Source organism: Lemur catta, chromosome 5 (assembly GCF_020740605.2).
Source record: "Lemur catta isolate mLemCat1 chromosome 5, mLemCat1.pri, whole genome shotgun sequence".
Taxonomy (NCBI): domain Eukaryota; kingdom Metazoa; phylum Chordata; class Mammalia; order Primates; family Lemuridae; genus Lemur; species Lemur catta.
This window is the reverse complement of record NC_059132.1, coordinates 53,611,480-53,683,568: the sequence shown is the minus strand read 5'-3', so window position 1 is coordinate 53,683,568 and position 72,089 is coordinate 53,611,480. Positions and strand designations below refer to the sequence as shown.

General features: G+C 43.5%; 1 long non-coding RNA gene across 2 annotated transcripts; it reads left to right on the top strand.

The window, feature by feature from the left end:
* The first annotated feature begins 12,077 nt into the window (after nucleotides 1-12,077).
* Nucleotides 12,078-71,613, top strand: LOC123638289. 2 transcript variants are annotated; one of them, XR_006735292.1, is made up of 7 exons: nucleotides 12,078-12,114; nucleotides 57,667-57,702; nucleotides 58,726-58,807; nucleotides 59,491-61,605; nucleotides 63,483-63,650; nucleotides 69,716-70,906; nucleotides 71,032-71,613. It is a non-coding gene; the product is annotated as an uncharacterized LOC123638289 (long non-coding RNA). The 2 variants fall into 2 exon arrangements; XR_006735291.1 differs by having other exon boundaries at nucleotides 69,716-71,613.
* Nucleotides 71,614-72,089: the final 476 nt, after the last annotated feature.

Here is a 72,089-nt window from a genome sequence, read left to right as displayed (position 1 = left end):
AAAACAACTTAGCCCCCGGGCAGGCTAAACTAATGAGCACCACCCCAAGGACCACTTCAGATCGAAGGCAACTCAAGCTGCCACAGAGATAACTTCAAGTGATTGCAAACACATGTCAGGAGGAACTGTTTAGAGACTCTGTTGTCAGAAGGGTTCTAATGAAAGGAACTGGTCACATTACCGGAACCTAACTTCCTGTCGCTCGGGAATTATGTCTGATGTAGGCTCCAGGAACTATCGACAGAACATAACACTTGGATTAAAATTAGGATATGAACATCAAAAAGAAGTGTTCTGTGACCCTGGGGACAGGCTGGTAACCAATGGAGGAAGGGATGGATTGTTTCTGTAATTCAAACCATATCCCATGAGAAAGTAATTTATAGGCAGCAGCACAAATAAAGATACATTTGAGAGCATCTGGAGCAATTTCTGTTATGTCAATAGAAGGCTTAAAGGTTCTTCCTTCTGTCTGCCTTGGGGGAAGGAGCATTGTGTTGAAAGCACTGCTAGTACAATGGAGCTCAGTTGTGAGGAACATTCTCAGAGATACCATCAGAGAATTTCAGGAGGAGAAGGGGCCTTAAAGGTCATCTGATGCTAAGCTTTAGACTTTGGGATCTTTTCTAGCAGAAAGAAAAAAATGAGATCTGAATGCTCCAATCAGTGGAGGGTCAGCACAGACCGAGTGTTCGATGTGGCTCACAGGCATTACCTCTTAAGAGCTTTGCAACGTCTCGAGGTGTCAGGCAGCGAGTCCCGGTGATCCCTGTGGGTCTGTGTCGTGACCTCAAAAGCCATCAGGGCAGATCCTTGACTAACTGAAACACCGGTTAGTCGCTGGAATCTCTCTCCCTATTCTCCATTGAAAACAAAGAGGCGAGTTAACAAAAAATAAAGGAAACAAAATACATTTCTATGCATCCAGCTTTATCTCTTAAATCTTCTACACTGGTGTTCTCAACTTGAAAATGTTCCTATCTTTTGGCCCGATGATTCTCTTTTTGGGAGTTTATCTTAGTGATACAATGAGAAGCGTGGACAAAGATCTGCAAAGGAATGGCGTGAAGATGCTTGTGATGTAGATCAGAGAAGCATGATACAAAAGTGTACCTGTGGTAAAATCTCTGTCCGATTTTTTGAAAAACGTTCTCTCTCTGCCTAGATACCTATCTCTATAAATAGAAAAATACCAGAAGGAAAACCATCAAAATGTTAATTATGGTTATCTCTGGGTGGTGCGATTTTATTTTCCCCTTTGCATTTAATTCATTTTCCAAACGTTATAAGTATAAAGCATAAAATAACTTTATAAGCAATATTGAAAATTCCTCAATGGCTCCACCCTCATTTCCTGGATAAAATCCAGACTCTTTAACTCGGTAAGTGGGGTTCATTTGATCTGGCTGGCCCGTCTCCCCCACTCGGCCCCTCTTGCCCTGCCTTCCAGCCATGCTGCATCACTGGCAGTTCTCCAAATGCCCAACATTTTTGTCTCCCTGTCAGTGTTTGCACACTCCAGAACACAGCTCACATCCTTTCTCATTGGGAAGCCCCTCGTAGTGCTGCCATGTGTGCCGCCCCATCGCCTATTCAGGCCCGAGGCGTTCATGCCCCCAGCACTGGGGTGTCGCCTGCTGCTGGCTCATATGTGCATCCCTCTCCCAGAATTGCCCTTGGCCCCAGGGAGCAGCCATGCCCGAGGTTATGACCCTCCCGCTGTGGGACTGCCCACATCTAAGGAGTGGTCAAGGCAGAGTACCAAGGCCTGGCCCACTTCCTCAGTTAGTATCAGCTCTGACGGGTCACCAGAGTGTCAGCCGAGGCCCCTTTGGCAAGTGCACCCCTCACTCTGCCCAGTCCCGCATCCCTCACTCCCTTGCAAGTGAGCACTCTCCAGGAACCTCTTGCACACGGATCTGTCTCTGAGTCTGGGTCATGTGGAACCCAACTAGAAACCCATCTTGGGACCCCTTCCCTCACCCCTAAGTTACGGCCCCATCCTCTGGGCTGCTCAGTGCTATGTGTTTTTCTCACCTTTAGCACATCCTGCTGTAACAGACGCAGTCCCGGTGTCTCCCCCACCTGCACAGGCTCTCCCCAGGGCAGGAGGCGGTGTGTCCTTTCTCTCTGTGTCCTCGGCACCCATCACCACTCGCAGCACTGGTTCCTGTATGTGATCAAGGAGCAGGTGCGAAAGGGGAGCAGGTAGCAGAGAGAACAACAGGGGGAGAGAAGGAAACACGGAATTGAATGAGAGCATTATTGGCAAAAACAAAATGGCGCAGCCCCTTTCACATTCTTCCAATTGAAGTTATGTTTTTATTGAGGCTTTCTGTGCAGGCACCAGTAAACAAAGCTCTCACTCTGAGGCCCCACGCAGGTCATCTCAGTTGAAGCACCTTGGGAAATTCCACTGAATTGAAAAGATTCTGAACTCTATTTTTCCTTTTGTCCTGTATTTGCAAGGCTGGCCCTCCTTCCTTCTTTCTCCTCTCCTTCCCTTTTTTCTCACCATTTTTTCCAGCTGGGTCTGGGACCAATTGGATGCCTAGGGAGTTACAAAGAAGTGATGACCAAGGACGAACTCTTCAAGAAGTGCAGAGGAAAAAGTCGGGTGCCTGTTCCATTCATCCCACTCTCTAACGAACAGCCCTAGGAGTGAGGTGCTTAGCTCTGGGTTCCCAAGGAATGATTCAGCTTCCCTGAGGGCAGAGGGAATCTGTCCCAGGTTTCAGAGTTACCAGTGTAATTAATCACAACGTGTTTTTAGGCCCCTGGCTATGTGCTTTTCAAATTGAGTCAGTAACCCCCAGCCCTTAAGCTTAAAGTTTAGGGGATTGCCCACCCCTCCCTGCTGCTTCACTTTCAAGGGGTCCACTCTTGGATGAACTCTGTGGTGCTGAGAAGTTCTGAGTGGTGACAGAACGCTGCTCCACACTTACTCCATTTTTCGAGAAAAACATTACCATTTTCTCTTCATATGGAACCACTGCGGTGCCTTTGTGAGGTGGAGCCGAGCTATCTAGAGGCCCTTTCCCATTTCATCCACCATTTAACACATGTGGCAGGACAGGTGCTCTGGTCTCCAGTGCGTAACTGGGAACAGAGTACCCGGAGGGCAGGTGGCCTTGAATAATTTTAGAGCTGCTTAACACCAGCACTAGGATAGGAATTCAGGAGTCCTGACTCCCGGGTCTGCGCCTCTAGCACTAGTCCATACTGAGGGCAATTCGTCCCTCTGAAGATTAGCTTCATGAATGTGTTCATTCCCCCTGGGATTAAAAGTTGTCATGAATTCCAGAACTACCAGGCATGAGCACAGCACTGGTAGCTATGCGTGTGTGTGTCTGTGTGTGTGTGTGCGCATGCTTGGGACCTCAACCCTGCAGAGACTTAGCCTTCCCTGCCTGTTGCAGGTCGCAGATGGGAACACATTCCCCACTCTTCTTGTGCTGCAGGTGACATGTGTCCCTTGAGTAAATCCCTGGGCTCTGCATCCTCTCCCTCACTTCGCTGGGAGAAGCAACTGAACATGAGTGCCTCACTTGTTCCTCCCTCTGTTTGGACTAGCCTGGGGAAGCCAACATTCTCTGCCCCTCTAAGCTTTAAGTTTTAAGGGTCAGATCCCCACGTGGCGGTTTTCTGTCTGCCAGTGCTCCCTGGCACGGGCTGGTGACTTCAGTTCAGTGGTAGAGTATTGACAAGCCCAAGGCCTTGAAGTCACACCCTCCAGAATGATGATATTTCCCCCTCAATCTGTCTGATTACTGTGCTTCTCAGTGGGTTCAGAACTCAGGCAGGGAAGAGGGGTTCTATTTATTATGTACCCTAAAACCCCAGCATCAGAGAGGGCTCCCCTGGTTTCCTCTGGGAAACCTCAACTTCAACAGTTTCCTGTTGTGGATAAAGATCTACTTTTAGCAGGTAACCAAGGATTTGGTGGTGGTGGTGGGGGTTTGGGGAACGAGGGTGAGCTTACCTAAGAGCTATCTGGGCAGGGGAGTCCTGTCTCCAGTTTGATGACCAAGGGAAGATCCTGACTCACCTGGGACTTACTGGGGCCTTTCCAAAAAATCACCTGCTCGTCAGGGGACAGCCAAAGTAGTCACGGAACAAACACATTTCCTGCCAAGGCTCCTTCCTGTTCCCACAAACTTTCAGGTTTGAGTAACCGTGTGAGCAAGGGGGATCCAAAAGTTACTAGAATAATATCCTTCTGTGTACTGAAGTTCAGTTCATTATATGACCTCTCCAGCCAAAAGTAACCCCTCTTCTCCAAACTGCTATACCCAGTGCCTAGAACTTGGGTCTGAGACATATAATTCCTGACTGGTTTCATTGCTTGCTTAGTTGCTGTGGTGGTTGCTCTTGCTCTTTGTGTATTTTATCTCAAATCCAAAAGATTTTAAGTTTATTATGTATAAGGACCATGTCTTATACCTTCTTGTATTTTCCCCTACCCTCCAAGAGTCCTGCATGGAATTCACTTGTATTTGGTAGTGTGGAAATAAACGAAGACCAGCCAGATAAGAAGAAGCAAAGGCTGTTTATTCAGAGCTTGTTCTAGCAAAGGCGTTAGCCACTATCACTTGTGTTTTGGCAGAGACTTAAAGGCAGACAGAAGAGTGGGAAAGCTTTGTAGTGGGGAAAAAAAGGACAGGCTCCAGCTGTGAGCTGATGGGAGGCTGTTGGTGTGGGGAGCTGGAGGCAGCTAACTAGGAGTGGGGCATTCTAGGGGCTGGTTAGGGGGCATGCCGGGCTTTCCCTGGTTGGTCTTAAGTTGGAAGCAGGGACAAAAATTAGGGAAGCTGTTAGCTGTTAATCAAGTTCTGGCCATTTGAGGCTGATTGGTACAGGGGTTATTGTCTGGCTTCCTGGATTGTTGGTAGAGATAGTGGTTTGACTTCCTACAGGTCTGGCTTATGATAGCAGACTGGCCTCCTGGACTGTGTGCTGTCAACAGTGGGTTGATTTCCCGGGCTTGTTGCTGCAGATTGTAGGTCAGAGCTTTATTTTTATATTTGGCTTGGCCATGGTCTGTTTGTATATCCAGTTTCTCAACAGGCATCAATAAATACTGGCTAATTAACTAATGGATTGCTTTGGTTGTGGGTCGAAGCATGTCCTTTCAATAGTGGTCTTGTCTCAGATTATAGCCACTCAGAAAGAGGTGTCTTTGAATTGTTTGTTGAGAGGGTAGGAGTTTTATTACAATGTCTATCACAGCTTTTAGTAAAAAATGAATAGCAACTGATTTTTCCCCCCTGTAGAGGTCTTTGTAAAATACCCTCTTTCCTCATTGCCATGTTCTTGCATAAATCTCAGGGTGAGTCAATGTCTTCTAGAACCTCCTCAAATCACATGACTTTCCACATCTTATATTGAAAATATTTCAATTTTTGCAAACTGTTTATTTGACAAATATTAATATTTTCCATTTGACTTTTATAACACAATCTTAGGAAGCACAAGGGAGAAGGAAACTTCCCTCCCACATTTTTGCTTTTCTTCTTCATCACAGCCTTGGAGTCTAAAATGCCAGTGAAGAGAAGAGGCGTCATGGCCACCAGTGTTTCAGGCTAACATGGCTTTCGTTCAAGACCCTCATTTTCTAGACAAGGAGATGGAGGCCCAGAGACTTGCCCAAGATCACGCTGCTAAGTGATGAGCTGAGACGACAGAGGAAGTTGCCATGGAAAACAGGTAGAGAGGGTTGCTCTCCCGCTCTGATCTGCAGAATCTTTGCCCAACATGTTGCGGTGAGAGGGTGGAAGACGAATAGAGGTTTCGTATGGTTTTTAAAAATCGGAAAAAGGTCAAGTTCCTGTAAGTGGAGGCTTTGAAAAGTATTATTTTAGAAGCCGTGGAGAAGGAGAACGGGTGGCGGGAAGCTCACCGGGTTTACTGCAATGTGTGACGTGCTGTGTTCGTTTGCTAGGGCTGCCTTTGCAAAGCAATGCAAACTGGGCGGCTCAAAACAGCAGGTATTTACTTTCTCACGCTTCTGGAGTCTCGAGGTCTGAAATCAAGGTGTCAGCAGGGCCATGCTCCCTCTGAAACCTGTAGGAGAGAGTGTTTTCTTGCCTGTTCTAGCTTCTGGTGTTGGCTGGCAGTCCTCGGATTGCAGATGCGCTATTCCAATCTCTGCCTCTGCTGTCCCATGGCCTTCTTCCTGTGGGTCTCTGTCATGGTGTCGGAATTTTCCTCTTATACGGACTCTAGTCATATTGGATTGAGGGTTCATCCTACTCTAGTATGACCTTATCTTAACTGATTACATCTGTGATGACCCTATTTCCAAATGAGGTCACATTCTAAGGTATTGGCAGTTAGGACATCAACTTATCTTCTTGGGAGACACAGTTCAGTCCGCACCATGTGTCATCATGCAGAGCTACATCCCCTTCATGGGACCCTGCAATCATGAGCTGCACCTCCCCGATGCTGCCAGCACATGGCTCATGACTAAACAAACGGTGTTTTTCCAAGACAGAACCCTGGTGACTCGAGATGCTGCAAACAGGCAGCACAGAAGGGTGATTAATAAGGAATTGTCATTTAAAATAAAGCCGCCCAGTTCCTTTGTAAATATGTGTCATGGGGTATTTGGAAGCATCATACCCAACCCACTGCTACACATTGGTGGAGCTGTGAAGTAAATCACACAGTCATGTCTCTTTGGGGGAGCCTTTTATTCACAATTCCACCCCCCCCCAGCCTGGCTGCCCGGGGGAGTGTGCTCACCCGCCTCCACATTGGCATTTGACCTTGCCTGTTTCTGCAGTTCGTGCCGTGCCATCCTGACATTCTTTGCATCAGCTCTGTCACCCCTGTGAGTCATCTCCCACCACTTTTCTCTTTTTACTCTTTCAGGAAGTGATGTTTTTGCTCAGGTAAAAGAGTCGTAGGAAGAGTGTTCTGCTTGTTTGATGATTCATTCCTTTGCTTTTTGCCATTTCTAAATGTTAGGGGGAGAAAATGCTCTCGTTCAGGGCTTTAGTGAATGGGCAGAGTCACTGCAGTGAGGGAATGCAGTCATAAACCTCTGGCAGCTTCGCGCGGGAGGAGCCTGGTGGCTCAGTCTTTCCGACCTTTCGGAGAGTGGTGTCACGATTCTCACGGCCACTGGGACTCATGAGGCTGACTGCTTTCTAATGACGTGACCATCGTCCCACTGCCTTCGTGCTTGGTTGCGAGTGAATCACGTAAGATGCGTGCCGCGTGGGCATCCCACCCCCTGATCCGCGGATCCAGGCCACGGGCTCCGAGTGTGTTTGAGTTGAGACAGATCTGAGCCTACTCAGCTGAATGAGCCCCGCACAGGGCATGGAGGGCTGAACTGTGTCCCTTCCCCCAAACTCACATGTTGAAGTCCTAACCCCCAGGACCTCAGAACTTGACTGCTAGGGCCTCTAAAGAGGGAATTAAGTTAAAATGAAGCCATGACGGTGGGCCCCAGTCCAGTCTGACCGGTGTTCTCATAAGAAGAAATCTGGACATGGACACACACAGAAGGAAGACCATGTGAAGACACAGAGAAAATGACCCTCTACAAGCCAAGGAGGGGCCTCAGAAGAAACCAACCCTGCTGACAACTTGATCTTGGATTTCTGTCCTCCAGAAGGGTGAGGGAATAAATTCCTGCCATTTAAACCATTCCGTTTGTGGTAGTTGTTATGGCAGCGCTAGTACAGAGGGAGTCAAGTTCAAACACGTGCCGTGAGCCTTTAAAAGGCACCACATCCACCAGCAGAGCCCCAGGGCCAGGCCCCTCCCCCTCCCCCACCAGGTCCTGACTCCTGCTCCAGTCCTTACTCTACCTCGTGATGTGACACTGCGTTTGCTAGGGAAAAGATCACACTAACCTACTTCGTTTAGGAACGCAACTGAATTGGCATCTCAGTGGTGGTGTGGATTCTTGTGCCATTTTCTGCAACACGGAAGGAGAATTTTCTAAGCTGAGTTTTTTTTTAGCTGCAAAGATGACAAATGTTATCAATGATATCCAACCAGAGTATATTTTCATCCCTTTTCATCCTGTCACGATAAGCCAGAAGCATTTGTTGCCAGAAATGGAAAACAGCTTGCTCATCAGCCAGATGATCGCAGTATTCAGAAGTTCCACTCATTTGCCATGTGTGAAAAGTTAAGGATTGAAAACAGACAGGCTTGCGCTGCTTCCACCGTGAGCTCTGTGGAGCAAGAGAAAGAGAGATTTGGCTAGTAGAAGGGTATAGCAAGATGCTTTTGATGGCAAACTGAACAGGGTCTTTTCACATCGCTCTGAGGTGGGAACCCCAGGTTGGTTTGGCAGTGGATATGACTATTCACCAGTTGAGTGGAAGGTTGACCCTGAAGTTATCAACCCCTGGAGGACAGCTTTGTGTTCTAGAACAAATCCCAGGGTCCTACACAAACATGGCTCTTGGGACTTTCCCTGTTATCTGACGCCAGATTGCCTAGGCATTTTTATTACACTTCATCTTCCTGATTATGTTGAGTTGGCTTTCCCTGTGAGTTCTTAGTAGAAGGCAGAGGTGTACAGTGGTCCTGGGCCTTCGTTAGAAACTGTGAGATTTCAGATAACAGCTTGAATTATTCTGCTGTTTTCTACTCATGTGAGGAAATAAGGGATATCTGTTGAATTTTTGTGAGATTAAGTTACCTAGTTATCATCCCATTATTATGTTACAAATTTTGGTGTTTGCAAAGTGATTTCTGATCATTTTTATTAGTTTTTCTTTGTACCTACTTACAGGACTTTTTGACAAAAGAGAGAGCCATATTAAGAAATAGAAATGCAGGCTTACAGAGGTCAAGTGATTAATTCAAGATTGCCCAACAAAACAAAATGGAAAAAAAAAATACCTGAAGAAAAAATCGAGATTCACACTCTGGGCTGTAATGACCATTCTGAGGGTCTCTGGAAGCTCATGTACTCACATGACGTTTTATTCACATTGTTAGGGATCGTTTGCAGTTCAGTATTTAGATTCCCTTCTATATCCGATCTGCAAGGTCCTGGAAGTTAACATCAACTCAGGGCTTTGTCTACCTAAGAGAGGCAAAACAAAACAAAACAAAACAAATACAACAAAAAAACCCACCGGCCCTAATTCTTCTTTGTTAAGGCTAGCTCAAAATAAGGCGAGATAAGCAAGTCACAGGAAGACAATGCTTCATTGAGTTCCACTTCCTCTCTGTAAATTCAGGCCTGCCAATCTGTCTTAAGGGTGGATGATTTTAGCAGCAGGGAGTTCTAGCTGGATGGAGGCGAGCCAACGCAAGGGAGGTGGGAGGAGAAGACAGACAAACTTTCAGGTGCCCAGAAAACATGCTGCACTCGGTCCACTTCCTCTGTCCTCGCTCAGGTCAGCCCGGTCTGCTCACCCGCCCTGGCCTTTCTCTGGGGCTCAGGTTCTGAGTTGACCGCACGCTCAGCGGTAGGCCACAGCTCTTCTTCAGATGAAAGGACAACTCAGAAGGTACCTATTACATGTCTGTGAGCAGAGAAACAAAGGCCCGGCTGCTGACACCCTCCCACTAACTTGGGTTTTAATGGTAGGTTTAATTTCCTCACGCTAGCTGAAAGAAAGGGAAAAAACTAAGCGGAAAGAGCCAGGGTGTGGGTAGTGGGGAAACGACAGCTGTTGTATTCATGGTTAATCAGGTGTGTCTGTCTTTGTGTCGCATCTGTCTGCTACTGTTGCGGGGCCACATGTGAAAGGGAACGGAGGGGAAGAGGCCATTCATGTTCAAAGCCAGGAGCACTAACCTCTGCTTCGTTCTCCTCGGGGGTAGGAGAGCTTGTCTATTTAACTTTCCCTATTATAGGAAGCTGTAATTCTACTCTATTAGCCCACCCTAACCATTTTGGCTTGACAATCGCAAGCTGCATCCAGAAGGCCATAAATCTGCCTGGAGAAGGAGGCCTCCTCCCTCCTTTCCCTTTGGGATTCTGTTTGATTTGTCAAATGAGAGAAAACCAGGAAGAGACAGAAAAATAAGAACTCAGGGTATCTCGGTTCACCTTCCTTCTTAAATGGGCCTACACACTGAGCTTGGGGGCTGTGAGGCCTCCCTGCACCACGCCCAGAGCACCCGTGCGCCTCCAGACCTGTCTGTCTCCCGAGTCCCACATGCACGGTGTTTGCGTCAGAACTTAGTCATCTCCCTGGCACCAAATCCTCCTCCGGCATCCCTGCACCCCCGCCTCCCTCTCTGCCCACGTGCAGAGGGACCACGGTAGAGGAGGGGGAAGCTTCCGGCTTCTCCTGGAGCCAGGCCTGTGTTCTAGATATTGCTGGCCCAGGCCTGCCAGACACGACTCCTCTCTGGCACATGTAGAAACAGCCGAAATGGAAACAACCCCCGCTCCCCACCTCCCCGTGCACCAGATTGCACTAAAGCTTCGTGTCTAGGAGTTCAAAGGGCTTCTCCACTGGAGGCTCATGCTGACCCCCTCCTACCAGGGGCTTCAGGGGCTCCAGCACTCCTTTTAGGATGCTTTGCTCCAAGCCTCCTGCTTTGGGGCCAGCCCTCGTGTTTCTTGGAATCAAGGTATTCATCAGCATTTGCAAGACCACGGAGCTTGGGCCGCAACATTGACTTTCCTGCAGAATCGGCCACCATAGACTTACTATAGGTTGAAAAGAGCTTGCCATCTGCAAGTCTATTTTGGTTTGAGCCACCTCTCCAAAACAGGCATGCACTTTCACCGCATCGTGTTAATTCTTCTCAGGCTGAGGCTGAAGTCGGGCTTTTGAGATGTGTGTGCACTTTTGCATGTATATACCTTTTAAAAATCAAAACAGTTACTTTCTCAGGGTGTGGATTGTCACCGGCACAGCTGAGTTTCCTCTGTCTCTGAGCCTGTGCTGACTGCCTTGGCTGCATTTTTGACCCGCAGCTTTGGGGTCAGGAAGCTTTTGTTTCCCCGATGCATGCGGAAGGATGTTGGAATACTATCCCACTTCCCTGTCACTGCTTTCCTCTCTCTGCTACCCCTTGGATCTCCAAATTTCCATGATGTCAGTAGGCATAGATTATGCTCCTCATGGAAGCCTAGCACCCTGCCAGGCTCCAGGAGGCCTTTGATAATTTGTCATTTTGTGAGAGGCCCTGAGGATTGTATGAATAATGCAAGAAATAACAAAGCAGGACTGAAAATGAAGTCTAAATTGCATACAGAAAAGTATACACATCCTAAGTGTACAGCTCTATGAATAATTACCAACTGAATGCACTCAGGTAACCATCTCCCAGATGAAGAAATGGAACATTATTGCAGCAGGAAGCTTCTTTAAGTTCTACCTATGTGGGTACCCTGTTACATATAAAACTAATCTCCTACAACATGATTGGGATTTGGCTTTAGTTCTTAATTATGTGGCTGTGGAAGTTTGGAGATGGAAAATTTCCCATTGGCTGAAAGGGATTTGCCCATGGCAGGATTTGAGTGTGACCTGGGTTGGCCTCCTGCAGTTGAACTTTAGAGGACCTAGGTGGGCTGTACGTGTGATGTTCTTGGCTCCAGGGAGGAACATACAACAAGATTCTGGCATACTTTTTATTGTGGAAAAATACACATAACACGAAATTGATCACCCTCACCATTAAGTGTACAGCTCAATAGTGTTAAGTGCATTCACATTCTTGTCCAACCATCACCACCATCCATCTCTGGAACTCTTTTCGTCTTACAAATTTGAAACTCTATACCTATTAAAAAATCCCCTATTTCCATCCCCAGCCCCTGGTACCCACCGTTCTACTTTCTGTCTCTGTGAATTTGACTATACTAGGCACTGCCTATAAGTAGAATCATGCAATATTTTGTGACTGGCTTATTTCACTTAGCATAATGTCCTTGAGGTTCATCCATGTTGTAGTATGTGTCAGAATTTCCTTCCTTTTTAAGGTTGAATAATATTCCATTGTATGCACAGATTACATTTGGTTTATTCATTCATGCATCAATGGACACTTGAGTTGCTTCCACCTTTTGGTTGTTGGGAATAATGCTGTTATAAACATGGCTATACAAATGTCTGAGACTCTGCTTTCAATTCTTTCAGGAATATACCAGAAGTGGAATCGTTGGATCATATGGTAATTCAATGTTTAACTTTTGAGGATTTGCCTTATTCACCATAGCAGCTCACCATTCTGGAATCCTTTCACCTGGACCACTTCCTCCTGACTAGCCTCCGGGGTGACATTAGAAGGACCTGACACATGGATGGAGGTGGTGGTGATTGTTAGGATAGTGGTGTGGATGCTCTATGTGCCTGTCCTTGGGAATTGAGAGCAAATGAAGCAGGATGGAGCAGCAACAGGGAAATCCACGGTGGAAACTTGGAGAGTCCGGTGAATAAGGGGGGAGTAATTTATTTTGCACAAAGATAAATGATTTCCTCCCTAAATTGTGGGAGAATGAGGACAAGGGGATTCTTGATAATTAGGTATTCAGAGGCCTAAACCTTGTTCAGTGTATCACCTCCAGATTTTTGGGGGGGCTTTTGGTGTAAGGATTGGAATATTTACACAATAAATGGTGAAACTTTTAAATAGATTACCTAAAGAGGAAAATGAAAGAGGAGGAGGAAGAGGAGGAGGAGGAGGGAATGACAGCCAATAAAACAACTGTGGAAGACACACACTTTTTGCCTGATAGGGATAGTTTGAATACAAAGGTCGTCCTTGGAGCCATGCGGGTGTAGTGGTGTGGGTATGCCATAAGTATGGCTCCTAATGCCATAAGTACCCTGGTATGGAATATGCAGGGACTTCTTCAAGCAATTTGAAGCATTTCCGTTTTCTAAATCTTGATGGTTTATTGCTAGAGACGAGCTAGCATTAATATCCATTGGAAATATGAATTGTGTAGGTCACCAGGGTGAGGACTTTTAGGATACTGAAAAGAGGGACATATTATTATTTCTAAAAGAATAGCTATATCTTCCCAATCCCTTTGGCGTTCTCCTATTTCATCATGGAAAGAGACTTCAGTGAAATTACATATTTTTACTTAAATCTAAAAGTTATCTATGACTTCCACCCAAAGTGTATAAAGGAAAAAGATAAATGCCCTATTCCAAAGGGTAACCATTATTTAATGGTTCATTTTATTTTCTTCCAAAATGTTCTGTATACATTAAGCAATACACATACACACACACACACACACACACATACACACACTCAAGTGCTTGAGGTAATACAGTTTAGTTTTTACTACTTACAACCCAAACACCACCAATTATACAAACATACACACACTACCTGTACCCAACTCATTACCATTATAAACTACTTTCACATATTGTTGAACCTCATCAAAACTACAGTTGGTATTATTCTTACTTAACAGAAAAGAGAGGCTAGAGAGATTAAAACACTTGCACAAGTTTATACCACATGTTGCAAATGGAGTTGGGACAAGAATCCAGGTCTTTGCAGTAACTCTAGGTCCACCAGTCTGTCTCTTCCACCGTGTGACGTAGAGTGAACACTGGAGGCCAGAGAGGACATTGCAGAAAGATTTAAAGGAACCACTAAGTCTTCACCATCAAAAAACCTACTAATCTTGATCTGTCCATGGTGTCAATTCATAAAACCCTTTGTCTTATACTTGAAAGCACACTGAACTCTCTAATAAATAAAATAAGAATTGAGGTTATTGGAATAGGCATAACTTTAGTAGAATCATAGAGAAGACAACTGTTAGCCTGAAACAGAATTTTAATATTCATGGGGGTGTTGGCACCAGCTTATTCATAAAGTTGTTTTGATAATGTATGTGCCTTGAACGTCTATCTAGGGGTTTATAAGAAGTAAAGCGGACTAGTCTTCTTGCCCCACTGAGTTGCAGATTCTGGTTTAGGGCAAATGGCAAAGAGGTCTTCGTCTACTTCCTTACTATAGAGCAATGATTGTTTTTTCTTTTCTGCTGAGTTTATTTTTTTCAAGCACTTAATTAAGAACCATTTACCCAAAGATATGTTCTCTTCTTTATCAAGTACATACTGAGAACATGGCCCTAGATGTTATGTAGTGAGAGAAATGTCTCTGTGATTTTGGAAGTGAAGTCTTTTAATTTTTTTTTTTATCTCACAATAGCTGTACAGAGAATTGTTGATCGTTCATGTTTTATTTCCTTTTGTTATAAAATTTTCATAGTTTGCAAAAATAAAAGTTACGAGCTGTGTGCCCTTTATTTGCTACTCCCAGTGAGAAAGGCTAAGTGAGAGGAAGAAGGTTCAGAGACGGCCATCTTTGGTGGACGAGGATGCTGCTCGTAACTGGTGGATAGGAGGAGGGAAGAAACAGATCCCTTCAGTACTGTACTGAGTAGGATTAGATTCAGCTTTATAGGAGACAGAAATACCTTATACAAGTGGCCTAAAAAAGATAAAAGTTAACCTGTCTCTCGCATAAGAGAAGTTTGGAGTTGCAGTCCAAGGCTGGTATGGTTCCTCCGGGAGGTTTTCAGATACTCCGTTTCCTTTGAGTTCATCAGTCTGTCCTTCTTAGGGTGTAGCTTTTGTCTTTATGGACTTCATGGTCCAAGGTGGCTTCTAGAGCTCCAGTCCTCCTGTCTGTTTTTATTTTATGGAGTAGGAACTTCCACACAATACTTCTGCTTATGTTGTATTATCTGGAGCCTAGTCATACTGTCATATTTAGCTGCAAGCTAGGCTGGGAAATAATAGTATTTCTTATGGATGGCAATAAGCTGGAATAAAAATTGAGGTTCTGTTATTGAAAAGGGAGGAAATGGATGTTGAGAGGGAAAAGCATTCTTTGACAAAGTCCACCCATTTTTACCACCTGACACCCAATGTGTACTGTCCTCCTACTTTTCTGCTGCGTGGATTGTGACGGTAGGGGCTGCAGCTTCAGAGCCATTTTGGAACAAGATGTTAACCTGGGAAAGAAAGCCACATAATGGAGCAGTAAGATGCAAGGGACATGAGTCCCTGGCCCTGTGCAGCTGTGGATAGACTACCTCCAGATTTCTATGAGAGAGAAATGCATATATCTACTTTAATTAAATCATTTCGTTAGTGTTTTGATGGTTGCTGCTGAGGATACAAGCATAATAGCATTCTTTTAAAGATTGTATCTTACTCTGCCTGCCAGAGCAAGTGGACTGATCACCCGCCCATCTGTCCTGGCCTACCATGTGTCATAAGGTATACGAAGATGGCTAAGAAGTAAATCTTACCCATAAGAGCTCTCATTCTACTAAGGGACAAATAAATGACTGCAAGAAGACTCCAGTTGCTTTAGTAGAAATGTGTATAAAATAGAGTGGAGTCCAGAGATATTTGCCATATTCTCTGCTGCCATCTTTAGACTGGGGGGAAAAAAACAAAAAATAAAAACAGAAGCAAAACTTATGAGTAAATTTGGGATGTAGACCGTAGCATATTTTCCATGTTAATCACCTATAATTATTTCTTGGATATACAACATTTGGGTGTTGTTTTATTGTTTATATGATATTATCAGATTAAACACTAATTTTCTCTTGAGACTCTTTCAATAAGATTAGAGCAGAATATTTTTACATAAAGCTAAAGATAGGTTGGCTACTTACAGTCATGTTCAAGAGCTTGTGAGTGTTTCAGGTGAGAAGAAATGTACTTTTCATGTTAAGCCTTAGAGTAAGCGGAACCCTTATTTACTTATTATCATTGGCATGACAACAATCATCATAGCATCTGTGTGTTCCAAACAGTTCTTATATTATTTAATTTTTCATAGCAACTGCTACTTTACAGATGAGGAAACTGCAGCTCTTAGAGTCTAAGTAACTTGCTCAAGGTCACGTCGTTGGAAAACAGTGGCATAAGAATTTGAATTTAGATCTGGGCTCATTTTTGAATTCCATTCATGTGTTGCTAAGAACTTTGCTATGGAGACTTAGCCATGAAAGCAGAAGTGGAAGATTGGGGGAAGCTGAAGTGGAAAAAGGTTAAGCTTTTTTGAAGTTTTCCTGCTCAGCCAGGAAAACATTGCTGCAGTTATCAGGTAATTGAAGTGTCAACGTGACGCTGTCAGAAAGGCTGGATGAATTTGTTCCTGTTGGCCTATATTTGGCTGCTAAGTGAGCTGCACAATTGCAGTTTCCAGGTTAAGAAACTCTCTGGCAGTCGTGGGAGTTCCTCTTTAGAAGCAACTCTGCTAACATGCAAAATCAATGTCACTGAAGTTTTTGCTTATGTTACTGCCTCCGACACTGTTTGATCCTTACATAAAAGAGACATTTGTCATTTGACAGGACTAAGACTGGGAAAGGTTGTGGAGGCTTCCCCCAGCTGTGTTGCACAAACGTCTGCACTCAGCCTGCTTAAGTTCCCTTGGTATGTTTTCATTGCCACATCTGGGTCACCGGGGGGCCTCCCCTTGCCCTTTGACTTTGGTGAATTATTGCCCCCATCCTGATGAGTTTGAAGGATGAATCTCAATCATCTTCCCAGTTTTGGCAATGGGGAGAACACTAGACCACTCGGCTTTGTTTTAGTTCATTTTCTCCTCCTTTTTCTTTTCCTTTCTCTTATTTCTTGTTCTTCTTCCTGTAAGTGACAACCAGTCCCCGTGTAACTCTCTCCCCGTTTCCTGGTGCCCTGGCCCTTCTCTTCTGGCTGTCACCTAACCGCAGAGCTCACACCTTCCAGCACTAGAAAGGTGTGAGTTCTATGGAAAAGCCACTCAATCGTCCTCTAGAATTTCAGCATTTTTACCCCCTGGACTTGACTCAACTGCTGCCCAGACAATTGGAAAGAAATAGCCCAAGCCCAGAACTGGAGAAACTCCTGTTTTTTCAGTGACCAACTAGGCTTTGGTGTTGTTTAGTGGCTATGTACCTTTGATCAATTTTTATTTTCAGTTCTGGGACATGCTTTTTCTAGAGATCAGTGTCTCTCACTTATGGGAGCTTAGCTGACAGATAACTTGTAGAGATCCTAGTGGTCTTGTCTCAAGTTATAGGCACTGAGAAAGTGGTGTCTTTTAATTGTTTGTTGAGAGGGTGGGAGTTTTGTTACAATGTCTATCACATCTTTCAGTAAAAAAATGAATAGTGATTGGTTTCTTTCCCCTCTAGAGCTCTTTGTAAAATACCCTCTTTCCTCATTGCCATAGATGTATTCTTGCATAAATCTCAGGGTAAGCCCATGTCTTCTAGAACCTCCTCAAATCACATGACTTCTCCCTCCTTGTATTGAAAATATTTCAACTTTTACATAGCATTTTAAACACTATCCCAAAAAAGGAAATGGATGTTCATTTCTAGGGAATTAGAAAGTATACAAAACCACAAAGAATAAAAATTAAAATCATCCATAATGATAATAAAGTTTTATCCTATTTCCTTTGTTTAGAGAGCCAGAATGCCTTTGTTGGGTAATCATATACTTGTTATTGTCACTGGAGATTGTGGGATTTGGCAAGCATGTTTTGAGAAAGAGAGGTGTTTTGTTTTGTTTTGTTTTGTTTGAGACACAGTCTTGCTTTGTTGCCCGGGCTAGAGTGCCGTGGCATCAGCCTAGCTCACAGCAACCTCAAACTGCTGGGCTTAAGCAATCCTTCTACCTTGGCCTCCCGAGTAGCTGGGACTACAGGCATGCGCCACCATGCCCGGCTAATTTTTTCTATATATTTTTAGTTGTCCAGCTAATTTCTTTCTATTTTTAGTAGAGACGGGGGATCTTGCTCTTGCTCAGGCTGTTCTGGAGCTCCTGACCTCGAGCAATCCTCCCACCTCGGCCTCCCACAGAGCTAGGATTACAGGTGTGACCCACTGCACCTGTCCGAGAGAGGTGTTTTGATACCCTATAAAGTGCTTGGATCTTCTGAGTCAGTTAACACCAGCATTTATCCTATTTGCTCAGTGGTTAGACGTTAACAACCTGAGTGGTAGGCATTCTAGGTTGCATCTAAGAAATCAATGTTCTCAACCATGGTGTCCCCACTGGATACAAAATGGAATTTTTAGCTAATAATAGTTAAAATAACACAGTTTTAAATAATTTACTTTGATTTAAATTATAATATATTCCAGAGTGAGTAATAATGCTGTCTTTGATTCTCACATTCTGATCCACCTTCTTAAGTGGGAGAGGAAGGGGTGAGTATACACCTGGCCCGCAGCAGGCCTGTGGGGCCATATTGGTGTGAACATCATCTGGGTTGTTTGCTGGGCCAGAAGAGACACGGAGATCCGCTGCGGAGGTCACGCCTCCACTACTCAGGCCTTCCTTCAGAGGATGTGGTTAGCTTCCATTAGAGAAAGACCTGCTGAACCTCTCTAGTGAGTGGTAAGTAGGAAAGAAGGTGGCAGTAGAATGCGGGATGTGGGGATCTGTGTACTTTAACCCCCCCATAATAAACTGCGTTTCTGAAGTTGAGATTCAGTTGAGATTATTATTATGTATGTAAATGGCACATGAAACAAACCACCACAGGTTATATTTAGATACTGGGTATCCATCGAGCCAGTTTTCAGCAGGAAAACAGAGAAAGGCCTCCTGCAGAGAAAATAGCCGAGTGCTGTCCATTCGATACACGGAGCCATTTCTGACAGGAGGCAAAGGCTGGCATTATTCCTCTGGCTTTAGTCACACTGAACAGGAAAGGTGACCCTTGCCATTGCCGGGACTTTCTCTTCCTTGCTCCAGAGCTTTCATTGATTCATTTTCTCCCTATTTGACTTCTACAGAATTCACTCCCCTGTAGTTGTGTGTGGTTCTTTTTTTTTTTTTTGTGCAGAATAGCTATGCTGGAACTAGAAAATTCTTTCTCGAAGTGGGCAATCTGTACTTAACTTGAGACCTTTCAGGAACAACCATCCTACCTTTTACATGAACACAGGAGAAACTCACAGTCCCCCAACTCTCCACTCTGCTGCCTTTTTAAATTGATACACCGTAATTGTGCATATTTATGGGGCACGTTTGATACTTGATAATTGTGTAAAATGTGCAATGATCAGATCAGGGTAGTTAGGATATTCATCACCTCAAACATTTCTCATTTCTTTGTGTTGGGAACATTCCAAATCTTCTTTTCTACCTATTTTGAAACATCTAATAAATTATTCTCAACTATAGTCACCCTACTGTGCTAGCAGACACTGGAACTTATTCCTTCTATCCAGCTGTATGTTTGTACCCATTAACCATCCTCTCGTCATTCCCCTCCCCTCCCTTTCCAAGCCGCTGGAAACCTCCACTGTACCCTCCACCTTCATGAGATCAACAGATGCCTTTTGTTTCTTCTACAAGGTCTTATTTGACATTCTTCCCATGGGCTCTGGCAGGTATTTTTCTAGTTTGCACTGTCCCTTGCAGCTTGTTTGTTATCCTGGAAGACGTAAGTTGAAAATCTTGTATTTGGGAATCTATTTCTTACAAAGTGTCTACCTTTGCCTAATGATCCAGGAGGAGCTCTGGGCAATTAGGTTACAGTCATAGCATCGTGGAGAGGGCTAGGGGGAAGGAAGTCATACTCTGAACGTTGCTCTGTGGGGGAGGGTGTGGACATGGGGAGATGAGCCCAAAGGGCAAGGGAGTGGGAGACGTGGTGAATTGTCTGGAAAGGACAAGCAGAGTTGGCACAGAGCAGGGCCTCTGAGCCCTGCTGGAAGTTGCAAGGAGCAGAGGCCGTGGGGATTTACTGCACCCCTGCACGGGGAGGTAAGTCTGCAGGCAAGCCACTATGGCCTCGTGGGAACACGGTGGGACCTTTCGTTCCACATCAACTTGAGTGATCTCTTCCCTCCTCTATTGCCACTTTCTACCACTACCTTTCCCTTCTCTTGCTCCCAGTGTCGTGACTTTTGCTTCCTGTGCCTCCTAGGCCTGTGGCTTCTGCTCCCTGCCTCTTCTTTCAGTGCTTACTTGCAGCTGTCCCCGCTGTTCCCGCCCAGCTTGGGAGAGAAGATCTGATTGGACCCGGCTGGGGAGAACTTTCTCTGTGTCGAGCATGTGTGTCTACGAGTCTGAGCTGAACTGTTCCACACAACGAAGGGAAGATGATTCGACTCTCTGGGGGAAATCCTGCAGAGGCAAAGAGAAAGCCTCCTGCTCACGGAATAGCTGCGGGGAATCTGGGAATGTGCATCACGGATTCTTAGTCTGTGCGTGCTGTAAATCTCTCCTCCGGTTGCCCTTGATAGTGCTTGCTAAGTATTTTGTGGGAATGACATTGAATACAGGAGAGAATCAACAGGATGCAGCCCAGAAACAGTATGTGAAGGGCTGGAGCCCAGAAGCAGAGGGTATCGGGGGAGGATGTAGCTGGAATTGCAGGGGAGACTTTGAACGTTCAGAGCTGTGAGGCATCAACCTTTGTGTTGGTGTCACCCAAGTGGCCAAGGGACAGGGAAGTCCTACTTAACCTGTAGATGTCATATACAAGACAGTGTCTGGATATAAAGTGGAGCCACCAAAGGCACACTGCAAATGGAGGTTTGGTCCGAACAGCTGGACCAAGGGTGAAATCAGGAGGCCAGTATGGTGGAAACAAGATGGCACCTGCACAGTGGACAGACCCACAGAGCCGAGAGGGTTGCAGAGTTGCTGGCACGTGGAGTCGGAGACTTTTGTATGGGAATGGCCTCACCAGTGGGTGGAAGGCATCGCTTAGTGACACTGCAGTGATTGGGAAAAGGGAAACAAGAATGATGGAGAGAGAACCAGACACCCAATTTCAACACACCCAAATTCTCCCTGATGGAGCTGGCTGGGCGAAGTGATAAAATGCCTAAGAAAAATGCCCTCTACACCCATTGTCCTGCCTTTCTCTCTTCTAGTTCAGTGTCTCCACTTCCTTGCTCCCTTGGACCCTCACAGGTAGACGGATGCTCACAGAAGTCTTTGTTAAAAGCCAGCCTTGCTACCTGCCATGAACATGAAGTAATGGACACTGGGGATGGAGGCTGCAGAGGGGATGTTTGCCCCTGGATTGGTGCTGGTCACCTGCCTCCTTCTGGCTGCAGTAGGAGTCCTGTAGCTTAAAAACCCTGACTGCTGATTTGGAAATTTACCGCATGCGGTGATTGATAATAGAAGCTTTCAGGAACAAATAGAAAAAGAGGGGGAGGGGATGGCAAGCTAGTGCTTCGAAACGTGGGTAAATGTTCAGACCCTGAAAACCAGGATGATTAAAGCTCTAACCATTCATCTTCACCTGCGTGATGTTCCGATGTCCGAATTCTCCATGCCTGTGTCACAGGTAGAGGGACAGAGGCACAGGGAAGGTAAAAAGGCTTGCAAGCTCTCAAGTTCATCTTGGTATCATTTCCTAAAGGGATACAGTGACCAGGTCACCTCTGGTGCTTATTTTGAACCAACCGTTGGCAGAAAAGTGAAGTCTGACCATTCACGTAAGCTGTGTCTCCTACAGTCACAGCAGCCGCTTGACCATTCCCAGGAAGATGTCGCTGTGGACGCTGGGCCATCCAAACAGCTGAATGAGGGAAGTTTAAAAAAAAAAAAAATGGCAAGATATTCTGTCTGGCAGCAGAAGGCTTTTTTGGTTTGTTTGTTTTCTCTTGTCAGTCTTTGCAGCAGGATCGCTTTCCTCACTTAGAGGCTTTCGTCCTCTTTGAACACTTTTCTAGATCCTCAGCTCGGCTCTGGTAGAGATTTTACTGGGGTCCATGCAGTGGTTCAGACTTTAGTAGAAGTATGTAGATGGGACCTAGCTTCATTTGTGCTGAGCTCAGGCTGAGTGATGTGATCTGTCCTGTTCATGGTTGTCAGGGAAGGAAGGAAGGAGGGATGGAAGGAGGGATGGAGGGAGGGATGGAAGGAGAGATGGAGGGAGGGATGGAGGAAGGGAAGAGAGGAAGAAGGGAGGGAGGGAGGAAGCAACCCACAGCCACTATCATGTATAACGCATTCAGCAACAGCGTTAGCATACTGGAGGGCATTTACAGTCTGGAATAGTGAGTTCTAAAATTCAGCTGCACGGTAGAAACGCTTGAGGAACTTAGAAAAAAAAACACCGATGCCTAAGCCCCATTCCCAGAGATTGCGATTCAGCAGGCCTGGGGTGGAGACCAGGTCTCCCCTGGAGACTGAGATGCGCAGCGGGGGTTGAGAATCACTGTCCTAGACGGTCCCTCCCAGCATCCAGGAACAGCTGTTTGGAATCGAATCTTTGGAGAGTGGAGTTTTTCACATTGTGAAAGTATTGGGAACTCGCGTGGGCGGAGGCAGCTGAAAGCAGAAGAACAACATGAAGGGTTTTGATACCAAACAAGGTGACTAAAAGTTCCTTCACCCCAGCCCGGGGAGGAGGAGCGTGGATTTCACACTGGGGGTTCGGAAAGCAGAGTGCTCACCACACTTGGGGAGAGCAGCCCCGGAGCACACCCAGCCTCTTTCACTCTGCCGTTGTGTTTTCTGAGCTTTGTGATCTGTGGTTTGGTTTCCCCGAACTGACCTACCCCCCTAGGAAGGGAGCGCCCTGTGCAGGCAGCTGGTCTCAGTTCCCGGGCCAGGGATACAGGAGAACCTTACATAACCCTGCAGTTGAGCTCTTGGAAAGAAATGCCTGCCTGATGGGAAAATGCTTAATGAGAGGTGAACAATTAGGGAGGACGGGGCTCTGTTCCCAGGCTGACTTGGAGCGGGGGGGTGACGGGCGTCATTGTGGAGCTGTGTTCATTCCTGACTCATCTGTGGCTCACGCATGACAGGCACACGCTGATGTCTGAACAGTTCGTCCCGAGGCAAGGATTCTGTTTCTATCTTGGTCTTGCCCTGCAAACTCAGTTTGGGTATTTGAGAGGATTTGCTAACAATGGAAGCCTTTTGTGGATCAGTCTTTTCCTTTCTTGTTTCATTTGTGACGGTTATCTGGCGTCTGCTCTAACGCCCCGGCCAGTTATTCGCAAACAAGAGGAGCAGTTCTCCCATCTTAGTGCTCGTGCACATAAAAGGCATTCAAGCTTCCTTCTCAGCTTCCCACGCCTCAGCGTTCTCACTGAGGAGGAGACTTGACCGCTGTTCTATTCCGCGGCGTAAGAGCTGGGGCGGGCTTGTTACCGGGACAGGGCTGGAGAGTTGGCCCGATTAAGAACCACTTGAGTACTCTGAATAGATGTATTAATAAAAGGAAAGCCACACTGATCCAAAGTCATCGTTTATAAACCCCTTTCATATAAGATGACACTATGTCTTCTCCTGCAATTGTTAAGTTGTTCATTTTAGTACGATTCAGGTCTCTTTGCTTTTGGGTCATACGGGGCCGATTTTCTAGGCTCTGGCTATCTTGGACTAATAATATGATAATGGAAATCGCTTCCATTTTTGAAGACTTTATATCAGGCACTGATGTAAGGGCTTTCCTTACGTTGTATTTAATCGTCAGGTAGCATCAGTGTAGTCAGTAGGACCATCAGCACGGCTATCATCGTCCCCACGGTGCAGATGACGGCATCGAGGCTCAGAATGGCCTGGGGACATCCAGGGCTGGTAGCCTTGGGCTTCAGATCTACGCCATTCTGATTCCAGACCTGACTCCTGCCACTGTGCATGCTGAGATGATGAGGGTGATCTCACCCAATCATGTGGCTTTCAAATCCATCTGGGTGATGGGCGAGTCTTAAATTTACATCTCTGACATAGGGACGCACTGCCCCCCGCTACCGCCACCTCAGACGCGACCTGACCTGCTCAGAGCTCCAGGTCACCCCCTTCCTTCATAAGCATGTTCCTCCCTCTGTCTCCCCACCTTGGTAAACTGGTTTCCATTTAGTTACTCAGGCCGAGGAGTGGGAGTCACCCTTGAGTCCCCTCTTTCTTTCACAGCCCACAGCAAAGCCAAGGGACCATCTGTATCCAGACCCCAACTACCTCTTACCACTCCACTGCTGCTGCCCCCTCTCAGCACAGCCCTCGGTGAGTCAGCCTTGGCCACTCCCTTGCTCAAAATCCTTCGGTGCCCTCTTGTCTCATTCAGAGGGTGCCAGATATTAAGTTACTGCCTTTCAACCCCAAGTCCATCCTTCTACACTTGACTCTGTGTTGCTGGGGCTGGGCCCCTGGAACCACATTTCTGCTTTGTCACTGGGCTCCCTGTTGAGCTCAGCCACGAGCGGGGGCTAGAGGGAGCAGAGTCTTGCTCTTTCCTGTGGGTTTCCTGTCTGCCCGCAGCTCCTGTGAGGGGCACCCCGGTACCACTGCTATACTCTGCAGCAGGTAAATCCACCTTGCAATTTTTCCCACACTCAAGGACCAGCCTCATCGTGCCTTTTCGGGGACACCAACACTGGCCACCATTGTCCCCTGTTTGAGATCTGAGTTCCAGCCCCATGGGATGCTCTTCTGAGCTTCTACATTTTAATAATCAACACCTTCCCCTTGTTCTGCCAGCCCTCGGGTGGCAGCAGCTTCCTGCAGTCATTATCTTGAAGACAACATAGAGTTCTCTTTTTACCCTTTCGGTTACCTTGTAAAGACTTTATTCCTAGTCAACAGTTCTTTATTTTAAACTGGCTCTGTTGAAATACCTGGTGTGGCTTCTGTCCCTGACTCGGCCCTGACTGATGTGCTGAGTCAAAGCCAAAGTCCTTAAAATGGCTCGTAAGGTCATAGGTGATCTGGCTTCCCCGCCACCCCTCCTGTCTCAGCTCCCTCCTCTGTCTCCTAGCTCCTCCGACCCCTGCTCTTCTGCCAACACCCAGCCCCACTCCTGCCTCAGGGCCTTGGCCCTTTCTGATCCCTTTGCCTGAAAAACTCTGCCCCACAATCTTACATGGCTTCTCTTCCACCTGCTCGGGTCTCCCTGAAACGTCACCTCTTCAGGGAGACCTTCCCTGACCACCCTACATCGTCCACATCCCCCCAGCCCTGGTGGTTCCCATCCTTCTTGATCAGGCTTGTTTCTCCTGCGGCACCTCCTGCCACCCGGGAGTCTGTCCCGGTACTTGTTTATTTGTGCATTGCCCGTTTCTTCCTAGCTAGAACACAAGCTCCAACAAGACACAGACTTTTCCTACTTTAGTGATTGCTACATCCTGGACTTTACAACAGTGTCTGGCATGTAGCAATTGCTTGATAAATATTTGCTAAATGAATAATAAAAGTGAAGTTTTGGACTCTCAGGGCTAGGACTCCCCCAGCCCCAGGCCTGGTGCCATCGGGGGAGTCCTAAAGAGGGTGCTGGCCTCATAGGAAAACGGCTGTGGGTGCTTTCTGCACCCACATGTGAGGGGAGCAGGATTGGCAGTGCCACCCCCACAGTTTGCATGGGTTTGGGGTATACTTTTGAAGAATGGGTAATGTCTTTTCTCCTCTTCCTCCAAATTGCTATTGCAAGACTTGAAAAAAACCTGTTAACAAAATTAAGAAGCTGCTGAGTCTATGATGTCTCAACTTTACCCTCAATTTCCACTCTGAATGGCTTTTGAACTGACAGACATTGAGGCACTGCCTTATTACTAATAGAATACCACCCCGAGAGCTTTATAGAACCTCCTAAGCAGTTACCAGCTCCTAAGAGCCTCATTCATAATGAAAGAGCCTGGGAATGTGGGTTATTGGCCTTTCATTGTCATCTGCATGGAGACAGGGTCTGCGAGGGTGGGTCTGCTGTGTGGATGGCCACACCTCGCTTCAAGGATGGGGCTCAGCTCCTTCATCGGGGAAGACTAACACCATTTCCAGATCAGGAAGAGACAAGAGGAGGATTTCTTAATATTAGCAATTACTGGAACCCAATTTCTCAGAGTTGGAGGTTGAGTCAACCCTAGACCCAGTGCACTCCGGGTCCCACCCCTGCCCTGTTGGGTGTGGGTAAGCTCCCTGGATCACAATGGCAGCTGCGGGGTTCTCGCTACCGAGGTTCATCTGTTCAGTCTTGTTTGCCTTGGATTTCAGCCACTCGGGTTTCAGGAGGTGCTGAGCTGGCCAATGTTCTTGGCCCCAGAACACAGGTGTGATTGGTGCCATGTTAAACGTTAGTGGCAATTATGGCTGCTGATTTGAGAGGAAGCCGAACACGCTGGCTTTCGTCGGGTCAGCTTTGCTTGCTTTAACTTTCCACTTAGGAAAATGAGGGCTGAATTCTTGATCCAGACAGACTCTTTCAAGGTGTTGTGTTTCTGCTCCCAGATAACTAAACGAGACAACCCTGTGAACTTGGGTGCTATCTGCCCTGTCATTGAACTTGGTGCCCTGTAAAGGGACATTCTTAAACACACAAAACCCCTCACTCCAAGGGTTTAGATTTTGCTATTTTGACTCCAAACTTTTCTCTGTTTAGAGCTACTACAGACTTAGTTTATTGTGCTATATATATAAATATAAATACATATATAGCACATATATATATGTGTGTACTATATATATATTTAAAGAAGCAGTGTGTCTCTCTGTTGCCCAGGCTGGAGTGCAGAGGCACAATCACAACTCACTGCAGCCTTGAACTTCTGGGCTCAAGGGATCCTCCTACTGTGCCATATTTGAAACTAGAAATCTGAATTATGCTTTACATTTTAAAATGTAGGGAGAATGTAGGTAGCAAGCAATGAATAACCACCGTCGGAATACCTTGTGCTAGGCTAGAGAAACACAAAACCGAAGGCTTGCTTACTGTCCTCAGGAAGCTTCCACTGTGTTTAGGGAAATAAGAGACACATACACTCACATATACATTGAAACAAGAATATATACAAGCATTAAAATGCCTGTAGAGACAGGAGTGCTATAGAAACTCAGGAAGGAACAGAAAATTGTAGACCCGTGTTTGCGGGGAAGGCTTCATGGGAATGTGACGTGGCCTTGAGAAATAGTGGGGTTTACATGGATCAGCAGAAGGGAAGTGATGGCAAGGCCAGGAGGGCCAGAGCAGGGTTTGGTGGCAAGAATCCGTGTAGTATCCGTGGTGTGCTGCGAGTGGATGAGTTCTCCAAGGGAGTCATTAGGAGGGAGATGAGCAGATGGGAAGGACAGAGCATTGGAGGACACCCAACCTGGTCGGGTAGACAGGATATGTGCATTGAAAGAGATGAGCCAGACTGTTGTTTGTGCAATTTCAAATATTAAAAGAAGATCCAAAGGAAAAAAGATAAGGTGTACTTGGCAATGTACCTAAAAAGCCAAATGAAAGGTGTAAATAGGAGTGCTTCAGGGCCTCAGCAGAGGAAGGAGATGCCCAGGGCAGGTTTGCAGAGGAGAGTTGAAGGGGAATAGGTCTTGGGGCAGGGGAGAGGAAGGGGCAGAGGCAGGAGAAAGGGATGTATGCAGAGAAAGGGGCCCCAAAGGCAAAGCTTGCTCTGGAAGATCTCTGGCTACTCGGTGAAGGAGGTGGGTATTTGGCCGAGATTGGGGTCTTAAGACAAGATGAGAAGGTCTGTGACAGTCATGCTGGGGAGCAGAGTCAAGGAGTGGATGAGGGACAAATATCAGCTCACTGAGCACCTGCCAGGGCCAAGCTGTATTTGGAAGGCGGGAGCCTCTGGTGGGCTGGGTCTGGGGGTTACGGACCCTTTTCCAGGTATGTTTTATGGGGCTGACTTGAAAAGAGGGCCTGGGAGGATGAAGCCTTGGTTGCTGATGACGGTGGCATTTATAGAGCTGTATACAGGACCTGACAGGCACGGGAGCAGAGGAGGGCCTGCTGGGTTAGGAGACCGGTGCAGAGATGGAGTCCGTCTGGTGCTGGTGAGGTCCCGGGGAGACCTGGCCGGCCAACATGGCAACGAGCTGCAAGGAAGAAAAATAAGGGAAGCTGGAAGGAGTGTATTTAAGAAGAAAGCAGAATATTAAGTGCTTTCTTGGATACTTCTTTACATAAAGGAAGTTAGGTTAATAATAGCATGAATAACATGGCAATGATAAGGCAACTAACTTACAAGCTCTTGGAACAAACCATTCTCCAAATATCTTTAGGTTTTCTTTGCTTTTTGTCCCATCTCATTTTATTAAACAACCTTTAGTTAGTAATCCGATAGATTTTATAGAGCATTGAAAGAGTAGGAATTAGATTTAATTTGGAAACTCAGCTCCCTCATTTCCCAATTGTGAGATCTTGGGCAAGTTACCTAACCTTGGTTTTCTCATCTGTAAAATGGGAATAACAATGCCTTTCTCGTGGAGCTGTTGTGAAGAGAAACATCAGGTTCCAACAAATAGGAGCTACTGTTCTTTTAAAATTAGAATTTCAGAGGAGTTTGTGTGTTCCAGTTCAGCTCTGGCCATTCTCCCCCACGTCTCCTGTCTCTTTCTTATCCCTTACTCACTCAGGAGACGCGTCTGCTTAGATCAGTGCTTGGGAGCATGGAACCCTGGCAAGCAAGCCCGCATTTTCAACAAGTTGCTAATTATACCACTTTAAGCACAGTAAGAGAAGGAGGCATTAACCCTATGAGTTGGAGCCATTTGGCAAGTCCCAACAATCTTCGTAGGCCAGTTGGGATCTTTCTCTCTTAGACTCAAACCCGCCTTGATGACGATCTCCTCCCACATCGACTGAGTCAGGGGTCGCTGTGTGCTGAGTGATGTGGCCTTTTGCTGGGAGGGAAGCTGGCAGCGCTATTCAGGGACACGAGAGCGGATGACAGCGATGCTGTGGGAACCAGGAGGAGCTCTACCAGCACGACGTCTGTGTCAAAACCACGCGGTCCCTGAGCTGTGCTTCCAAACATAACTCACATCTGTGAAACGTATCAGGGAAAATTAAATGAGTCCAAACAGGAAACAAGTTCAAATATATTTGGAAGATGTTAAAGAAAGGAAAGAAAAAACTCCAAGAAGCCTGATCTCACCATTCACTTTTTATATAAAACATTTTGCTTCTCTGGTTACATCTTTTCTCGAGGTATATTAACAACACTGTGTTCATTTGCCAACTGTTATATTTCCTTTTTAGTACTGTGTGTAGGGTGAAGTTCAAGTTTCTAGTTCCTTGACAAGTTCTAGTTCCTTGGCATAGGGCATAGGGGTTTGGCCAGGATTTTGTTTTCTCTAATTTAATTTGTCTAAAGCACAAGTAAAGACTTCAGGGGCTGAGGCCAAGAAGTCAGGCTTCACATTTGCCTAAAGCTTTTTGCCTGTGGATCTCCTATCCTTATGTCACTAGCAGAGTACTTAAGAGAACACGGGTTTACAGTGAAAAATGATTCTAATGTAAGCATTTCCATTGTGTGAATTTGATAAAGAAACCTACCTTATTTACGTTGTCCCCGATTTCTTTGCTTTTATCACGAACCCTGGAGACTGCCTTACTTTAAGAAGCAACCAAAATGAATATGAAGTTTTGTCATATAAAAATACCATGGCATAAAATTTTGCCATACGCAGGCATTGCAAAACTGCCCATTGAGATATAATTTTGGTAGTTATGCACAGGAAGGGGAGGGAAAGGGTTGTTTATTAAAAGTTCAATATAGGCATCTCTTGCTGTTTGACTTTTTGCCATCCACATTTTCCTTCTCAGAACTAGGAAGCCAAATTGATTCAGACAAATCCATCACTCTCTGAAACCTCACTTCTTATTTTGTGAAACTCAGGACCCAAACAGTTTTCTTCCTCTCCAAACCCATTGCCCAAACACTCACTATGAGAACTCAAGAATCAGATACATTTAGATGAGGGATACTTTCCCCTTCTTCCTGCTTGTTAGGAGCCACTCATTTATTGTAGAAAATTAGGAAAGCACAGAAAAGAATAGAGACAACAAAAATGACTCATTATCAGAGATATAATTCCGAGTGCTAATTTGCTGGTAATGGTTTGTGTCAGCGAGTGAGGAATACATTTCCTTTGTCTCTTTCATTTCCTCCTCCCCCTCCTCAACTCAGAGACATTCAGAATCCATGGGAATTAAAAGGTAATAGTTGGCTGATAGGTCTGCGTGTTCGTTTGGATGTCTGTCCGTGTCTGGCCGGCACGTACTGTGTGCTGGGATTCTCCTGTTGCCAACCTTCTGCACTTGAATCTGGCTGAGGCCACTCAGCCTTCTCTTGGTGGCCAGCTTCCTGTTGCTCTTCCCAGACACTGGAGGACAGTCTACCAGGATGGTTTTTCAGGGTGACATTTGTAGCCACAGGACCCGTGAAAGCGTGCGATCAATCACTGACAGTATCTCGTCTCCCTACTGGTAGACAAGGATAGAAACGCCTAGTTGAAATACAGCTTGAAATCTAAGCAGCAAGACAGTCAGAAACGAAAGTGATCCAGAACTGATGGCACACATTGACTCAAAAAGATACATTTTCCCCCAAGTGCTTAAAAAATAACCACCACTGTTATCTGGTGTCCAACTGAGTGTGTGAGCAAAACAAAGCCAGATGCAGTTGATTAAGTCCAAAGCTTCCTTATGCAACACTACCATGGCCAGTTTCCCTACTGCATTCATTTTCTCCAAACAAGCTTCCTCAGTTTCATCTGTACTGCTTCTTGGTGATGCAGCCACAAGTGAAGGAGCAGGGGATGGAGAATCTGGTCAAACAATAGGGAATGGAGCTGTGGTGCAAAGGCAATTCTCAATCCAGTAGGTCTGCCTGTTTCCGCCTCTGACCACAAAGGTTCATGCAGTCTGTGACCTACTCCAAAGCAGCTGTTTGCAAACTTTTCTCTCTTCTGGCTTTCTGCAAAATGGCATCCCCTCTAATAGTGGCTCCACTCCTGGCGAGGGTTCAGGCCACCATTGGCTATCTACAAGGCAATGAGAAAATGGTTCCTCCTCCGAGCTGATGAATCCTCTGGGCAAAAGGGCAGATAGTGCCCATGTGTAAAGAAGAGGCAGTTTCCTTCAGTTGACTGCTGCCCTGCTCAAGGTGGAAAGAGGACTTGGCTTTAGCTCCTGCGTGTGCCCTTCTGCAGCTTATGGACTGCATAGTCACGTGTGGCAGCCCTTTTAGGGTAACTGAGCACTTAGCAGAAGATATTCTGGATGAATTTCTGATCATGCATAGACACCTGTCATGCATGGAGCTCTGAGTTCCTGATTACACTTTCACTGTTCACATCCATGCAAAGCAGGATATTGGCTTCATAGACAAACAAACAGAAGCCCAGAGAGAGAAAATAGCTTACCTGGAGGCCCATGCAAGCCGGCAATCCTGCCAAGGCCAGAGCTCTCGTCTTTTAACTGGTTCTATAAATCCCTCAGTGGAACTCAGCTGAGATTTAATTTAGTTTTTAGGTCTTGGCAAACTGGATGGCGTGTGTTTGTGTAGGCTTGCGCCATTTAAAAGGTTCTTGGAGTTTAGATCTTGCATGTAATTTGCTACATTAGCTTTGGGCAAAAATATTTGCTTTTTGGTCCTTTGTGGTTTCAGTTCCTTGTCAGCATTGACCTGGCGTGTTAGAGAGAGCTGGACTGTGGAAGGCAGAGGGGATGAGAGCTTAGGGGAGAGTAAGTGCAGTAATGCTTATGCCTCATGGCAGCTTTTCAGAGTGTGGGACCCAGATTGGTTGTTTGTTTATGTATTTTGGATATTACACAATTGAGATTAGGAAGCTGAAGTGGATCAAATGAAGGCTTTTAGGTTTGGCTTAAAGTTGGGAAAATGTTTTCCTAATACATTAGATTAAGCAAGAGATCACTATGATGTTTTTTGTTCAAAGTGACATTCACACCATTGTAATTGTCTCAAACTTCAAAGTTTGGCCATCTTTGGAGGTGAACAGAACCAGAACGGGTTATTTCAACTAAAGATTTGGCTTTCTTTTTGGATTCTCTGGAATGTTACACATTTTAGCACTGGAGAGTGGATTACCTAATAACTAAATGTAATCCCTATATATTCCTTTGGGATGATAAGCAAGAGGTAGATATTATGCCCCTATTTTACAAGAGGGATAGTTGAGGCACAGAAAAGGAAATAACTGGTTAAATCATGTGCTGAATCTCAAAGCAGCACCTGGGCATTCTGGGGATAGCCTATGAGGATAAATCTTTCAGCTATACTAATTTTCAGCCTTTCTTTCTCTCTCTTTCTCCCTCTGTCTAAAGCCAAGCCTAACACTCTTGTTTTGGTAGACTGTGAAATTCCTTTTCCCCTGTTCCTGCACCATTGCCAACCTCTTAGTTGAATTTTCAATCCCAGCGTATATGCACTGGAATGACACCATATGGGGAGGATTAGGTTCTAAAGTCAGCATGGAAGGTGAGAATCTATTATAAATACATTTTTTAAAATTTGCCCTTAAAAAGTCTTAATTTTCCCATTTTGTGCAGCATACGTAGTTTACAACATTGATATATACAACAATATGTATTTATTTAAGACTATGTAAGCAACATTTAATTTTATAGTGCCATATTGTTAAACATTAGCATCTCGGCAAGAGGCTCTGAGAGGGAAGCAGGAACAAATACCGATTTCGGGCAGGATAGATTCACATCTCTCATCTCCTGCTCACTACATTTACTCACTGAATTAAATGGTTGGTAGAATCTCCCACAAAACTGAAAAATTTCTTCTCTCTTCTCCTTTCTCTCTTTCACACTGCCCTAGCTCTCTCTCTCTTTTCCTGTCTACTTTTCTCCTCTTAAATATACAAATAGTTGAATTTGTATAAGTTAAATATGCATGTGGTGTCATTTTACTGTACGTTTCACAAATGACAGCTGTAAGTCAATGAATGTCATTATAAAATATTTGCATGCTACACATCCAATAAAGGGCTGATAACTAGAATCTATTTAGAACTCAGGAAAACCAGCAAGAAAAAAATCAAACAACCTTATCAAAAAGTGGGGAAAGGACATGAACAGAAACTTTTCAAAAGAAGACAGAAGAATGGCCAACAAACATGAAAAAATGCTCAACATCTCTAATCATCAGAGAAATGCACATCAAAACCACAATGAGATATCACTTATCTCCAGTAAGAATGGCCTTTATCAAAAAGTCCCAAAACAATAAATGTTGGCCTGGATGCAGGGAGATAGGAACGCTCATACACTGCTGGTGGGACTGCAAACTAGTGCAACCTCTGTGGAAAGCAATATGGAGATAGCTTAAACAGATACAAGTAGATCTACCATTTGATCCAGCAATCCCATTACTGGGCATCTACCCAAAAGAACAAAAGACATTCTATAAAAAAGACATCTGCACTCGAATGTTTACAGCAGCACAATTCACAATTGCAAAGATGTGGAAACAACCCAAGTGCCCATCAATACATGAGTGGATTAATAAAATGTGGTATATGTATACCGTGGAGTACTACTCAGCTACAAGAAACAATGGTGATACAGCACCTCTTGTATTATCCTGGATAGAGCTGGAACTCATTCTACTAAGTGAAGTATCCCAAGAATGGAAAAATAAGCACCACATGTACTCACCATCAAATTGGTTTTACTGATCAACACCTAAGTGCACATATAGGAATTCATCGGGTGTCGGGCAGATGGGAGGGGGGCGGAGGGGATGGGTATGTACATACATAATGAGTGCTATGTGCACCGTCTGAGGGATGGACACGCTTGAAGCTCTGACTGGTGGGGAGCAAGGGCAATATACATAACCTAAACATTTGTACCCCTATAATATACTGAAATAAAAAAATATATAAGAATAAGAAAAAGGAAAAGGGACGTTTGTTGCTTTTTGGTACTCATTTGCAGGAAAACACTCTTCTGGACATGAAATTTTTATCCAAAGAATCAGCCTATCATTGGACTCTGGGTGTATCGTTAATGTTAAATTAATAGTTTATGTGCGGATGTTGAATTATTTAAGACAATGAGAGCAATGTCCTTTTGGAAAAACAAGGCTAACATTCTAGTCTGGGATGCACTATTTATGAGCAAGTATAACATTTTAAAAAGCATCCAGGGAAAGATTCTGGAGCTTAAACAACCAAGTATTATATAACAGGGTCTTTACATCCAAACCCTATTTTATCAGACCATTTGTCAGCGGACAGCCTCCTAGTTATCCCAAAGCATCAGTACTTTACATCAAGGTGTGATGGAAACAGCTGGGGTCGGAACTTTAAAGAAGTCACAGACCAGGAGAAATCCCATTCGGGAAAGGGTCATCTCTGAAGCTGCTTCCAAGACCATCTGGGTTGGGTGGTTATCTGTTTGCTCTCAGCTCCCTGCTCTATTTTTTTATTGCATGAAGCTGACCCCTATAGACACCATTCCCAAGTGTTTTACAGCCAGGTTTGGCCAATGAGAGTCATCAGAAGGGGGAAGAATAGGAGAAGCTAAGGTATTTCTCCCTCCCTTGTTTTCTGCTCGGGATAGTATTTGGGGATAGCTGGGTCTCAGCTGTGGTTCTAGCTATTATGGGACAATCCCTCCTGCTGGGCCACCCCAGGTCTGGGCACTGGTAACATCACTTTCTCCCTTCATTTCCTCAGCCCTAGAAGGGGTAGTGGCTTTTTGCCATTGCTAATCTCTGGGTTGCCTTACAATTCCATTTGGGCTTTTTGTGCATGGGTTTTTTTTTTTTTTTTTAAGAAAGTTAAAATTGACAAATAAAAATCATATATTTATCACATGACGCTTTGACACATGTGTACATTGCAAAATGGCTTAATAAAGCTAATTAACATATGCATTATCTCACATACTTATCTTTTTTTTTAAGCTCTTCTAACACCTTTGTGTCAAGATCCCCATATTAATTTTTCTTTATTGATCCCGATGTGGACTGGGTTTTGCTGTTGTTGCTGTTCGTTTTCACCAGACCCTGACACTGATGCCCATTCACGTTCCAGCCTCCATTCTGGGTCCCGTTCTTGGCCAGATGGGTTTGCCCCTTGGTCTGACCTTGGGCTTAACAAAACTTTTGCTCCTCACATACATCTTCCTATCATTTTCTGGCCTCCATCTGGGTGCTTGGGTCTAGACTTGGCAAAGCCATCCTACGCGCTCTTCCAGTGGCTTCGATGCTGCAGTTCCCTCCCCAATACCTTCGTCTCTGCGGAAGCAAGAAGGAGATCCTCTGACGCATAAGGTGCTGGATTTTACAACCAGAAGGGTCTTTATTTGACTCAACTTCCTGTTTTCACCAATGTCATCAATGCCTAGAATGGGTAATAACTTCCCCAAGGTCATCAAGTTAATGGCAGGGAGGGAGGAGAAAAGGAAAATTTCACATTCATGTTTAGATAAATGTTGTATCACCTTATTTACTGTAACATGTGACAGGGATTGGAGACATGAAGATCGAAATATTGATTACCCAATGACCCTCCTCATTGCATGTTCCTTGTCTTCAAGCAGATGTTTTGCACTGAGTGGGCAGAAATACTAATTAATCATATTTATTGATTGTCGCTAAAGACAAGGCTCAATGCTGAATGCTTTGGAAAGGACATATATGATAGGAAGTGTAAGAAACTCACTCTGTAGGAAGTAGTATAACATATATACCAATGATTCACATGTATGTCATGTAGAAAACTGTAAGAAGAGTGCAAATAAAGTGTTATTTGCATGTGGAGGAGAGAGAAAGTTGCTTCTGGCTTGGCAGTATTAGCGAACACTTCACAGATCAGGTAGTATTTAAAATGGACAGGAAAACACAGATACTCTTTGACCATGTACAGCTGATGAGAAAGGCATTCAGGAGGAGTGATCAAAAACAAGCAAGAAGACAGTGAGTGGTTCGGTGTAGCTGGAAGGTGTATGACAATAATAATAACTATCATACTAGCACTTAACACACTCCTACCATGCACCCAAGTATTGTGCTAAGTGCTTTACATGTTTTGTTTCAAGCTACAGACAGGTATTGTTATTCCTATTTTGTAGATGAGGAAACTCAGGTTCAGAGACATTAAATAACTTTCCAAAGTCACTCAGCTAGCAAACGGTGGGGCCAGGGTTCCACATAGGCCAGTTTGATTCTAGATAGACTGTTAACTGCTAAGCCAAATGGGTAGGCTATAAAGAAAGGCAAGGGGATTTGTATCTAAAGGCATGAATAGCAGATATAGTACTGAGTTCTTAAACAAGTCATTAAGAAAAATGAAAAGAGGCAGATTCCTGAAGTTACTGCTACTACATCCTCCCTAGAGCAGAAACTGAGAAACATTTTTGATCCAACATCTCCATTAGTAAGTACATTTTTTAAAGTATATTCTCTTAATATAATGGATTAAGTCAAGATAAAATAAAAATATTTTAGAAACATGAATTTTATTTAGTAACAATTCAAAAAACCATTTGGTATTTGCCACTAAGCTTATGTAAAGTTTTGTAAATCCTCAATTGGATGTCACACGAATTTAAACATAATTAGAAACATTGTAGATGTTTGCTTTCAAGTTCTGTATGCTTCTCTTTTGATGTCTTGCTAATCGATAATTTTATACCATTACTAGCTGATATTTCAGGTCACAATAGATACTGAGTGCAAGGTTCATTATTAATGATCGTAAGTGTAAGTCTTTATTTTGAATATGTTTTTTAAAAAATTTTGAGAGTTTTTTATTGGCTAACTTTTTTTTAACATTTTAATGTGAGCAACAAAGAGCTTGTCTAAGTGTGAGAGAAGTGTGTGTCTTGCCGTTTTCTCATTATTTGCTTGGTTTTGTAGTATTCATAGTATTTTTGACTTGTGGTGTCTCTCTGTGAACCTTTTACAGTTTTTTCAATGATTTGAGGATTAATTTAGTTAAAATTACATATTGTAATGCATGTAGCCACTTAACTAGGCTCAAATAAATAGCAAAATACCGAGAGCAATCCTAGGGCTGAGGATCGATATCATTTTCAACCTTGCTATGTTCTGGAATGCTCTTACTTCTCTCAGGAAACCTCGCTTATCTTAAGTATTGAATATTGGATGAGAACTCTAGGTTAATCTGGATATGAAACACTGGTTAAGCTTAATTAACTTATTTTTAAAATAAAAGCACATAGTGATTGCCCAGTGATCTAAATTCCTGCTTCTAGTATGTTGAATAATCAAAACTGCATACCTTGCCCATTTCCCCATGTGACTTAGGCTTCTGGAGAAAAATATGAAAGAAGGAGGTGGAAAAATATTCAGATATTCAGATTTCCTCTAGCAAAATCTGAGGTGTGACTCATTAGCCATGAAAAAATTCTCCTGGAGTTCCTTTGGGTATGACTGACTAAATGCTTCTCTAAGATGTGTTTCACATGTATAAATATTCATCATTTCTATATATTAGGATTGAAAAACTCAAACATTTACAGGAAATTAAATCCTATTTTCATTAAAATTCCCCTGTTCAGAATCCTTAAAGTGGATAGCCCTGATATTTAAATTGGACTCTATTCTTTTCTTCATTCTGTTGACCAAAGTAATACTGGGAAAGTATGGGAATTGTCTGTTTACCAAAGTGATACCTATATCCTATATGCGAACCCAAACTCTGAAGCCTCATGGATGAAATATCTACCTCCTGTGTTAAGGCCACCAGGTTCAATTCCTGCTGGGCTGGTAGTTTTTTCAATTAAATTTCCATTAACTTTTCACCTCTGTGTCATTAGACACTAATTCTTATGTGCTGCAAAGATGAAAGAGTAAAAGGAAATATCTGATTCATGCATCACATTGCTGACAAGTGAAATGTGACGATGACAACTTTTTAATGTGGGAGATAGGGAAGCCAGCAAGGGGACAGGTCTTTTAGACTGACACTGACCACGGCTGAGGAGTCGTGGCAGCTGCAGCGCAGGAAGGCAATTTGGAAGATAGTGATCGTGCAGTGGAAGCATTCAGGATTGTAAATGCTGGGATCGGGGAATGGGCTGGGCACATAGAACAGGCTTCGGGAAGCCTGAAACACTGGAGGAGGAGGTACCCGAATGGCATGTTGTTAGGGGAGGAGGTAGAGGGGTGCTGGCCACTTGGAACAAGCTGTCATGAATGGAGAGAGAGGGAAGCCATTTTCACTAAAGGAAAGAAAAACTGGGAAGTTTAGAGGCATCCCACTTGGTCAATACATGTATTCTTAGATGACCTAAAGCTCAAGCAACAATACAAAAAATATGTACAAAGGCAAGTGGCTGAGAGGTACAAAAGAGCGGTTCATGCATTTAAACATCGATATAGTAAGATTTCCCGGGACACAGAGGAAGACTGGCAGACACAGACACAGGCTACAATTTTGCAACTAGGGAAAGGATAAAGGCAAAAGCCAACCCAACAAAACCCAAAACATATGTTTGCTAATGGGTGGTATGGAGAAATAGTAATAGCTGATGTTCAGGAAGGCTAACTGGAGAAGACTTTTAAAGAAGGGCCCATATTCTACTGAGCTTTCATGAAAATAAAAGTATATGGTTTTTAGAATTCTGTTACACAAATCTTAACCAAATGAACTTGGACACGAAACTTAAAAAAACATAGAGGCAAAAGAGATTAGGGACAATTTATTCACTGGGGGCTTGTCTAGGTTTACATCTGGCGAGTCTAAAAGACTGGATGATGGAATTTTAAAAATTATTCCATGTTTTACTTGAGAATACAAAGTAAAATGAAAATGATTGGACACACGTACATATATACACATACATACATACATGCATAGTCTATATGTGATTGTATGTAAAAAGTAGAATCGACTTTTAAACACCCATAATAATGCCTAATGTTCATAGAGCGGTTACTGTTCCATGCACTGTTTTAAACACTTTACATCTTGTTTATCACAATTACTTTATTAGGGAGGTTCTCTATTTCCCTCCGTTTCACAGATGAAAAAACTAAGGCACAGAAGTTCAAGTCCAGGTTCACGGGGCTGTATTGGTAGAGCTAGGATTGAGAAAAAGGCATTCCAACACTAGAGCCTGCATTTGTAACCACGACTCTATGGAATGGCAGTTAATAATTTAAAAAATTGTATCTGGAATAAGTTTGACATTATTATTTGAATACAGCTTTGCCTGATGTTCTGAGAATAAATTACTTCAAAATTGAAATAGAAATAAAATGGCCAACTGGATTCAGGAAGAGCTATTTCTTATTTTAATGCTGGAAAGAAACCACATCACTTCTTAGAAGGATGCAAAATACCAGTTTAAAATATAATAGGCTTATCTCGGCAAGATTTCTGTTTAATTCTTGACCTTGGCTGGTGCCCAACCCCTTTCCTGCGTGTGTCTGTGGCGTGCTGGGTTCTGCTTTGGAGTGAGGCTCCCATCTACGCACGGACAGTGTGAACGCGGCTCACGCCTTAGTCTGCGCATGGATTTGCTTTAGCGTCTCCTGCTTGGGTGCTGACATCTCGTAGACACCTGGCCCCACTCAGCCGTTGTGTTGGTTCGGAATGCATTTGGCCCCAAGTAACAGAAAAGTAACAGTAACTTAAACAAATAAGAGTTTATCTTTCTCCTGAAGCAAAAAGTCTGGAGCGAGGCAGCTGCTGGTATTGGTTTATCTGCTCAGTGCCATAGGAGTTGGAGTCTGCAACGCTCTTGGCCTTCCCCTGGTGTTTGTAATATGGCAGCTGCAGCTCCAAACGTTCAGGCAGGCACCAGCCGTGCCTGTCTCCTTTATCACACGGGCACATCTTCTTAAAACAGCCAGTGCCCTTCCTTTCCCCCTCCACCCTCCAGGAGCGACTTGGCTAAGACTGGGTCGTGCCTGGCTGTGAAGTAGGCTGGGAATGTATTTGATTTGCAAGGGAGAAGGGAATTGGATAGCAGTGTAGAATAGCTAATCTATGGAGTTTGCCATAGCATCTCAACCAATTTCGTTCCTTCTTTCCTTCCTTCTTTCCTTCCTCCCTCCCTCCCTCCCTCCCTCCCTCCCTTCCTTCCTTCCTTCCTTCCTTCCTTCCTTCCTTCCTTCCTTCCTTCCTTCCTTCCTGTGTTTCTCTCTCTCTCTCTCTCTCTCTCTCTTTCTTTCCTTTTTGTTTGTACAAATTTTTAGGGTACACATAAAATTTTGTTACATGTATTCAATGCGTAGTAATCAAGTCAGAGCATTTAGGGTGTCCATCACCCAAGTACAATACATTTTTGTTAATTATAGTCACCCTACTCCGCTGTTAAATGTTGAATGTTAGAACTTCTAATTTCAGGAATAGTCTGAATTACAGAATTGTGTAATAGATAATGAAATAACCTTTAAGCTCATGCTAAATCATATATTCTTCTTTTGCAACCCTTTTACAGCATTGAGTTTAATCTCCTAAACATGTGGCCCTAAAATCCTATTTAAAATATGTCTTTTCATTGTCAGGAAGAAATGACTTCATAAGCAAGAGTAAAACTTCAGTTTAGATAATGTGTAAACGTTCTCAAATTCCAAAATCTTGGATTCCAAACTAATGAGATTTTTCTCTACTCCCACTTGTTTGAATAGTGTTTGCTTCTATATCTATGCTTACTTAGATGAGATTTATAGAACAGAAGTCAAATAAAGTTACCTTTTTCATGGAACTTTTAACAAGTTAGCATTTACTACTAGTGTTTCATTTTTACTCACTAGCATGCATTCTTGGTAATATAAAATACATTTAAAACAAAATTATGCAGCCTAATTTCAAATAGAAAATTAATCCATACAGGAGTTATGTTTCTACAAAAATTCAATCTGTAAAATAAGAGAAAAAGTTAAAATAAATTGTGAAAAAGAAACAAATAATATTTTTTAAGGACAACTTGTAATGAGGAGAAACAGAGAGATGGAGGACTATACATTCAACCACTGATAGTGGATTCTCTTTTGGAGGTGGGTTATGGGTTGAAGGGCTACCTATTTATCATCTGTGCATGGACAGTTTGAGTGTGAAAGGGGCACTCTTAATTACACCAGGATAAGAGTCATGAACTGGCACAGTTTTAAACAAAGCAGGCTGGGTAATCACCCTAATCGGACTTGGGTTTGAATCCAGGCTCAAAAATTATTGGATTCAATAATTATAGAAAACTTTCATCATCTATATCATGTTTTTCTGAAATATTTGATTTTGTACAGTTTTGCATTGCATGTATAACTTGAAAAAAGTAAATTAAAAATTGAAAAAAGTATGGACAATGTGAGACTTGTATTTAAAACATTGAGAAACTAAAAACCATTCATTTTTTAATCAGTGTTACCATTAAGTGAACTGCCAGTTGGCAATTTCAGCACTTTACTTTTTTAGTTTATTTTTAGTCATTCATTAGATTTGAGTCATATTTATTAAACTCATATTATATTTCAGATATTTATATTACTATGCCCCTTAATTCTTATAATGACCCTATAAAGTAATATTCTTAATCCAAAAAAAAAAAAATTATCCCTGCGAGAACATACGATTGCCCCAAATCTCATGCCTGGTAAACAGTAGAGTTTGGATTCAAATCCAAGTCCGATGCTTTCTCCATTGTGGTATAGCTATTTTGAATATTATTATTTAACAAAGATCATCTTTACTTTTTGAAATACGTGCTTAAAATATATGCTGCATTCTTAAGTGTGTTTTTTAATGACATTTCAGGGCCAAATTTATTTCCATAGGAATGTGCCTCTAATGTTATAATGGTATCAGTGGGAAAATAAAGGAGGCTGTATGGAATTTGGTTTTACTGCCAACTCTGTGGGAGAGGTGTAAGATTTATAAGCCTAGGATTTGAAGACAGAAAAAATTCAGCAATGCCAAAGCACTATTGTTATCAATATAAGATATTTGAAAGTAGCAAAGCACCGTTATTTCTAACTGGATCTCTGAGAACCCCGAACTTTGCACAACACAGGTCACTATAAAGTAGATGTGATCTAAGACAGGAAACATCCCATACCTACAAGAGGAGTCTAGTTCATTACTCAATTCCCAGAGATATTGTTATAAGCAACTTAACTTATAAAGAAAGCACAATGGGAAACTTTACTGTGAGGATCCCTTGTTATTTTTATACATGTAGATATAAAATATATATTTTTAAAATTCCAGGTCAATTTATCCAGCACTAAAATGAAGATGCTAGAAATAAACATCAGCTGTTTAACTACGTACAGTAACATCACACAACAGTTCAGGACAGGAGGCAAAGATGAATTTTGCTGATAGGCTGTGAAGTGGCAACATTATTTGTGCCTTTTTTTTTAGCCAGCAGTCTTGAGTTCTCCATGACCCAGTCCTTTTAAATGATTCCACTGAAAAATGCAAAATAGCCCAGTCCATTCATTTCTCTTTATGTTCTCTTAAAATACAACACCAGAACTGTAATTTGCTAATCATATTTCATCGTTCATGCCAATCCATGTGCAGAGTTACGGTTGGTGAAATCACTAAGTGTCGGCATGGCTGTTATTTTATGAAGCAGGCCCATTTTGGCAATGGAAGAATATATTGATCAAGAGCAATTCATAGCATCACAGACTCCTTACTGAAATGTAGGTGCCAGTGGAAATTTGTTTTTATAGCAGCTCTCAATTTTCTATGACGATGATGATTATTGACCTAGATGTTCACAACAGTCCATCTAGTTGGGTGAAGGCCATGGGATTTGGATAAAAGGGAAACTCTTCCTTTAATGGTGGCCCCAATTCTAGTGGGAAATGTCTGTTGGTGGCTTCAGCAATGGTCCAACTGACTAGCAAGTTTGTGGAACACTCAGGAACACATGACCTCGACACATGATTAATCTGTGATGCTGATGATACAGCTTGAGTATCACCAATAATCCATTCTTTTATCCAGAAGAGTGAGTCCTATTATTTATGAGCCAAATCATTTTGCTGAATGTTTTAAAATATGTAATGTATTCCATCTAATTTCCCAGCAACCTTAAGAGGTAAATATTATTATCTCAATGTTGTAAAGGAGGAAGCTAAGTCTCAGAGATGTTAAAGTCACTTGTGAAGGCATACAACTAATAAAAAGCTGAACTAAGTTTGATCTCAGGTCACTGGTCTCCAAGTTCATTGTTGTTTTCTTTAGACCACACTGCTACCTCTCAGTAGCTGAGTACACGTAAGAAACTCTCATGGGTGGTAAGCTCAAAAGCAGTCAGCAGATATAAGTCTAAGTTAGCAGACACAAAGAAGTATAGGGTCAATGACCCTTCAATCAGCAAGTAGTCTGTATCTCATTCCAGAAATCCTGTAAAAAGTGTGAGCTTTTAGGGGTACGTTGGTCCAAACTCTTTCTTTCTAGGGGTTCATGTTTGGCCTTCCCCAATTGTCTACCAATTGGCTGGTGCACCAAACCCCTGGGACCCCATCACGGTGTGGAATATTCCCTTGTCAAATAGAGATGTTTACAGAACACACTTTTCAGACCCTAACTTTATAGTGTAGACAAACATTAGTTTGATTGGCTCAAAGTCTCCTTTTTAGGTCTTCTTTAGTTCTCTCCTCTTCCTCCTGTGACCGTATTTCTCACACAGTAGTAGAAATTGTAGAATGAATGAAAACAAGAGCATCTCCTGACAGAGAAGTCCTTTCTGTAGCATCTCTGTGATGACATTGAATTCTCTCCCACAGACAGCACCCAGGTTTATGTCTTGTCTTTGTTTCCTATTAACTGAGTGACCTTAGTCAGCCCACTTACCTCTCTAAGCCTTAATGAAAAATTGCTAGTCTTATAGGTGTTGCATGAGAATAAATGGGGATGGTGCAGATGAAAGCAGTCTGCAAATTACAAAATGCTCTGCAGACGTAAGATGTTAGGTGTCTGCTATCTCCTTCCTATGGGGTCAGTTACCCTGTGGATGCTCACTCTTTACTAAGTCACTTAAAATACATGAAGATGAAGTGACATTTGGATCTGATACTATGTGAGGGATTCTAATTCCAGTGACACTGAAAATTCTTGCCTTGGCAGAGTGGTACTCTCTTCTATGTTCCCATGGTATCTTGTGTCTCCTTTCCCTGCAGAACTTACCCCAAGGAATTGTAAATACAGTGGGTCCGCCTCAAAATCTTCAAACCTCTGCACTCCTCTCCTTCCAAACCTTCTCGCCAACATCTTAGGCCTGCTCAGACCCGCTAGTGGGGGTAAGAATTAGTATCATCTTTGTAAATAATACAAACCTTTGTAAATAATTGCAATTTGGTAATGTGTATCAATAATATACTCGTCTGTGAACAACACAAAAGTAAAATACATACAAAGGATTTATGCGCCAGTTCTGCATCCGTGGGTTCAATGCACCTCGGATTAAAAATATTTGGAAAAAACCCCAAATAAGAAAAAATAATAATGCAACAACAAAGAATATAAATTAAAAAATCCAGTGTAAAATCTATTTACATAGCATTTCCATTGTTTTAGGTGTCATAAGTAAGTCTTCTGACTCCAGACTGCTCTTAACCACTGCACTTTGCTGCCTTTAAGACATTTTCACACATTGTAGAAAATTTGGACAATAAAGAAAAAACCTGGCTAAGGGAAAAATATTATTATTTCCTTCATTATTTCACATATAAACATAATTCTGCCACCTAGAGCTAACTATGTGTAGCATTTTCCCTCATGCTGTGGGTGGTATTTTGTTTAGTTGAGTTTATACTGCAAATGAATTTATAGCTATTTTTTACTTTTAGCATATTATAATCACTTTTCACGACAAAAATATCCTTACATAAATAAGTGGATTATTATTTACCCAAACATTCTCTCATAATGGGGCACTGTATTTTTCCTTCGAGTTTTAAATGATTCTGTAATTAGCATTTTTGCGCATAAATCCTTTGTATGTATTTTACTTTTGTGTTGTTCACAGACGAGTATATTATTGATACACATTACCAAATTGCAATTATTTACAAAGGTTTGTATTATTTACAAAGATGATACTAATTCTTACCCCCACTAGCGGGTCTGAGCAGGCCTAAGATGTTGGCGAGAAGGTTTGGAAGGAGAGGAGTGCAGAGGTTTGAAGATTTTGAGGCGGGAGGACACAGCCACAGGAAGCAGGGAGTTAGGCAGTGCTGGCAGATAACACTCCTGCTCTTTATCCAGTTAGGAGAAGTGGAATGAAACAAATGCTGACCAAAGTGGAAGTGGAATTCTATTATTTTGGGCTGCCTCTCCGTTTTGGTCAAAGTATTGGAATTGCTCCATTCCTACTGTGTGGCAAGCCATCAGTCCTTAGCTCATCAGCAAGACAATGGTGACAGAGTTTGCAATTTGACTAAGAATACTGAAGCACCTTTCAAAGACAAAGCAACCCTTCCAGAGAATATTCTTAAGACTGTCTCTTTTCCCCTCTGTGTGCATGCCGTGTGTGTGTGTGTGTGTGTGTGTGTGTGTGTGTGTGTGTGTGTGTGTGTGTATGTGTGCATGAGTGCATGTGTGTGATGGTATTGGGAGTAAGGAGGGAGGGGTGTCAGTTTGAGAACAGTTGCCATTAAGAAGAAACAGACTGATCAAAGGAATTGACTTTGCCATCTTCCTGGGTTTTCTGAGCTTATTTTGTTAGGTTTGGCACACTGCAGTGAATTTAGGGCACCATGCTGTGGCCTTTTCATTAATACCTGGGAGGCCGTCTCTAGCCCATGGCGCTTCAGTAGAGGAATTAGAGATATATAATTCACCAAGTGTCTAACTTCATATCTTATAAGACCCTAGTTTTAATTATCCAAGAGAAGCATTTACTTTTCTCTGCCTTTATCTTGTGCTTTGAGTTAGTTTTTTGGCGTTTCCCTGCCTGCTTTCTCTTCTCTGTAACTCTCCAGCAATTATGTCTTGACTGCGGGGCACTCATACTTCCTTTCCAATACATTCAGGGGCTCCATTTTTATTGTCTGCCTTTGCAATCACTATATTCACCTGTTTATATCTCTTGACTTTTTTTTTTTAAGCCCAAAGACCAAGTGTGCTTTGCTTACCTTGGTTAGCAAGAAGAAAATACTCTGTTGCACTGGGATGCCAGCAGTGCAAGCTACAGATTATCTGGAGTAAAAAATTGCATCATTTGACACAAAGAATAGGAATCCCCTGGGAGAGAATTGGTAGCATTTTCCTTGGACATGTGAAGACTTTCATTTTGGCAGGTAGCACTGTAATTAACACCATGGGCTTTAGAATCAGATAAGCCTGAATCGGAGGGCTGGCTCCACTTAATAGCTTATGAACTTGGCAGTGTTTCCTGAGTCTCAGTTACTTCATCTGTGAAATGGGGATAATGACATTTACCCTATAGGGTGGCTGGAAGGATGAAGTGAGATAAATCACGTAGACCACTCAGCACAAGGCCTGGCCTGTGTACTCCATAAATGTTGGCTGCAATTATTTTGATCATTAATTTTTATCATCATCTGTTTGACTCATAACATTTTTCACATGGCTTATCCTGTAGGATTTTTTTTTCTTTCTAAGTGTAGCCTCTATTTTTCTGATAATCTCAATAGATCAAAGTGAGGAAAAGACTTTTCCCAGCAACCTGTTAATACTGTGATAAGAATTGCATGTTTGATGTATTTCTCCTCCTTTTGCTATTGTTTGGGAAACAGCTGTCTGTTTCCATGGCTCTCCCAGTAGTGTTTGATTATGGGGTTAACTGATCCCTAAATGGGTAGGGAAGAACATGGAGACACCAAGAGAAAATATTTATGAAGAAGAAAGCATCTCAGACATAAATATGTATCTAGCTTGTAATAGAATCTTGCAAACCAGTGCTTTGAGCTGCCACCTGGATGCCTGGTTGTGAGCTTGCCCATACAGTTTCACTCCCACATACTCTCTCCTATAGTGCCTGCTGTAAAAACAATAAAATATTAATAATTCAAAAAGGACCTTCCTGAAGATGCAGCATGTTACAACACGTTGTAGGACATTAACAGCAATTTTGTGAAATACAATTTGAGGCATATATTTTCAAAAAAGCCTGCCCCAAATCTATGGCATGCTTGATTCAAATCGACTGCTGGGGTCTAACGTGTCTCCTTGAATTTTTCCTTTCATTGCTTGAGTTCCCTTGCACAATTTTTTCGTTTCCTTTCTTCCCACGATCAATTTCCCACTTACACAAAGCATCAAATCTCTCAAAGGCTGGTTTCTCAGTACTTAGCAAAGCTTTCCCTCTTTCTGTTTTGTAATTCTGGGGAATGAAGTGAAAAGCAAGAAGACTTCAAAGTCAGCAAGTCATTTTTCTGTGGGTTTTTTAAATCCTCTAGAATCAAAGCCTTGATTCTTAGTTCTTCTGGGTCTTGAACCATTTTAATAGATTGACAGTCCACGCACACACTTGGGCTTTCCCCTCATGTAGCGACTCCAGTAGTTGACAATAAACCCACTTGGTGGAATCCAGTGCCCTGGGTTAGGCGTCTGTTTCCATGCAGGCAACTGGCCTTGCTGGCTTTGTCACCACAGCCAGAAGAAACACCAGTCAGTGGCAGGAGGAGAGAGTGAATGGGCCCCATAAAGTCACTCCTCCCCATGTGCCATCCCCTCCTCCACTCCTGAGAAAGAGGACCAGAAACACTTGTCCTTTGGTCGTAGTGAAGAGGGTTCATTGTTATATGCAGACTCTTAGTGCGATGGGACAAAAATAATAGCAATTTTTATAAATTGAGCTGATGCAAGTGTTTGAGTACCCGGTGGGGGAATGGGGCATGAGTAGGGGTATTATTCACCTGGTGGGTGAGAAACTCTTGGGGAAATGACTTGATGGGCCAATCCATGCGGAGAGAAGACATCATGGACTCGATACTCATGTAACTTGGTGTGGCAGGAGAGAGCTAAAATGCTCTGCATAAAAAGAAAACAGGCTTTGGGAAATTGGTTGCTGTTTATTATTTGATGGCTAGAGGTGGGAAGTTTGGAGAGAGATTCTGAAACCATCTAACTCTTACTGAGTGGTTATTGCAACTTAGGGACTATTCTACGTTCTTGTGTGTTGACTCATTGAACGCTTACAACCCCACACTGTGGTGGGTGTTATGGGGGGTGTGTGCATTTATTGAGTTGAAATTCACATAACATAAAGTTAACCATTTTAAAAATGCACAATTCACTGCACTCAAATGTTTATAGCAGCACAATTCACAATTGCAAAGATGTGGAAACAACCCAAGTGCCCATCAATACATGAGTAGATTAATAAAATGTGGTATATGTATACCATGGAGTTCTACTCAGCTATAAGAAACAATGGTGATCTAGCACCTCTTATATTATCCTGGATAGAGTTGGAACCCATTCTACTAAGTGAAGTATCCCAAGAATGGAAAAACAAGCACCACATGTACTCACCAATAAATTGGTATTAACTGATCAACACTTAAGCACACATATAGTAATAACACTCATCGGGTGTTGGGCAGATGGGAGGGGGAAGGAGGGGATCGGTATATACACACCTAATGGGTGCGGTGTGCACCATCTGGGGGATGGACACGCTTGAGGCTCTGACTTGGGTGAGGCAAGGGCAATATACATAACCTAAACATTTGTGCCCCTATAATATGCTGAAATAAAAAAAAATAAATAAAATGAACAATTCAATGACATTCAATATATTCACAACAATGTGCAACCACTACCTCTATGAAGTTCCAGAACATTTTCATCACCCCTAAAAGGAAATATCATATCCACTGTATTAGTTTCCTACAGCTGCCGTAACAAGTACCACAGACTGAGTGGCTTCAGACAGTGGAAATTTGTTGCCTCACAGTTCTGGAGGCTCAAAGTCTGAGATAAAGTTGTCTGCAGAGCCATGTTCTCACTGAGACTCTGAGTGGCAATGTTCCTTGCCACTTCCTAGCTTCTCGTGTGACCAGCAATCCTCGGGGATCCTTGGCTTCCCCCACATCCATCCAATCTCTGCCTCCATCTTCCAATGGCATTCTCTGTGTCTGCACATTGCCTCCCTCTGTCTGTCTCTGTGTCCAAATTTCCCCTTTTTCTAAGGGCACTAGTCATATTGGATTAGGGACCACCCAAATGACCTCATTTTAACTTGATTACTTCTGGAAAACTCTATTTCCAAGTAATGCCACATTCTGAGGTATTTGGAATTCAAACTTCAATGTATCTTTTGGGGGAAACACAATTCAGCCTATAACATCCTTTAAGAAGTTACTCCTCGTTCCTCTCTCACTTGGTCCCTGGCAGCCCCCAATCTGCATCCTGTTTCTATGGATTTACCTACTCTAGACATTCCATATAAATGAAAGCATATAATGTGTGATCTTTTGTATGGCTTTTTTCATCTAGTTTAATATTTTTGAGGTTTATCTGTGTAGTACGTAACACATATTGCTACTTCATTCCTTTTTATGACTGAATAATATCATACTTGTTTTCCAAATGAACAAAATGGGGCATGTAAAGGTTAAATAATGTGTCCAAGATCATGCAATGAGATTTCAGGAGAGGGCTTTGAAGGTGCCTTGATGACATTTGGATGACAGTAGCCAGGGACAATGGACTCCTCTTGTCTAAGTTATTGGTGTTGCCCTTACTGACAACTTGGGGTACAAGACAATTGTCCCTGGCCCGTGCCTCAGCCTGTCTGAGATCACAGAGCCACGATGACATGGAGTCACGGCAGTCAGAGGGAAACATGAGATGCTTTAGGTTTGATGTACGTGAAACGCGTGTGGGAAACAGAAGCTGAACAGTCCCACTGTGGAGCTGGACAGAATGGTCTGAATGTTCTTGCAGTTGCTACCTCAGTGGTTTGTCATCTATTATATAATATATATCTGTAATCTATGTATTTACCTTATTGTGTATAATACTGTTTTTTTCTCGTTCTTTTTTTTTTTTTAAACAGAAGGAAAAAACAACTCTTTCAGTAGCATTGGGTTTTAAAAAAGTGCATGTTTAATAAAAAATTAAGTATAAATAATCTTTTCTCAATAATGTTGATTTTGAATGTGAAACTTGAACAAATGCTTGTTAACGTTTGCCATCCACTCTGAGGGCTGTCGTGATATCACTGACCACAGGTACACCCAGAAGACAAAATCTTATGAAAAAGCTATTTCAAAAATTAGTAGCTATTTTAAAAATTTTATTTCTGGGATGATGATTTAACTTTTGCAGTTATGTTTATATATCTCTCTGGGAAGTATGACATGTTAATTAGGTAAAATGATTTTTCTTCTAAGTTAATTTTGCTTAACTTTTTCTTGTGTGCACAGGAAAAGAAAAGTGATAGTTAACAATAGCATGCTCCCAGTAGTAGAAGAACTTCACAAACAGTTAAGTGATGCAGTCTTAAATCCTTTTCTTTGAGAACAAACAAGTTAATTTAAATCATAGTTTGATTTTATTTCACCCAATTCATGGACTCAAAGTAAAGCTTTTGGAGTTTCATTCTGTCAAAGATAGCGTTTGACGTTATTGCTATTTATAACTTCACTTAAAAACAATTTAACAATGAAGATAGTGGAGATACTAAAAATATAGATTTTGGAGAAGCTTAGCATCATGGGGAAAATGATGTTATTACTAAATTAAGAAATCTATGAAACAGAAATGTATTTGGAATTAGATGTAGTGCGTTCAGAGTTCATAATTGCATCCAAACAAGCTGTGATAGTCTACCAGCAAAATAGAAGCTATAGTTGACAGACATTATAAGTATTTTTATTTGCACACAGAGAAACTGAACTACAAAATATTTGTGATAGAGATGATGTAGAATTTTAAAAAAAGTGCCACAGCCTGGCTCTATGTGCTTTTTTTTTTTCTTTTCTGCATATTCTTGTATTTTAGAAATGTTTGAATCCTTGAAGGGCTATTTGCAAGTCAACCCAAGCGTACCAATAATACAACACGTATTGAGTTTTAATTTTTTTTGTTTAATAACTGAGTCCTCTAAATTTTGTTTGGTTTTTGTTCAAAATCGGTTGGTGCTTTTTAACCAAGTATTTAAGGGATGGTGAGCCAAAAAACTTCAGCTCTTGAAGCTTCTGGGAAAATGTAATTATTGAAAGCTAAACTTCTACCTGCAAAACCAAAGGACGAACTGAACAAATTAAATAATTTAAATTGGAGAGTAAATAATTATGCTTTGAAATATCTTGATTTATGGGAAGAATATTCTGATGGAGCACTCTTACATTTAATCAGATGCATTTATATTCTGCACTGGAATGGAATGAAACTGAGAAGGCCTCTGATTTTTCAGCATCTAAATTTGGCAAAAACATTTTTAAAAGTCCTTAAATAGAGACAACTTGTTTGAGGAGTTTTGTCTCGTTAAATATTTGTCAAAGAAATTTTCTCTGGAGACAAAATGATGGTCCTTGTGAAAAGATTTGGGTTAAAATACGAACACATTTCAATAAAAAATTAGAATTGAGGGTATATTCCATTTATTGGAATTAGTTTTTAGCTTATCAGGCACTTCAGTACCTATAGAAAGAGTATTTTCTTTATTAAAAATAACATGATCAGCTGAGAAGAGTCAGTTGGTGGTATCAATAATCCCAGATTTATAAACTATAAAATTTAACTGTGAAAAAGACTTCAGGCAATTTTATGAAAAAAATGAATATATACATTAAGATGCATTCTTCAGAAAAATACCAGTGACATGCTATTATAGATAGGTAGCTATGACTCCAGAACCGATTATAATAAATAATTATGAACCAAGAATAATATTCTGCTTATATTACTTTTAAATGTTCAGATAAATCAATCTACAAAATTTAAAAATTTTGCTTTAATGTACATTGATTGTTTTTCATTTTCAGAAATGACTTTACCTTTGAAGATAATTTTTGACTAGAACTATTTGATACAACTACCATTATATAGAACCAATTTCTCAATCTAGAAATGCATACTTAGAAAATATAATTTATTTTTCTCTAACTCTCAAATTATCTCTGTACGAATAATAAATTATATAGTCACAGAGTTAGAAAGGATTTCTATTTTGAGGATAGTGGTTTTTTTTTAATCCTGTTGACTCATTTATGGCTTTTGAGAATGACTCCCAGACCTCCATCCACTTCTAGAGTCCTGAATGCCAAGAACGGAAGACGCCTACTAATGAGTTGGAAATGTCTTAATTTGGAAATGGGTGAACTTGAGAATTGATGGTTTCACTCACTTTGTCCCCAGCTCACTTTGACTTAGCTCTCCCCTAATTGTAACAGGAACAGGGACTTCCATCTCTCACATAAGTAACTCTTCATTTGGTAAATAATCATTTAAAAATGTTTATTTTGATAATTATATTTGTATTAATGATGTACCTTTGACAAATCATTTTATTGCTATTTACATTACAATCTATGACTTTTTTCAGTGTGGAAGGAAAAGGTAATTCTTTCAGTGTCAGAGCATACCATGCCCAAAACATACCCACTAATGAGTTCATTAACAACCAAATAATTAGGTAACTGGTGTTTTAAATGCCTTATATCATGCAGAAATCCACAGTGGCTTGTGTTATAGGTGATCAAGGAATATAGTTGGTACCAAGAATGCATCCTTATTTTTCCCTTTGATGTAATAGAATATAGGCTCTTGCTATCCCCAGATTCGGTGGAATTTCAGAAACGGTTAAGAGTCAGATGACAAAGACCCCCTGTACTGAGTGACTTTTAAAATGCCAGGTACTGTTGTAGGCACTGTGTATTCAACAGTGAACACACTCAACACAGTCTAGGAGGAAAAGGACACTCCAGTAAGCATGGAATATAAAGTCTATCAGGGGAGTTGCATACAAAGAAAAATAAACCAAATGAGGGGGCCACTGACAATGGGAGAAGCTGTGCTTGACCGAGTCAGAGAGAGTCTCTTTGTTAAGGTGCAGAGACCGGGATGAAGTGAGAAAGGAAGCCATTGGGTACCTGGGGCAAGGGCAGGCCAGGTAAGGATGGAGACAGGAAGGGGCCTGGCTTGAGGAGCCTGAAGGGAGGGAGGAATGGAGGGTGGAGAGGTGGGGCGGGGAAGTCCTGGGGGGCCTTGTGGGCCAGAGTAAAGACTTTGGATTTTATACTGAGTGAGAGGGAGGAAGCCACTGAAAGTTTCGAGCAGAGGAATGACATAATATGACTTAAATAGCAAGGAGTCGTTCTGGCTACTGTATGGAGAAAATGTGTGTGTGTGTGTGTGTGTGTGTGTGTGTGTGTGTGTCTGAGATGGAGAACGGAAGGGTGACACGGGGGACCCACACAAAGGCTCCTGCAATAGCCCAGGCAACACATGATGGAGGCTTAGGCCCACCCCTGTGGGTCCCATGGGGTGGTAAGGAATAGTGCGTTCTGGACATATTCCGAGAGCAAAGCTGATCTGAGGTGTGATGAATCGGAGGTGGGAGAAGCTTGCAAGCTTTCCGCCTGGATATCAGGAAGAATGGAGTTGCCATTTCCTGAGCAGGGGGACAGGGGGAGAGGGGTAGGTCTGTATGGGGTGGAGTGGGGCATCAGGAATTTAGTTCCAGACTTGCTCCTTCGGCACTGCCTCTGAGACACGCAGGGCAACGTAGCAGTGGAGTTCTCACCTCTCTGCGCCAGGTGCTTCACCAGTGGATCCGAGCTGTCGCCATTACCCTGCAATAGATTGTGCGGGGAGGAAAAGAGTGTTAAAGTGCTTTGCCAGAGCTTGAGTAACCACTCGAATGTTACTGTCATGAATACCTTTGATTAATTTACATTTCCTGAGGAAATTCACACGAAAAGGAAATGCCGTGTGCTTTCGTGCAATAGAACATACAGAATCAGAGCCAGAAGTGATCTTTAATCTCTGCTAATTCAAACCCTCATTTTATAATGAGGAGACCCAGGGGTGGCTGGGGAGCCTCACGGCCAGTCTGGAGCCCCTGGAGCCTGCACTCTTGGCATTGCAGAGGACTTCCTGTGCAAAGCTGTATTTCCTACCTGCAAGGTCTCTATGTCGAGGCGTGTTTACTGAAAATTCAAGATGATCTGTTGTTTAGCAAGACTTCTCACGGGTCAGATGTTCAGACGGCAGGGATGGCCGTCCAGACCAGAGAAGGCTCTTTGAGTTAATGTTCACATGGCCTTGTGTGGAAGGGGGGACGAGTGTGGGAGAAGTGGGTTTTTTTTTTTTTTTTTTTGAGACAAAGTCTCACTCTGTTGCCCGGGCTAGAGTGCCGTGGCGTCAGTCTAGCTCACAGCAACCTCAAACTCCTGGGCTCAAGCGATCCTCCTGCCTCAGCCTCCAGAGTAGCTGGGACTACAGGCATGCGCCACCATCCCTGGCTAATTTTTTCTATATATTTTTAGTTGTCCAGCTAATTTCTTTCTATTTTTAGTAGAGACGGGGTCTTGCTTTTGCTCAGGCTGGTCTCGAACACCTGACCTCGAGCGATCCTCCCACCTCGGCCTCCCAGAGTGCTAGGATTACAGGCGTGAGCCACCACACCTGGCTGGAAGGAGTGGTTTGACGCCTCCTAACCACTGCTTGACCAGCCTCAGGAGTGGCAGCCTGGCTTGCTTGAGGGGGAAGATCGAAGCCGGCCAAGACTCTTTTCCTTTGGTAAAAATATCACAGGATTGCAGGGGCCCATTCAGCCAGAGGGAAAGGAGGACAAGGTGGATGTATTCACGGTAAAGTTCACGCCCCTGTGAACTGGAGTGTTTCTAGTACTGTCTGCGTTTTATTGTCACCTGTAAGGTTCCTTTTCTCCCCATCCCCTCTCCCCACCCACCTGCTTCCGGGTGGATGCGGCTCAGGTCTCTTCCATTCCTCTCCAGTTGGTGCTGAATACATCATTTATATTTGAGCCCTCTTGAAAGTCTGAAGTTTCTGCAGAGGGTGTTTGTGGCCAGCCTGGAAATCAGTCGGATCCTTTCCCATTAAGGCCTGCAGCAGCTGTGAGCGCCGGGAAGTTGAGGGCCGGGCGCATTCCCAGAGTGGGGACTTCTCATCAGCTGCAGAACTAAAGGAAACCACCTGCCTCTCCACTTCCCTGCAGGATCGTGCACTCAGCCGACCCCCTGAGGATGAAGAGAGGCTCTCACGGAAGCCCCACTCTGTGGTTTAGCCCAGAGCATCTTGGTGAGCAGGCTGGACCATGGTGCCTGATGCGAGGCAGATCCAGAGTGGCTGGGTGTCCCTCAGACGGGAGGTGGTGCAGCCAGGAGGAAAACACTCTGACACTGCAGCTTTCCTACCCAGTATCCTAACCCTTGCCCTTGGCAATGACTGCTCACTTTGTTCGTAGCAGAAATGCTGCACATCCTTAACGAGCTGATGAAACATAGAAACGGCTACTGAACGGCATTTCTAGGAAAGCTATTATTTTTCTGATAAAAAGGCAGAGTCAAGAGTCAAGAGTAGAAATTTTGATCATGAAGATGAACGTCTCATACTAAGGATGACAAAAACCGAAAGACACAAGGAGCTTGAGACTTGGTTGACATTGCAGATGTGCTGTGCCAGGGCTTCACTTGGACCTGTTGTTAGGTGAGACAAAAATCAACCCCATTTGACGAAGCCGCTGTGTTAGAGTGTTGTCACGTGCAGCTGAAAGCAGTCCTAACAGACGGCAGCCTTGTACCCCTTTGGCCGGAAGCTTGGCTCCGCCCCTGACCTGCAGTGTGGCCTTAGGAACAGCATGTAAACTCCTTGGAGCCTCAGTTTCCCCATTTCAAAAGTGAAGACAATCATACCTTCCCCACAGGGGTCCTAAGAGAATTACAGGGAACTCTGTAAGTGTTGAACACATCACGGAAGCACTTCTGTGGCCCTTGATAACCACCAGGTGTTGTCCATCTGCGGACGGGGAGGAGTACAGGCTGACGGGGCAGGTGAGGATGGGGGGTTTGGAGAGAGGGGAAGTTAACTCTTTGAAGTAATGAACAAGCCAAGAGATGGGCAATGTCAGAGGACGGATTAACCAGGTTCAGTCACCAGGAAGCAGAACTCCAATGTGTAAACCTGCCTGTGACAAAGGCCTTTCCAGCTAAGTTCTCCTTAGGTGTCCTTGCCAAGGCAGGAAACCAGGGTCTGGGCACGGGTGGGCTGGGTGTGCAGGTGCGAGCGTTGTCATGGCTGCAGCGGTGAGGAATGAGGGGCCTGGGGCCACAGGTGGGTCCTTACGCTCACATCATGAGGATGATGAAGGAAATAATGCCAATGTGTGTATTGGTCTGTTTTCTGTTGCTTATAACAGAATACCTGAAACTGGGGTATTTATAAAGAAAAGGGATTTATTTGTTATAGTTACAGAGGCTGAGAAGTCCCAGGTCGAGAGGCTGCATCTGGGGAGGGCCCTGTTGCTGGTGTCCGGGTTGCTACAGGGTCTCAAAGTGGCTCAGGGTGTGCTAACATGTTCGCTCAGGTCTCTCTTCCTCTTCTTATGAAGCCACCCTTATGTGATAACTCATTAATCCATTAATCCATGACTGGATTAATCCATTCATGAAAGCAGAACCCTCATGATGCAATCACCTTTTAAAGGCCCCACCTTTCAATATTGCTACATTGGAGATTAAGTTTCCAACACATGAACTTTGGGGGACACATTCAAGCCACAGTATTGTGTCTATGTGTGCCACACCAGGCTTTAGACAGTGGTAGGTCAGGGAGTGATCTTTTAAAAGTGGAAATCTAATTTTTTCTCTTGTTTACAAACCCTTCACTGTTCCTATTTATGTACCCAAGAGGATTGGAGAGTGACAGCTAAAAGGTGCAGGGTTTTTTTCGGGGGGCGGAGGGGGTGGAGAAAAATTCCAAAATGAATTGTGATGATGGGTGAAAAAAAGCTATTGAATTGTACACTTTACATGGGTGAAGGGTATAGTGATTGAATAATATCTCAACAAGGTTAAAAAAGAAAAAAGAAAAAAGGAAAAGAAAACAAATGCCTTGTTGCTTCCTCATTGCCAACAGGATAAAGGCTTTTCTGGAATGGGCTTCTGCCAGCCTCTCTAGTCTGATCATCTGCAGGTGTCTGTTTGCCCAGGTGCATCTTTATTTCCAGCCGCAGGGAACTGTGTGATTCTCCTGGCTGCATCAGGTGTCACGCCTCCGTGGCACGGTACTTGTTGTTCCCTCTTCTTCATCTAGCAGGATCCCGGCTCTGGTCCTGCAAGGTTAAGCTCTACTAACATTTCTGTGGTAGAGCCTTTCTTTCCTGACGTCGGTTGTGCCTCATGCTATTAATTCATGTAGCAGCCATTCTCCCCTGCTAGGCTACAGGCAACTTAAGGGCAGGGACCGTGTTATATTTGACTCTGTCCCCAGAGGGTGGCATTCCAAGGGCCATGGGGAGTGGAGGAAGGAATTACCCTGACAGGGAGTAGTCTTTATTGCTGACATTGTTTAGGATTGCCTTTGTATTGTGATAATAAAAAGTAGACTGATGTTTAGCTCATTTCATCAGTTTTTACATTTTCTTTAGCATAACCCCACTTGTTGCTTTGCACCTGAGGCTGACCCTCCCACTCTCCTTTCCTTGGGATGTATTTAGTGCAGTGCCTTTGTACATAGTTGCTATTTTATAAATGAGTCAGGCTGGCTGGATCCAGAGGGGCCAGGCAAAGGCTGGGAAGGAAACAGCCAGAACTGAGGAGCACTTAACAGACCATGCCGGAGAGAGAGCCTCAGGCCTTGCAGAGAAGCTGGGGACATGAGGAAGCTGGCAGATTTGATGGGGTGTTTACCAAGGTCTTGAAGAAGTCAGACAAACAGTTACACGGTGATGTCTTAGTCTGATGGGGCTGCTATAACAAATTATCACAGACTGGGTGGCTTAAACACCGCCACGGTTCTGGGGGTTGGGAAGTCCACGATCAAGGTGCTGGCAGATCTGGTGTCTGGTGAGGGCCCACTAACTGGTTTTCAGACAGATGTCTTCTCTCTGTCCTCACAGGGAGGAGAGCAAAGAGTGAGATCAAGCCCTCTTCTCGTAAGTAGCATTCATCCCATTACTGGGGGCTTCACCCCCATGACCTAATTACCTCCCAAAGGCCCCACCTCCTGAAGTCATCACATTGGGCATTAGGATTTCAACATATGAGCTTCTGGGGGACACATACATAGTCCATAGCAGATGGCTATTGCTATTTAAAATTTTCCCATGTGCCTTTCTCTTCAGCCACTTTCCCTGTAGATCTGTCCCTGTGTTTTCATTGGTTTTCCACACTGAGAACTTTGTCTCTCTCATCAGCTACAAAGGCTCATGTTTGCAATGATTCTATCTCTAGGGCCTCTAAGAAAAGCAACTAGCTTCACTTCTCATAACCCTTAATTACTGAGCACCTACTGCATTTCAGGTGCAGTGCTACACCAGGAACCTACTGTATGTCAGACATAGAACTAGGCACTCTAAATGTGTTCTCTCATTCCATCCATTAATGAAATCTGAGTATATTAGCTAGATTAAGTGACATTAGCTACTGTAACAAGCAACCCCAAAATCTTGGTGGGCTAACACAATGAGATTATATTTTCTTTGTATCACAGTCCCATATGGCTCATGTATGTGTGTGTATGATGGTGTGTGTGTAGGGCTGGGGGGACCCAGAATCCTTCCACCTAGTAGCTCCACTTCTGGAGGGCCTCCAAGTCCTCTGCTTGGTTTTTGTACCCAGCTGGCTAATGAGGAGGAGACAATACATGGGAGACTGTGGGAAAGGTTTCAGACGCCAGGCCTGGAAGTGGCTTTTAATTCTCCTGTCCATGTTCCAGTAGCCAGAGCTCATTCAGCTGGACACTTCAGGGGATACTGGGCATGGGGTTTAGCCTAGTTCCCTGAGAAAGAATGAACTGGGTTTGGTGAACACACAGATTGTCTCTGTCACAAAGAGATAGTTATGATTGTCACTGTTTCACAGATTGCTGGCTTTAGCTGTCTTCTGGCCAAACAATGAGCTATTCCCTGAGGGGGAGCTTGTTTTCTGCAGTTCTAAAACCCCTTCACTCTGCACAGGTTCAGACACATAGGAAGTACTCAACAGATCTCTTGCATTGGATTGGATTGGATTGGAGAAGCTAAACCCTGTTGCAGAGTGGTGAGTGATTATTAAATACACCCTCCCTTCTTTAATACTTTCTGGTTTTCCACTTTGGCTGGCAGCTCTTCCCTTCTGGGTCGGAAGGTTGACAGCTGGAATCCCTGGCTCTCACTCAAGGCTGAAGCTGCACAGTGAGACTCTTCCTGGCCAGGCGGGTCGCTCGAGGTCCTTTGGAATGTTCCTTCTCTGTAGTTTCTTCAGTGGGATAAGAAGAATCCAATGATGCAGAAATACAGGGGAAGAGTGTTGGAAGAGGAGAAAGGGGAATGATTTTGTTTAACCTGTTAGTTTCATGTTTCTCACTATGGATAAAGGATGATGCATATCCTAATGCAGAAAATTATCTACTTGGGATGAACCAATTGCTTTAGGGGCATATTTTCCCCGCCTTACACCAGGCCAGCTCAAGTCCAGGTTCACGTGTTGGTCTTGGAGGGCATTCCACCATCACCCCAGTGGCCCCCTTTGCCATATGCTGGATGTTATGTATGATCCTTTCGAGATACATCTTCCTCTTCCTCCTTGTCTGTCCTGTCATTGGGGAAAATAGCTCATGAAATTTTGTATTGTTCCTGACCCAAATGTTTGACTCATCAGTACCTAAATGGTTCTTTCATGGTTCTTTCCTTCTTGTTCTTAATTGTATTTCTTTCTTTTCTTTCTTTCTTTTTTTTTTTAAGCAACCTAATCAGTGACGATCTCTGTGGATATCTGAGAAGGACAGATACAAACAAAGGAGACACTGGCAAAGAGCTCCCGGAGTGGGGAAAAAAAGGCCCCAGAGAACAGAAATCATCCAAAACAAAGACTGGAGATACGGCTTAAAGAGCTTCATCATTATTAATTTAGGAAGCTTAAAGAGGGCTGGCAACAAGAAAAGGGCAGTAAAAAAATCCTAATGATAAGCCCGCCAAGCACGTGTAGGTTGTCAGAGGCCCTGCAAGCAAGAGCGTTGCTGGCTGGCCCTTCACTTCCTTTGTTCTTCCACTGGGGCCAGGCGGCGTGCCTCATGCAGGAGCCGGGCCCCAGGAGGGAGGCGGTGCGGTGCAGCCCACAGGGCCCTGGCCTGGCCCCGTGGGCTGTTGGCAGAGCTCCGAGAAGGCGCCGCAGTGCCGGGCAGTCTAGTGGGCATCTCTACTCAAATATGGAAACTATTTAACAACAGGCTTGGCAGTGGCATTGACCAATCAGAATGGAACCCACCTACCGTGCTGAGTCAGGGTGCTGGCAGGTGCCTACTGTGCCAGCCTTTGCCCATTTAGTAAAGTTGCTGAGTTGTGGGGGTCATCTGGAGATTTTAGGAGAGAGGTGAGGGCAGCTTGGGGAGCAGGTGGGTGGGAGAAAGGCTTGGGGAGTGAGTTTTTGTTAACCAGTATGCAGCGTATTTCAATATTTTAACAACTAATCCAGCTGTCCCAGTGCAGACCAGCTGAATTTCTGCCTTGGGATCATCCCTGTAATTTGCACTGCTATAGGGACTGAGCTATAAAATAGAATTGGATCTCCTTGGTGGAACCATTCATCAGTTCTATTGGAGAAAGTTAATCAGACACCATAGCTGACAGTTCTCAAGAGTGGGTGCTTCAAGGAACACCAAGGCTAGTCACTCTTGACTGCTCCGATTTTCTTAAATGTGCATTTCCTCCTCCCTCCACGGAGCCCCCTTTGGTTCCTTTCTCTTTCTCAGGGCTCTTGCTCTCCAGTCCTCATGCCCGTCCCATGTATTTTAATCAAAAGTGAGGAGAAGGCAGCTCGTGGGTTGTCATGAGGTTGAGAGGATGTGAGATGACCACCGTGCTGTTTTCATCTCCCTAAGACAGCATTCTGGCGTTCCGCAGTGCCAGCCGGTTAGAGGATGTCACTGAGAAATGCGAATAGCCCAACTCCGGCATTATCACCTCCTTCCAGTTTCCTGAGCACAGAACACCAGAACTGGGGCTTGCTAATCTGATTTCATCACTTGGGCAGTGGCGGTTTTATTGCAGGAGGCTGCCAATTCCAGGCCTATTTTTTTTTTTTTGGAGGGAGGGGAAGTGTTTGCAGATAGCAGGTGTGTTTCTGCCTGTATATTACAATCTAATAGGTAACCCATCTTGTTCCCAAAAGGGTTTAAGGCTCTTCTCAATCTGAAGTGTTTCAGCTTCAACCCAAGATAGCTAGCTCTGATGTATTAAACTTTTTAAGAAAGGAGAAATTAAAAATAACAATTCCCTATGTAATAGAATTCTTGACTTCTGACTGTTCAAAATAATTCAAGCTCCCTACATGTATAATAAGGGAAGAGATTCCTTTATTGGAGCAGAGTGGGTTCAGAATTGCCTCACAACGTTTTTCACATTTTACCTCAAAATTTCCTGATACCAGAGGACCAGGACTCTGCATCCCAGGGGTTTAAGGGCAAGTTCAGAGGGGCCTGCAGCAAGCAGAAACTTCTCCAAACTTACATATTTTAAATTTCAATGGTAAATCTTGCATGCTGTTCCATAATTGATTTATTTTTAATATAAAATTATGTATCTGATTTTTAATTTCAAGGAAGATCCCTCCTTCACATTCTATATCTTTGGTAAAGTTGACCCTCCTTATGGGTCTTGTGATGCACCTGGTACTCTCCTCCCCAAAGGCCCTGCCCACAGGCCCTGGTTTCCTGTAGGAAATGCCAGCTCACACCCACCAGTGCCTGTAACCCAGCAAAGGAAAAGGACCTGGGAGAGTCTTGGCCTTGGGGAGACCAGAGGCCCAAGGGGCCCAGACCACCTCTGGCATTTCCATGTCTTCGTGGTTCCCAAGATCTGGTATGTTTTGTCATTTTATCTTCATTATTGGGCTTTCGAGACATTCTGTTCCATTCCCAGGCTTGTGGATTAAGAGAGAGAATCTGGAGACGGGGGTGGGTGTATATTGCCAGCTTTCAAAATTTTCCATTTGCTTTAAGTTGGAGTTGGAGTAAAACCACTCTCCTGAGTCTCAGTTTTTCTGTGTGTAAAATATAGCTCAGGAAATTCTGTCCTTAGAGAGAAATCTAATATTATGAGGGCTATATATGTCTTAAAATGCATGAGTCCCCCTAGAACCCAAATGGTGACCACTAAATACCACTGAAAGGAACCAAAGCTCCTTGCAGAAGGGGCCGATTCCAGTCTAGAGCAGTAAATATTTAAGATAAGCCAGGAGAATCTTGTCATTCCAAAATGCAGGCAAACTTTTAAAGCACACGAGCGTGTGTCAAAAAGACTCAGGAACCAACCTGAATAAGCTTGTACTGTCCACGGACGGGACGATTCAGGCATCAGTGAGATAATTACTGCAGTGGTTGGAACATACCCATCTGATGCCTTTATACCCATCAGTTCCTGAATGATTCTTAAAAGAAAAAATCTCATTGGTCACCTGTGAAGGAATTGAGAAAACTGCCTTATTATTTTGAAAACTGGTAAAAGAAAGAATGATGCATTTATTTACATTTACTATATGAATTCTACCTCAGGGAAACCAAGTAGTTGATTAAGAAGTTTTTCTTTGTACTAGTATTCCAGCTAATAAACAAAAAAAATGAAGGACGGAATTAGAATATAACATTTTGAAACCTCAAATGAATAAATGGATCCAGCCCTAGGCTTTTCAGCTTTGCACTACTGACATTCGGGGCTGGGTCATTCTTTGTGGCGGGGGCTGTCCTGTGCTTTGCAGGACACTTAGCAGCATCCCTGGCCTCTACTTGCTGGATTCATGGGCATCCCTTTCCCCAGCTGTGACAACCAGACCAGACATTGCCAAATGTTCCCTGGAAGGGCAAAGTCACCCTGGGTGAGACCACAGCTGTAGGTGATCATCACCAACGGCTGATGACATCACAGAAGAAGGACAATGACTTTACGTATCTGCTGATGTAAGCATATACTACCACCTTTGAAGATTTTGCCAAACAAAACAAAACAAAACAAAACAAAGAAGCCTTCAAAACACAAACTAATCTAAACTAAGACTCTATATCTAACTTCCATTCTACAGGACAAGAAATATGAGGCACACACATGCACACACACACACAAAACTAACCAGCTTTGCAGGAATGCATTCAGCAAAATCCAGACCGTGTCATGTGGCTTATTCAACAGAAATGGCAAGCAATAAGCAATGCTGGGTTTACCTATAAATCAAGAGTATCATAACAAGGGGCATGTGAACCAATTGTACTGGGGGGCCCTTATTTGGATCCCAATTTAAACAAACTGTCAAAAAATGGTAAGATTCATGAGGAAAGGTAAATTTTGACCATATATTTTATGATACTGAGAAATTATCATTGTTTCTTTTAGATGTGAGTATGGTATTGTGGCTATGTGTTTAAAAAGTCCTTATTCTTTTAGAGACATGGCTGAGTAAATATAGATGAAATAATACAATGTTTGGGATGTGCTTTAACGTAATCGAGAAAGGGGGTGGGTAGATGAAGTAAGATTGGTGATGTACTGATAATTATTGAAGGTGGGTGATAGGTGTAGCTGGGTCACTGTTCTAATATCTACTTTTCGTGTTATTGTATTATTTTTTCTTTCTAATTTGGTTTTGAGGTCTCTCTGGAGAGTGGCTATAAAATTTACCCCTGCCTTGATGGGGCTCCAGGGACTTGGTTGTAGATGTTTATGATGTGCCTTTTTTATCTTGGCAGATGACCTACTGCCTACGAGTCTGACCTGTGACCAAGTGCCCCCATCACAGGAAACTTGTTTATGCTGGTGGATACCCTTGTGGCTCTTGTCCAACCTGTGTCCGGTTTATTCCTACCAAGATAGCCACTCTCTGGGAGGGCACTGACTGGGAAAGAAGTCAGGGCCAGGTGAGACACAGAGGAGGCAGCACCACAAGACACATGAAATAGCAGAAGCGGTTTATTACTCACAGATCCTGGAGAGAACAGGGCAGCACAGCAGGGCCAACGGGAAGTGGGGAGCTGTCTGGGACATACATGCTCAACCAGCAGGTGGGGAATGAGAGGGAGAGAGAGGGAGAGAGAGAGATAGGTCCTGTGGGCCAAATTCTTTGTTGCGGTCTAGGGCATTAGCCAAGCAGGTTTCCCTCGGGGAGTTCTAATTGGTGTGTTTGGAGGAAGCAGATGTCAGTCCCATGGGGTCTGGCTGTGACTGGGAGGTGGTCATCAAGTCATATCTGCACAGTTTACGCTGGGTGTGGGGATCAGTGGGACTAGTCATGTAGGCTGTGTCTACATGTCCCCCAGGGACATGGTCAGCAGGAGGCAGTCCTGTAAGCCAGATATCTGGATCGACCACGCTGAGGAGCTGGGAGGAGGCAGAGAACTGGAAACTGCCAAGGGTGAGGAAGCCCTGCTTCTGGTATGAGAAAGTCCGACGTGTATTTAAAATGGATGCTGAGGCAACATAAAGTTATAAGAATTCATTGCACATGGTTGACTATTTTCATAATTAAAAGTTAAAAAACTGTGTGTACCCTTAGAGAAAGTCCCAGCACTAAGAGAAGGTTACATTTAGTCCTTCCCGTCAGTCCCCCCACCCCACCCCTCAACCCCGGCCCGTGAGCTCTGTTTTCCTCCCCGGAGCCCGTCTGCAAGTGGGTGCTCAGGAGCTAGAGCGGAGATGTGCAGAAGGGCCAGGCCCTGTCCTTGTGTTAATTAGCTATTAATCGTCATAAGTAATGGATTAACTGATTCATGATTTTCATAAATTTATTGGCTCTCCAGTTAATGAAGATCCTAATGCAGTACCTTTTGGCATATATCATTCCTTTGCGGGACTAGCTTGTCCTTCTCAGCCAGACTGCCGAGCTTGGCTGTGCAAGGAATGACAGCTGCTCACGTTTTGGGCTTGAGGAAATCGGTGTGTCCTGTACAGAAGGTGGAGGGAGTGGGGTGACCCCAGGAAACAGGCTGGAAAGGGTAGAGATGTCCCCGTGAATTAATGATGCATGTGGACTTCCAGCAGGCACACAGGCACCGTGAGCCCTGCCGTTGTCTGTCTGCATCTGTGCATCAGGATGATAGTTTGAAGGGTTAACCTACGTCCTCTTCCTCCCTCCCTGCGTCTCATCCTCTCCTTTTGCCCTCCCCTCCCTTCCCAAAGGCAGCCAGGCCATCTAATGCTTGTTGCCTCTGGGGACAGATGCAGTAGGATGGAAAGCAAATAGCTTGGGAGCCTTTTGCTGACTTACACGTGTTTCAAAAGACTGTGCCCTTAGGGAGAGATGTCAGAAGATGAGACTGGCTCCCTATGCCCATCCTTACTCTCAAATCTAGATGAGGTTTCCCTGGGGTTAAGAAAGGAGGAAAGACAGTGGGTCGGGGATGATCCTGCAGAGAGAGGGGCCCACATCCTATTTCCAGGGGCTGCAGAGCAAGACCAGGTTGCTGGAGCTTCAGCAGACTTCGCAGACGTCCATGCCCCAGCGTGGCACAGGCCAGACCAGGGTGATCCTCTCGCTCTTTGCATATCTGTGTCCAGACTAGTCGGGAGAGCCAGTGCACTGGGAAGTCAGACAGAGGAGCGTGATGTCTCAGGGGACCTCTGGGCCAGTGATGCTTCAGCAGACACCTGCACAGGCAGATGGCATTTGAAACAGGGGTTGGGGGGCAGCCCCTTTTACAAGACTGGCTTCAAGTAACTACTCCACTCCAGGAAAATGGACCTGCAGAATTGACCCAGATAAAATTTCGGCGGGGCTGCACTAGGCCTTTGGGGGATGAGGTTGCCGGCCACTACAGCAAAAACACCCCAGCCTAAGAGAGCAACGGCAGGTAGTTGTACATGGTCTCATATACAGATTAGAACTATACCTATGTAAAACTTTATGGTTCTTTTTCTAAATAAAAGAGCAAAAATACATCCTTCAGCCTCCACATGAACTCAGAAAATCAGAAAAATATGGAATAACACAAGAAAATGAAATTCACCTGTAAGATTATCAACTAGAGGTAGTACTATTAACAATGTAGGACATTATCATTTTAGTCTTTTTATGCATATATTGTATGTATGAAAAAATTGAGATTATATTGTATATATCTCTTGTATTAATATCTTGCTTTATTCACTTAAAATAAATGGTGAACATTTTCCCATGTTATTACATATACTTCTACAATACACTTTTTAAATTAGTTAATATCTTGTACTGGTCTTCTAGGTTGTCTCAATTTTTATTATATGTACATTATATTTTCATTATAAATAGCTCTTCTACATAAATAACTTTGCACATCTCTGTTTCTTTAAACCATTAGATACAGTCTTGCCCTATATAACAACACTTCAGTCAATGCCCAGCTGCATATACAATGGTGGTCCCATGAGGTTATAATATTGTATTTTTACTATTCCTTTTCTATGTTTAGATATGTTTAGATGTGCAAATATTTACCATTGTGTTAAAACTGCCTACGATATTCAGTACAGTAACATGCTGTACGGATTTGTAGTCCAGGAGCAATAGGCCATACCATATAGCCTAGGTGTGTCGTAGGCTACACCATCTAGGTTTGTGTAAGTGCACACTCTATGATGCTCACACCATGCCAAAGTTGCCTAATGATGCACTTCTCAGAATGCGTCCCTGTCGTTAAGCAATGCATGACTGTATTTTTGAAAGAGTTTTTTTTATCTTTGTTATTTTCTGTTGTTTTCTATTTACAATTCTCATAACCTCGTCAACACACAAATGTTGGTCCCCATCACTCTGTAGTAATGGAAGAGGCTGTGATTGGCCTCCATGGTGCAAAATCCAGTGGTCTCTTTTTTGTAGTAAGTGATGATCTGGCTCTCTCCATGAAATCCCTGCCCCCTTGCCCTCAGTGACTCTATGCTCACTTAATTTTCCTCATTCTCCCATGACTCCTCTTTTGCAGCATCCTTGGTTGGCCTCTTTCCTCAAGTTCTCTTCCAACTGGCACAACCGACGTTCTGCCATCACCCCTCTTATTCTTCCCTCCTTCCCCAAAAAGTGTCTCCTATGTCTAATGTGCAGATGACTATCAGGCACTCTGTGCCCTTTCAGTAGCTGAAGGACTTGTCCATTGCTCATTCCAAGGACAGCTCTGATCCAGTGTAACCTTGTACAAACCAGAGACTCAAGTGGTCCCGTTTCTAAAGAAATGCTGAATTTAGGGAAATTGTCTAGACTCCAAAGGAACTTAAAAATAACTCAAATCCTTTATTCGCGTTTCAAAGACCATTAAAAATGGAACCCAAGTACAGAGTTCACAGCAAATTATTCCTTTCCTACTTGATTCTCCAACCCAATGCCACCCCCCAAATTATTCAGAGGATCTTACTGTCCAAATCCTAGAAAACTCTCCCACCCCTCCCTATCATTCCTTGCTCTGACAGTTCTCTCCTGCTGGCTGCAGGACTGTGTTTCTCCTGCACTGCCAGCTGTCCTCCCTGAAGGCTGAACTCCCAACAGAAGTCTGCTCATGTTCATGGTAGCAGCACCTTGAGAAGTGGAGAAGACAAGAACAAAGGGGAGGGGGGCAGGACAGATGACAAGCTCTGCTTTTTAGTGTGCACAATCTTCCCCACCACTCACATTTTTTTCCTATTCCTGAATTCTCCGTCTCCCTTAATGACACAATGTCCAAGTCAGAAACCCTAGACTCTCTTCTTTCTTTCAAGGCTATATCCTGTGGGCCATCAACTTTTCTAGATCCTATTACAGAAATGTCTCTTCCCTTTTCTTTATTGCCGCTATTAAAGCCTTGGTTCAAATCTTCCTCAAATCTTGGCTGAGTTATTTCAGAGTCTATTATTTGATCTCTCTGACACCCATCTCTCTCTGTCCTCTAATCTTCCATCTACTCTGCTGCTGCTGAGAAGCAGATCTGGTCCCCTCACTCTACTGCTTGGCAATCGCTCTCGGCTCCCCATCACATGCACGGGGTTGAAATTCTTTTCATCCGCAGTCACAGCCCTTCATATTGTCTTTCCTTCAGGCAATCTCTCTCATCACTCTCCTCCACGACACTCTAGCTCTATCACATTGTCTATTCACTGTTCTCCAATCTTCCCTTCACTTTCATACTTCAACTTTCTGTGCATGATGTTTGTCGTTCCCGGAACAACACTCTCCCACCCTCCTCTAGCTGGGCAACTCCTACGGATTCTTCAAGGTCCAGCCTCACTGCTTCCTCCTTTATGAAAACTGCCTCCATGCTATTTCCCAGCCCCAGCCTTCAAGCATGCATCAATAACACTTTCCACTTTGCTCTCAGGAATCTGTTCCTGCCTTTATGATGTCACCTATCACTCTGTTTATCTTTTCTTCTACATTATAAGCTCAAGAATTGGGGCGTTACTCCTTTTGGAAAAATCTCCAATACCCAATTCACAGAAGTTGATGCATAAATGATGCCTTATCCACATGCAAACAAATCAGTGTTTGTTCACCTTCTGCGCGCCTCTTCATCATGTTAGCGTGTGAAGCCTGATTTGCTTATAAGGACTGATGGTGGAAAATTTCACTCTAAATAATAGCTAGGCTGTCTGAGTGAGGCCACAGATGAAATTTATCGGTGTAAAAAGATTCAGTCGGGTCAATGCTACTGTGCAACGGATATTCACTCAGCTGTAAACAACACTGCTATGTGTGAAAATAGAGACTTCCAGAGCAGATGTATTTCAGTAGTACTATCCACTTTGCAAAAGAAATCACCTTTGCATCTGCTCCTCCTCCCTACTCAGTACCATGACCTATAAGACACAAGGGAATAGCCATTACCAAGTCCTGCGGACTTTTTTCTCCTAAAATCTCTCTAAGTTGACTGTTTTCCTCCGTCTCCCCTGCTTATGTTCTGGCTCAGGCCATTTCCATCTCTTCTAGATTATTGCAACCTCTCTGACTAACTTCAGGCTGCAACTTCCATGACACTTTCTCTTTAGCTTTTTCTACCCTCCCAGACTGGGTTCGGTGATTTGCTTATATGTTCCTATACATTATACTATAACTGCCTTTGAACTTTTCTGTTTCCCTTATCACACTGCAAGTTTCATAGCATCCTGAGCTCATTTCTCTCTTTGTTTCCATTGCCTGCACATAATAAGTACTCAGTAAATATTTACTGCATGAGGGAATTACAAAAGTATGTATCAAAATATTTTGAACACACATTTTTTGCATCATATATACTGATTGGAGCAAGGCACATTTATATTTCAATGTGAAAAGTCAGGCTACTTAGTGAATTAATTTTAATTGGATTAGGAAGTCAGTCTTTTACTTCCACCTTTGTCTTTGACTTTTCAATACAGATTAACATTTGCCTAACCCACCGTGTGTTGAGTGCTGTGTCGCAGGCATGAGGCTAAATACTCACACACCCACTTTCTCTCTTTCCCATAGTTTTTCATTTGTTAATTGGAGATAGTAATTACATCTGCTAGCAAATCATGCTGTAAAGAGTGGATTTGATCTTGACAGAATGTGTGTGCTCCCCTAAGCACCTGAGTTATTATTAGGATGTTATTCGTCCCCTGGGAAGACCAGGCCAGGTATTGCAAATGGTTTTGAAGTCCCTTAATCGAAACACATCTATCTACACATCCATTCACAGTTCTCAGAAGAAATCCTCAAATTTCACATTTTTAAAGAAATAAGGACAAATGTCATATTTATAAACACCTTTCCAGGTCATTCCCAATAGTGTATCTCTTCCTTTCTACCCAGGAGGGTGACTTCCTGCGATTTGATTTTGCTTTCTAATTGAACAAGAGGAATTTTTATGAAATTCTGAGGGAGATGAAGTGGCTTCTTGAAATTAAAAGCCAATTAGGAAAGAAAAAGACTCTATGAAAAATAGGATGGGAGACAAAATAGATTTTTTTCAAATGATATTTTCATGCAGGAAAGTGACAACCAAGTATTGATTCTTCTCTCGTTTAGTTGTAGATGAAATCTTCTGGATTCTTGTACCCACCAGGACAGAGGGATGGTCTGAGATCCGGGACACCAAGCTGTTCAGTCTCTGCTTGCCTGGCAGCAGCAGCAAGGTAGCCTCCTGGGAGAGGGATCTGTGGCCCCAGGAAACTAAGACATTGAATTGGATCGTCCACGATGGCTTAGGTGAGCTGCTGAGAGATTGCAGATGGAAATCACATAAAACAAATTGGAACAAGTTGCTGTTCTGTCCTGATTATGTGAGTGAGAAGGACTTGTCACAGAAGACATGAATTGAGTGAGATCTTAAAAGATTGCTCACAGGGCAGAGAAAGAGGAGGAAGGAGCTGGAGTCACATGGGCACAGGGAGGAAAGGACGAGCCTGCGTCATGTGATGAGAGAGGTCTGGAGGTGAGACCCTCAGGAATGTGAAAGAGGATGGGGAAGCCCCACCTAGGAGTGAGATGGTTGCCTCTGACTCCTCTGACCTCAGAAGACCTTGGCAGCCTAAAGGTCATTCCCTGCGGTGATAAGATACTGTATTAATAGAAGACTGTAAAGCAATGGGAGAGGGGGCCAGGTCAAGTTCACCTTCTCCTTTTGATCAGCTTATTTGGTTGAAGCCAGAGCATACAGGGTGTGGACCCTAGAGATTCTGGGGAGGTCTGAAATGACTGTGCAATGGAGAAAGAAGAAGGAATTTTTGCGGGAGCCGGTGTTGTGGTTTGAGTTGTGTCCCACCACAACCTGAATGTTGAAGTCCTAACCCCTAATACCCCAGAATGTGACCTTATTTGGAGATAGGCTCTTAACAGAGGCAATCAGTTAAAGTGATGTCATGAGTGTGGTCCCCAGCCCAATATGTCCAGTGCCCTTACAAGAAGGGGAAATTTGTACAGGAAGAAACGCACCCGAGGAGAACACAATGTAAATATGAAGACAAGCATCTGCAAGCTAAGGAGAGAGGCCCGGAACACATCCTTCCCTCACAGCCCTCAGGAGGAAGCAACCTGCCAACACCTTGATCTTGGACTTCTGGCTTCCAGAACTGTGGACAACAAATTTCTGTTGTTTAAGACACCCAGTCTATGACACTTTGCTATCAAAATGCAATTGGCTAGTGCTGCTGGCCTCCTGCTTCCATCAGCACAGGGAGGATTAAGAAGACAAAGGTCTAGAGATTCTACAAAGCAAAGGTGAGTTTCTTCTGGTGTGACACCAGGAAACTCCAGTGGTGTTTACATAAATGAAACAAGTGCTCATACTTCAGCTGATTCAATGATTTCTGTCCTCTTAACAAGCGGTGTTCATTGGCCCACAGTAATTGTGCATCTGCTGCATGATCAGTTGCAAACTGGCCACGCATCCTAGTAGGAATGCACCATGGCTGATTCTGTGCCTGTCTGCCGAAAAACACCAGTGAGCTGGGCTGAGATGCAGCGAGTGAGAGCTGGCCTGAAAATCTTCACTGAGGTTCCCATAAATCCTTCTGAGCCTGGTCTCCCCAGCCCAGCCACAGTCACTTCTGATTGTGAGTATTAGGATGAAGGATCCAAAGCTTGGGCCAAAAAGGCTGTCTAAGACATGCTTTCTCTTTCCAGGGTGAATGGAGACTCTTCATTGGATTTTCATTCATTCAAAGAGAACAAATTGTTAGGAAGAGCGCAAACATTGGTATTTCCTTTCTTTGTACCTGGTTCTTTAAAAGTAGATTTTTCTTTCTCTCCTTTTCCTTTCCTCCAAAAAATGGGGAAAATATAAATGCTAATTAGGATGCAATTATCCTAATGGATCAGTTTACTGGATATGCCAAATAGATGCTCACCGTAACAGTGACCTGGCAACAACATAATACACTATTTGTAGGAGAAATATTAGAGAGGGCAAGAGAGGCGGGCCAACACGTGACTTAGAATGTGCACACAAACTGGTGCACATGCGCACTGAATTTAGACGTGCTCACACTCTCCTTCACTCATGTATCCTTTGAAGCCTTCACCTTTTCTGTGGCTGCTGCTCTAAGCATGTGTCTCACACTCAATGTCTTCTGTAGATCTCAGAGGCAATGGTGTGTTTCCACTCTCTGCTACTCCGTTAAGTCCCACGATGCTTGAGATTCTGATAGGGCTACTTGACAGTCAGTCAAAGTAAGAGGAAAGAGGGAAAGTGTTAGATGGGAATCAGAAGCAAAGAGACATGCCTAAAGGTGATGAGCTCTGTGGAGGCGGGCAGATTTGGACTCTTGTCACGTTACTCAAATATCTTCTTCCCATAGGCCTCCCAAATTATTTATACAAAAGACCTTTCCACCCGTCAGGGAGAGGTCCCTGCAAATGTAGCTTTGGCAAAAGGTGATGCAGCATGGTGCTTAACAGCATG